A 72,089-nucleotide genomic window follows, 5' to 3' on the forward strand; every position below is an offset into this window, starting at 1 on the left:
ATATCTGTCGCAATAACCAACAAAGCATTCAGTGAATTCGAAGGGTTTGCTGACAACAACACTGCCATACTACTCCAAAAAGGAATCTGCATGGCACGAGGCCTTGTTAAGTTACCTGACGGATGTGCAAATGTTCTACTCACAAACTTTGGAAATGAGGTGCAGCACGTTGCAAAAGGAACCGTCATCGCCAGTCTGAATGATTTTGTCCAGGTTACGGAGCTGCGCACTTTAGAAACCAATGAGTCTGATTTTGAAAACGTAGAGTCTGTCCTTGCAGCCATCGACATCGAGCCAGGCCTACTACCAAGCGAAAAAGGGCAAATAGAGGGTCTTTTAGGGGAATTCGCCGGATGTTTCTCGTTGTCATCTAAGGTTCGACGAACTCCTATCACCAAACGTCACATCATTATCGACGAGTCAGTGAGGCCAATACACCAGCATCCCTACCGAGTATCCCCAAGAGAAAGAGAAGCTATTGGTAATCAGGTCAAAGAAATGCTCAAAGACGATGTAATCCAGCCTTCATTAAGTCCATGGGGGTTACCTGTTGTTCTTGTGAAGAAAAAAGACCAAACCTTACGTTTCTGTGTTGATTATCGGAAGCTGAATGCCGTCACCAAACGGGATGTTTATCCTCTGCCAAGAATTGATGACACGCTGGATAGGCTGCAAAATGCCAGGTATTTTTCTTCATTGGATCTTAAAAGTGAGTATTGGCAGATAGAAGTTGACGAAAGAGATCGCAAAAAGACAGCGTTTGTGACACCGGACGGTTTAAACGAGTTCAAGGTACTCCCTTTTGGCCTTTGTTCAGCACCCGCCACATTCCAACGGATGATGGACACAGTGCTTTGTGGTCTTAAATGGCAGTTATGCCTGGTTTATCTCGACGATGTTGTAGTCTTCTCTGCTACCTTCGAGCAACATTTGGAAAGGCTGCGGGCCGTTCTCGCTGCGATCAAATCAGCGAACTTGACGATAAAACCGCATAAATGTCATTTCGGCTTCCGTGAGCTCCTTTTTCTCGGCCATGTCATCAGTGCAGAAGGCGTCCGCCCAGATCCTGCGAAAAATGAGGCCATAGCAAGATTTCCGAAGCCAACAGACAGAAAGGCTGTTAGGCGATTTCTAGTTCTCTGCGCCTATTATCGACGGTTCATTAAAAATTTTTTCACGAATTGCTGAACCACTGACGTGGCTGACAAAAGAGGAAATGCCTTTCGTATGGCTTGCCGAACAAGAGGATGCCTTCAATAAACTACGAAAGTACCTTCAAAGCCATTCTGTTCGGGCGCATTTTGACGAGGAAGCGGAAACCGATATCCACACGGATGCAAGCAATTTAGGTCTTGGGGCCGTACTCATCCAATGGCAAAACGGACAAGAACGAGTCATTGCTTATGCCAGTCACACTCTTTCGAAAGCTGAGGTGAACTACTCTGTGACCGAGAAAGCATGCTTTTCCGTGGTATGGGCTATCAGCAAGTTTCGACCATATTTATATGGTAGCCTTTTCGAGCTATAAGCGACCATCATTCGCTATGCTGGCTGGCTAATCTCAAGGACCCATGTGGACGGCTTGCACGATGGAGCTTGCGCTTACAGGAGTATGACATCACGCTCGTGTACAAGTCAGGTCGCAAGCACAGTGATGCGGACTGCTTGTCACGTGCTCCGATTCAACCTGCTGCTTCTGCTTCCACCGAGGATGTCGAAGATTTTATTTTCTTGGGAGCTGTGACACCATCACAGATGGCACATTAGCAGCGATCTAACCCTGAGATACTCCTCTTGATCAAGTACCTAGAAGGACAGTCTGTTGATGTTCCACGACCTTTTGTCCGCGGCTTGCCAGCGTTTGTTCTACGAAACAACATCCTGTATAAAAGGAACTTTGACAACAATACAGCGACATTCCTGCTTGTCGTCCCTTCACCTCTGCGACCAGAGATTTTGGAGGCTTGCCACGATGATCCATCAGCTGGACACTTAGGAGTAAGCCGAAAGTTAGCACACATCCCCACTAAATACTACTGGCCGAAGTTGCTTAGCTCTGTACGACACTATGTCAGAACCTGCCGGGACTGCCAAAGACGTAAAACGCCACCGATAAAACCAGCAGCAGGTCTCCTTCAACCGATAGAATCACCAGAAGCCCCATTCACACAAGTGGGAATGGACTTACTGGGCCCATTTCCTACGTCGTCATCGGGAAAACGGTGGATAATAGTTGCGACCGACTATTTAACCAGATATGCCGAGACAGCGAGTCTTGTTAAAGGATCAGCCGTTGAAGTAGCCGAATTCTTCGTCTCCAACATCGTACTGCGGCACGGAGCTCCAAAATCGTTGATCACGGACCGAGGGACTGCATTTACGGCCGATCTGATGAAATGTATTATGAAATTGACGCGCACCAGTCATAGGAAAACTACGGCTTATCATCCTCAAGCAAATGGTCTTACGGAACGACTCAACAGAACGCTAGCTGATATGTTGTCAATGTACGTTGATATAGAACACCGTACTTGGGATAAAATATTAACCTATGCAACATTCGCCTATAACACTGCGATGCAAGAGACAACACGGATGACGCCATTCCAACTTGTTTTTGGCCGGACGGTAACGACACCTTTACATGCAATGTTACCTATTGACGAGACGCCCGAGAATTACTATGACGTTCATGACTACATACAAAGAGCAGAAGAAGCCAGACAGCTGGCACGATATCGCATTCCCCAACAGCCGAAAACCGACACACATCGATACAATTTGCGCATAAGAGACGTCCAGTACGCACCAGGAGACAGAGTATGGGTGTGGATTCCTGTACGAATACGTGGCCTGTCAGAAAAACTGCTTCGCCCCTATTTCGATCCGTACAGAGTGCTCCGCCGCATCGGCTCGCTCAACTACGAAGTTATGCCAGAGGGTCAGGATATTTCATCCCGACGGCGGCATCGCACGAAAACTGTGCATGTCGTCAGGATGAAACCATATCACGACAGGCAATGAAACGCCGAAGATACAACGTTCTTTGACGTTAACGACATCCCCGACGAGGGTTTGTGAATGACTGCCATGCAACCAGCTCGACACAAGCATCGGGACGATGCACTCTAGAAAGGGGGGCAATGACACAATGTGATTTCAAATTACGCGCGCTAGCCGATACTTGTGCCGTCTAGATGGTTTTTGACGCACGAGCCTGTGGGACCCAGCTGCACGCGAACCGTGTTGAAAAAACAGAAGAACGTAGAAGAAGAGGCAGAAGTGAATCCTCGAGACAATCTAGCTGTTTTATTATTCTCGGGCAAAAGTTCACCCTGCCTTGGTTAGCCTATTAAAAGAGTTCATTGAAGAGTGCGTTACAATAGTTTCGAATTGCTGCAGCAATGAAATTTTCAGTGTTCTTGTGATAATAAAAAAAACATTTTGCATATTTTGGTATCCGCGCAGCTTGCTAGCGTTTTTTGATTTGCACGAAATAGTTACACTACACAGGCACTGTGACCAAAAACGATTTCTTGTTTATCTGGTTAAAAAAGACATTATCACTTGTCAGTGTATTATCATTATAGTCATGGTATGCTTGGATAGATTTAGTATAAATTGTCATTTATAAAAGTTCCCATTGAAAGTAATATTGCCATCAGAGCAAATCAGGGTGACCGAGAAACATGACAAAATTACGAAAATGCAGCTATTACATTCTGTTTCTAATTGCCTAATCAAAGGAACGATGCATTCATTGCCGAATCTGTAAGTACGGGCCTCACAAAAAACTCATCTAGGCGAAACACCACCAACAAGCCCCGACACAAATCACATTAGCGAACTGAAATCTATACAGAAAAGTCTCTGTTCGAAAATGCCCTCTTTTTCAGTGGTACGGAAAGTATTGGACTATCGATCATGAATCGATCATGCTGCTTTAAAGCAAGACGCACCTAAAATAGATTGTCACTTGTTTCTTTTTGCTTGTTATAGTATATCTTTTACATTCCCAACAATTACGTGAATTTTAAATATGAAGAATTTCTTGGCGCGGAGGTCCCACATACGATTTCACGCGCCGTAGTCTTTTTTCTGATTTTTTTCTTTCTTGCATTTTCGTATATATAGAGACGTATACATATAAGGTGAGTAACATAGACGCTGACGCCCACGTCAACGTCGATGCCCACGCCGACGCCAGCGGCGAAATCCAGCCGAGAGTGTCCATACATTTGCTATCGCAATAAAAGCACATGAGAGCATGAAGGAATCGAGTTGTCCAAGGAGGGACAGTGCAATGAAAAACTAGACGAGAAACAAAAGCAGTGGCTGCTTGACCACGTACGATGAGTCTTTCTAGCGTCTGCGAAGACGTGTTCTTGCGTCTCCTTGCGTACAGATCAACTACAGCTACCAAGCCCGAAAATTCATGCGAGTTCCGGGTGTTGCGGCGGCGCTGCAAGAAGAGAAAGATGGAAAGAAAGCGTAAAGAATATGCTTTGTCTACGCTCAGGGGCGGCATTCAAAGCTCAAGATCGCATGCCTGCGTTGTGCAAACAGAGCGTGGTGTTGATTTGATAAGAAATGCCTGAATATAATAGGTCAAGTGTGATGCAATAATTTAATGTCAACGAAGCCTGAGTCACTGCGGCATTGCGGAATTCACGTCCAGTCCTATTTCTCGGAAGCGAATCGCATAAGCCCAATTCTCTCAAAGAACGATTGTGGAGGTTGACACTTGCCATATTGAAGCGGTCTTCTGCATGCTGCAAGCTCTTATTGAAAACTGCACCACGTAATGTTTTTATTTCTTATTTGCCAACGCGTTTCGACAGTTTTCCAAAGTGGTGGTTTTAGTAACTATTTTCCGTTGTTTCTTAAGAAAGGGGAGGAGAGGGGAGTTCTGTGATGTAGTATTTGTGCGTAAGAGTCCCGAAAGAGCAAATACGATGATGCTCAATTCAGCTGTATTATGGCAGAAACAAAGGCGCTGGAAGATACTGACTGAGTGCTCGGAAGCGGAAATTTTATCTTGCAAGTTTTTTAGCAGCAGTGAAAGTACTTTCACAATAGCGTGCGTAATAAATGCGAAACATTTCTTAGCGAACTTCAGTGACTTTGAGGGTATCTATCTATCTATCTATCTATCTATCTATCTATCTATCTATCTATCTATCTATCTATCTATCTATCTATCTATCTATCTATCTATCTATCTATCCGCCTATGAGTTTTAGCTCTCCTTGCCGTTTCGATAATGGTATCGATACCAAACTTGTTATGGCATAACATGACTGTATGAAGAACATATTTGGCTAGTCATAAGATGAAAATCATGACACGTATGCCATGAATGTCATAATTTACATTTCAGGGTCCTGCAGCTTTCGGTGGTTTCGTTCACATGGCATGTTGCAAAACCAGTGTGGTATGGCATGATTGCATGGCGAACAGAAATGACAGACCCTAACATGAGAATAATGACATGCGTGTCATGTAACAACATGACTCCATGCCACGTTGATAATGAGCTCGTGGCCGTTTTGCTAGCTCCACATATACTAAATTTGGTATCACGTGACGAATGTAAACGACACATCCAAACATGATATCACGACATGGAAATCATGTACGGCATGATTTACTTCCAGCTCATGATGTTCTGCTGACTTTAAAGTGACATAAAAACCTTTGTCATTCGTGCATCGCATATCATCAATTCCCACTGTGCGTGGGATCTGTCAATCTTTTTTTCGTCGCGAAATGCAAAAGTTGCTGTTTCATTTTTTACGTGGTGCTATTCCAGGCAGGATGCAGCTCACACGTTTAAGATATTCGTATTTCCTAAACGTTCTAATTAAACATAAGCTTTTGAGGGTGGTGGGGACATGTGGGACGCTGGGGGCGAGGGAGGTTCTAACTTTTCCTTCAACATTGTTTACTTGATACGACTCGTATTTCTTTTAACTTATTCGTTCTGACTTTGCATTTTTGAACACGCGAGAAAGTCTTGCCTTTTATGTGTACCTCGAACACTAAGTGGCGTTTGCGTGAGCATGAGACGCTGATGATGCGCGTCTGTCCATTTCTATCGCTTTACGAGAGGCGCGCCCAATCAGAATATTACGCGTAGTGCTAAATGTGCAGAATCTCCAACCCTGTATCTTATCCTTCAGTTCCAAGAAATGTTGTCACGGATTGTAGTTTTCTCATCTACACGAACAGAGTTTGCCAAAAGAGCATCTCTGTCTAGAGTGGCTGTAATGTTTTATACAAACATTTTTATACAATTACGCCTGATCGGATCGAGAAGAGTTAGCTGTGAGCCGCACTGTGTATAACATAAAATTTGTAGCTATGAGAATCATTGCTCAGCTTTTGCGGTAAAACTGTGACTTGGATATCTCAAATGCGCAGAACTTTAAAAAAAAAGCGCCAGCACTTCACAGAACGCGCAGCAAAGCCACTGCGAAAGCCGGGAGAACATCCCTTTAGAGCCTATTTGAAACACTCTTAGGGTAACTGCTACACGCACACCTGCAGGGTACCCAACATCATGATAATCATATTTTTTGTGTAGTAGGGAGGCTTCGCTGTACCAACCTATACGTCATTTTTCAGAGAATCTGGGTACCCGCTACATACTTGCAAGGAATTTCGTTGCAAGTTTTCGATGAAGTAGCTGACGACAATTGATTATGGCTGAAGCTTTTGTAATAGATTCGAACGTTCGACAGCACGCTCGATACGTAATTTGCATTGTGTGGCAACTGGTTGTTCCTTAGCTCTTTTAAGCGCCTTAGTTACTCATATTAACGCGATTCTGTTTTTAGTCATCAAGTCTGCTTAAGGCCAGTTTAGAACGAAGTATAAGCACCAGCGTGGCTATGTGGTAAAATACTGCGCTGGCACACAGAGGACCCGGGTTTTAATCCCAGTGTGTCTTTGGAGTTTTTCCAGCAGCGGACAACCATGGAGCTTGCAAGGCTCGTTGGGATCTCATAACAGCTTGCGCAGTTAAGAAAAAACGATCCACCCTGTACAAAAGCAGAATGTTCGACTAGGCATGGCCATGACAGCCCTCGCAACTTAGAAAACCGTCAGCTGCCTTAATAAAGCTGTTTACTACTACTCCCGATGAATGAGAGGATATTATTTCCATGAAATAGATTGTAGCCGGAACTACATTATACTTGTCACACGAAGCAATAAAAGGACAAATGAAACAATGAATTATTTTCAGAAGGCAGCTTATTACGTCTAATATGGGGCTTAATATGGAGTGACTGTTCGGCCTTCATAGACTGTAACTACAGCCGCGAGCATGGAGGGGCTGCTGCTGCGCACTTGCACAGCTTTAAACGGCAGCTGAATCCGTGCGGTTGTCTTGCGTTGCTGAAGAGCGGTAATAAGAAAGCAGTGGACGTGTCCGGACGTGGAAGGTGAGGTACGTGTCTACATCCTTGAGTGCTGTGTATACTTCGTATTCCTGCTTCCTTTTTTCTTTTTGAGTGGAATTTCTAAGGCTCGAGCCGTATTGCATTTCTTACTTTTTTTCTGTTTTTTGCTTTTGTAGGGCGCGCTGATGCTGACGTTGATACTGCATTCTCCACTGCAATCTCCAAAGTTGTGCTTTTTTTCCGACCACGAGGGCCACCATCTCAAAAATCGAAACACGTCAATAACTTTCTTTTGTACAATTGGTTGTCTCAACGAACTATCACCCAGACGTATACTTTTTCGGAAGCGTATGATCAGATTTTTCCTTGACGTATCAAAAGGCATTTGTAAGCATACGATCACAAGTGGCCCTCCGTTACAAAAAATTGACAACTTAATAATATTTCACAGTTCTCACTTGGCAGTAACATGTTGTGTTTTATACGAGTTGTGTTGTAAACCACTTAAGCACATTCATGTCGCCCTGTTGCGTTTTTCTAGTGCTTACTGGCGCTGATTCACGTTAAATTATGTACATGTCTTAGACGTGAAGAAAAATGACAGGAATCATTTGGTCTTGATGGCATAAACGTTTACGAAACGGGACGTAACGCGTCAAATAAACAACTTTGTGCTTTGTGTGGCCCCTTCTGTCAAGCTTGACAAGAACTAAAAAACAACTTTCTGTTTTAAACGAGAACTAATTTGTGTAGTTGATTTGTTGGAAGTCATTACCTTTTGTATCTCTACTGAAAGTGAGCTCTATTTACGTTAGCCGCATTTGCAAGCTGTTAAGAAAGAATAGAAACCCCTAATAAACAAGGCTGTCTGATACCGATGTATTAAAGAATGTACCAAATTCATTTACGAGCTGAGAGAGAAGTTGAGACAAGTGTTCACTGCCAAATAAACTTGTTAATAAGCAACAAGAAAACATGTACAAGAATGCCTGCAAAAATTGCCACCTTGAATAAGAAGTCGGCTGAAGGAACCGCTAATTTGTATATACTTCTGAACTCCACAATACAAAGTGCTCTGCCACGTTCCATATCAGGTATCTAGAAAAAATGAATATTTCTTTTATCAGCAAACTCGATCAAATTGGAATCTTTGAAAGATATTACGGTGTGCTTACGAAATAGCCCCACACTGTCAGACAAGATGGAAGCTCGAAAGGAAGACGGAGGTTCCAAGTAATGAAACACTAGTGAAAAGTAAATGCTTGCGAAGCTACTACTCCGCCATCTGAAAGGATGGAGAGCAACGCTTTTACGTTCTCCTAATGAAGCTAGTGTGTGCTTGCTCTTTCTGAGAACGCCAGTTGGCTTCCATTGAAGCATGTCTTTGCACACCTCGCTCGCTCTCCCCTAACTTGACAAGTGGAACAGGAGAAGGACATGCTTACATGTGAACGAAGTCGGGTTGACAAATATCTGGTCATTCTTGCACAGTAACACAAGAACACAGACTCTCACGGCGTTCCTTATCGTATGCTAAAGCGACCTATTTATGAATAAAGCCCTTACTCCTTACTCCTTCATCATTTCTTTTTGCTGAGCGACCAAGTTTGTTCCAATACTTTTGATTACGCTGTATTTTATCGGCGTAATCAGCATTTCCTAGTTTATTAAACTAGTTTTCATTAACCGCTCGTTTGCTAACTACTGCTAATTGCCTTTCATTACTTTCAGTTCACTGTTAATTACTTATCACTACTTTTAAAGCTCGATTGCTTTGGTTCGCCATGTTTACTCTGACTTTCAGTTTTCTTCTCACAATATCACATTGTCAGTGCTGGTGCTGCTGCTTACGCCGACGTTCACTTGTGCAGTAATAACGTTTTCGACCAGACTAGTTGGTGGACATTCGTTGGAACTAGCACAGTTTACACTTTACTTCGATCCATAATAGCTTACAGCGCACTATGACACAGGGACGATAAGGAGGCATATAAAATAGTCTCTTTAATTGGAGGAGCGAAGGAGAGGTACGGTGTGTGAATATGGATTTGCGCATAAGTCTGTCACTGATTATTCGCCAAGGCAATGTCATAATTTGATTGATATGCAACTTTGCCGTACAATTGCTGAGAAACCGCCTTTTCAGATAATCCGTTTGGTTTGCCTCAGTTCAGCGCTTTTCAGGGTCGCACTTTTGTTTAATTAAACAAAAGCTACTGTAGCGCAGTGTGTCATTACAGTTTTGTGCATTGTTCTGTATAAGCAGCCGATTTATGTGTATGAGTAATTATAGGTTAAACGTAAGTCCATTCTACTGCGTTATGTCCGGGGACGTTTCACACAGCTCATTATAACTCTTAGGGTCAGCAAGTTTCCCAACATGCATAAACTTAAGCCTTCTCCAAGTCGATAAGATTGCACATTATACAAGTAAAAGGCGAAAAAGAAACGTCGGGACACACACAGAAAAAATTACAGTGTCTGATGGAAGACAGGTTCTGCGAAGATGTATAACTCATCTTTTATAACGTTAACGATGTCACCTTTTGATTCCTTCACCGATGAATAAGTACCCTATAACTTCATTGGTATGAATTCTTTTTTAAGAAGTCGCTCGAGAAGTTAACTAGCATACCTACTCAAGTGGTTCTCAGAAGCTTCGTAAACACTACTCAAACGCATCATTCAATTACCGTGCATTCAGTGCAACAACAGTTCCTCAGTGACTTAGTGAAGCACGTGGTGTGAAAAAAAAGAGAAATACTGCAGTCAAAGCAACAACAAAATTAATCCCAGACTGAAGTTCCTGTGGGACCACTACATCGAAGCAGTGGTATTACAGATTGCTCCTCTTCGGTCTCCATTGAGCGAATGAGGCTGCTTGGCAGCAAACGCGACAGGGAGCTGCAAAAACGCAGAATGCCAGTGCCCGCTACTTCTGCATCAATGAAGGCACCTTGTTTGTGAAGCATCGGCATCTATGAGTGCTCCCTATTGAAGCATCGAGCTGACGCATGAGGATGGCCTTTGATATTGTGCTAAATTCTTCGAAAAGGTCGTGATAAGCACACTTTTCTACTTCCAATTTTACAAAAATCTTGGAATCTTCAAACGCATTCAAGTAGTGCATTGAGGAATACCTAAATTGATGGTTTTGTAGCCTATTCCTTGGTTGTCGTTGGGCGGTATTTATTTATTGGCCTTAGAAGTGAAAAGAGCGTGAAAACACGTCAAAAACAAATCGCGTATAGAGCATACAGAGGGCTTAACTTCAGTCAATTTATTTTTGAACGTAGCTGCACGTCCTTTCAAAGAAACGTAGTTGAGATGATTGCCTGATAATGTATGCTCAATGTTTTCGGCAGTTTATCTGGATGAAGTTAAGATGATCCCGTATGCCTGGTTAGGTAACGTTCAATGTAACCGTGGTCAATAAAAGCACCAAAATATATTACGTGCAAACCTATTATGAAGACTTGTCAAATTGTTATAATAACGGAACTCAAATGTAGGACGCAAGCCGTTGTGATTTTGGTAAAATACCTACTGACGTTAGAGTTCGAACAATGTAGCGCTTGCATTTAATATAAATACTCTCATTGAAGTATAAAAAATTGCGGCTAACAGCTTAGTTCTGTACTGTAGCTATGGTCACCGGTAACGCTTTTCTGAAATGAGCATTTAAAATTTTTAAAAATATATTGGTAACATCAAAAACATTCGCAGTATTCTCTGCACTATAGGATTCAAAATGACAAGAAGGGCTGGAAACGAGAAATCTCAATAAAAGTGCACGATACGTCTAAAACATAAACAAGAAAAACACGCCGCAATATAATTGGAAACTTAACTAATTAGTGGGAAAACAACGGACAAGGTATAAGAAGACAGACAGGATCGAGCGAGTAACTTTATCTTGAAGTTGAAGTTGAGGCTTCGTCCTTTTCTGCGTCTCTACCTATGCCATTTTAACAGTAGGTCCGTGTACTTTGCTTGCTTTAAATCAACGTTGAATATTAAACATCTGATAACATTCTTCATGTTCAACCAACGTCCTTTTAGCTGAAAGAAAACGGCGTAGAAAATTGAGTGCAAGAAAAATGATGACAGAAACGGCTGCATTGTCGTTTCTGTCTTCCTGGTTCTTGTGCTGCGTCTTTTGCTCTGTTTTTGTTCGGCTTTATTTTACAAAAAAAAAAACACCCAGCTAAAGTGGATACCTTAATTTTTTTTGTAGAGATAATAGGAACAACAAAAGTCAAAATGAACATCAAAGTTCAAAACACGGCTCTTGTTATTTCTCGGGTAAAGCGCTGTGCTGCCTGCCAGACATGGTTGCTAATTGATTGCTAATATTTGAGAGAACTTGAACACAATGTCAAGAAGAAAAGAGCTTAGTGTATTTATGTGGAAAACTTCACTGCCACGTATTTCTGCAAACGCTAAAATTGAGGAGTTTTTCATTTTGTGATCGCGGAAGGCAAGCCCATAAAAGTGACGCTCAGTTTCCCTGTATGCGTTAGGAGCAAAACTGTATTGCTTTACGTATTTTCTCCGGCTATGTTTGTTAACGTTTGCAGTAGCCTATTTCAAACTTTGTACAATTTATTTTCAACAAAAATTTTTAATTAGTGAAATGTTATGCACAACGATTTTTTTCTATCCGTCTTCCAATGTTGGGGGCACAGTTAGCATGATAATGTCGGTATAACGCTTTCAGCTGTTCTTTTGTTTTTTCGAGTTAAACTACAAAGTTGCTCATTGAGGCCCTTCTCAAAGGCTTCCAATATGTGTATTCAGGCACAAATAATGAATCATTTAGGGCTGCTTCTGCGAGAAATAAATTATTCTTTGGACGTTATCTTCCTTACCAAGAGCTCAGTAAGACTGAAACTGAACCAGTCGATACTGTCAATTGTACCGTCTATAAGGCTGTCCTCGGCCTACCAATGGCCACAACACAGACCGGCTTTTTGCCTTGGAGATCTACAACACTTTCGAGCAGCTTAGGGTCGCGGTCCGAATCTCGCAGCGAGAAAGACTTAGCCTCTCACCCACGGGTAGGCAAATATTACGTCGCTTAAGATATCCTGCACGGCCCCAATACAGTGACGTGGAACTAGTGCCCCTTTCCACTGGTGTCCATGCCCAATTTCATATCGCTCCTATACTGAAAAACATGAATCTGTTGTACCACAAACCGCTTCACAACGCCAGAGCACGGCAGCTCACCAAACAGTTCAGAACGGACCCAGACACGCTCTGTGTGGACGCAGCCTGCTGCGCTATCCATGTCTTTTCATTGGCTGCTGTTGGTTCGGTACGCAGCCCGGGTTCATTCAACTGTGATTCAGCTAAGACAAACTCAGCGGGCACCACGGAAGCCCTTGTGGTAGCATTCGCCATCAAAACGAAAGACGTTATGGAACCACATTCTTGTATCCTCGTGAACTCTCAAATAGCCTGTCGATATGGTGCCTCGAGCGTGCAGCAGGAGGCGAATGAGCGTATTAAGTCACGTCACACGTGAGACTTGAGTGTCATCTCACAGGTTTCTTGGAAAACGAAGCGCGTGGCTCTGAGATGGGTGTGCGCGCCCGTCTTAGAGGTGATAAGGTGTAGAACGCAATGCGACGGGTAGGTGCCACCACCGTGTCGTCTTAAAAAAGCGTCTGCGCAGCATGATAAAAGGTACGGTCCTTATAATTACTTATGTATGCCTTTTCTAGAAAAAAGACGCACATACAGAATATATACGTGTTGTTATTGAACCCCAAATATGCGCAATAATAGCTTTTTAATTGACAATCGCACAAGTATAAACGCTGAACCTTGAGCAACATTGGTGGGTGCTGTGGATGGGGTCAGCCATTTTGGGTGTCGGCTGGTGCCTTTCAGAGTACCCGGTACCGTTAAGGGTAGACAAACAGACAAATGTGCAGATAGGCCACAATTTTTGCGTCGAAGGTCCCCAAGAAAGGCTATCGTCTTTAAAATTCCCGATGTAGCAGTGAGATACCTTGCTCGCCAGCAAGAAAAAGGAGGCCGAAGTGGTTTTCCTGGACCAGGCGCGGTGGGCGGCTGAGGCCAGTGGAACCCTGGACTGGGGGCCCCACCCATCTGCTTCTATTCATTGTTTCATTTTTTTTCTCTGCAATAAACGTTTTTCCATTCTATTCTTTGGACCACCGAAGAAGAGCTTGCTGCAATTAGGAAGCAATTTCATTCAAACTATTTCGATAAATTTGTTTGCCATCCTTGTTTTATTTTAGTCTTATGTTCCTTCTCAAATTGCTAGTGTAGAACACAGGAGTTCATTACGTTTATTTGCGAAAAACCTTCAAACACTTCAGTGACTCTTTTTTTATGGTATGGTGCTATCGCATCCTACTGTATTTGAGGGCATAACCATCCTAAGATATTAACGCAGTATCGTTAACATCCGAGAAAGAAAAGTTTAGAAAGAAGCAAATAAAATAAAGAATAAAAATTTTTCATCACATCGAAAATCGAAGCCGGGTGCGGCAAGCTGGTGTCCTACCACAAAGCCACGATGTTGCGTGTAGCTGCTTCGGAAAACACACTCTACATAAATGCCCTATAGTGGAAGGAGTCTTCTTAACGCATTTTGTTCGGCAGGTGTTACGCCGAAAACAAGCCCATTCGGCGATTTGTAGGCGTATTTGGAGGCCATCAAACTACGTTGAAAAAGGCCCGGATAGCACAACCATCGCCACTAAAAGCACACAGGAACTCTAAAACAGCTGTAAAAATGAACATCTATGTCCATCTAGCCAAAAACATATCATGCCTTTTCAGGGGCGTTGATCAAGCAAACAGCAAACGGTAGATAATTTGCTGCCATCTGTGAGGCATTGTTAGACTCTTTACGGCCTCCGAGATGGCGAGCGCGCGGCGTGTGTCATGAACGACATGCGGCTCTTGCTTTAGATCAAAAACCTGTACGTACCAGTCACGCTTGCACGCTGGTACAGTCTATATACTCTGTGTGTGTGTGTGTGTGTGTGTGTGTGTGTGTGTGTGTGTGTGTGTGTGTGTGTGTGTGTGTGTGTGTGTGTGTGTGTGTGTGTGTGTGTGTGTGTGTGTGTGTGTGTGTGTGTGTGTGTGTGTGTGTGTGTGTGTGTGTGTGTGTGTGTGTGTGTGTGTGTGTGTGTGTGTGTGATAGAGAGAGAGGGAGAGAGAGAGACAGGCAACATATTAACGAGTATACACTTAGCGTTTGAAGGGTGCACTAGTGGCTGGATTTTGCTATCCCGTTCAACTCTTAAGGTGAAGCTTGAGGGTCCCCCAATTTTTGTGTAACCCTACCTTACCACCTAATAGTGTTTGTTCAGCAGTTTACTGAAGAAACTCAGTGGAATGAATATACAAAATAATAAGCTATATTCAATAAATTGTGTTTTTGAGGGCGTTTAGGAGAGCAAATCAATGACTTTTTCGGACCAATACGGGATAAAAATGCAATCAAAATCTTCGAAACGCTGGTGAAAATAGGAGCTTTCAAACACTATCATTTTAGTTATGCAAAATTATGAAATTTTATAAATCGCCGAGTTTGTGTGTGCGAATTTTGGCTATATTCTTGCTTGTGTGTTTCTCTTCGTGACTCCGGGAATGGAATTGAATGGAATGAAAAACCTTTATTTCATGAAGAAGCTTTATTTCATCCCCGGGAAAAAATTGTGTTTTTCATAAGCACTCTTATAAACATTTTATATAAAAGAATGGGAGGCATTGTATTAGTCCAGAATTGTTCACGAAATTTCGCGTCTTTATTCTGTCTGAGATATCGCATGCTGTTCGTGTCACGCTAGCAGTATAATCGTTTGTCCAGCTCCCGTGGCGTTTATTTATTCTTTTCAGTTCAGTATATTGATCGCTTGAAATCTCTAAACTTGATGACAAAATCGTAACAACCAGGTGCCTTTTCATCACCTGTGTACTCGACAGAAAAATATGACACGACACCTTTAAATCTAGCCAAAATCACTTAGGTAACCTTTAGAAACGATTGACAGTGTCAGCATCCTTTTCAAACGTCGCCCTGCGTTAAATGGCCGTATCAGGTCTTTTGTGAACATACAAAGAAAGTGTAGTCCGAGAATTCAGATTTATTTTACTGTACGCTATTGCTTCCACCCATAAACCGTAGAAGATCGGAGTATAATAGACGGGTAAACGAAACTCGTGTAACAGGGGCACATCAAATGAGCACCTGCCTGCGCCACTCTTTGTGCAGGAGCATGAAGCCCCCTTAGAGGCGGTCCTATTTGACCAATCACAAAGATGCATTCGCCTACTACGCTGTTTCGCACAATTGGTTGCCGCCGGCCGCGTTGATTGTTCTGCCTATGCAGGGAACAGGAAACGGTTCACTTTGTGATAGAGTTGCTTGCGACAGACAGGCTGACCCAGAGACCTTTAAAAGGCATTGTAATTGTAGGACGTCTGTGTACCCCGACATACGTTTTAGCGACATTGTAATTGTAACCCTTCCGCGCAGGAGTCATGCAGAGACCTTTCAGTGGATTTGTAGTTATAGGTATTAAAATCACAATAGAGCAGTCAGCATACAACGCCCCGGAAGAGTCTTTTAGAAGGGAGCTTCGTGTTACGGCTTGACCGAATGGGGAAGTCAAAAAAGCAAAGAACAAATCAATAATTGCTTGTGTTGTGAGTACCTTTTCGCAGAACGGTGGCAACAGACGAAGGGCACGTAGACTGCAGATTACCTTGCACAAAATTTGTATGCGCCCTTCAGCAGTTACCCTCTCATATTGTGACGTCAACTATAACCGTGTTCTTGAGCCAGCTGACTATAATCTTCCGCTTTCATTTTCTTAATTGCCCAACTAGAGTTCAACTAGAGACAAGTGACGTTACTGTTGTGTATTGTATGTCTTCTTGCGTCACTTTGTAAACGTCTGGTTTTCAGTACAGGGGTCAGCATGAAAACAGTCTTCTCGAACACATAAAATAAGTTATATCTAGAGTGGCCAAGAAAATGAGCCACTGTCGGATGCTGCTGCGAACCGTTATGGGTCACTTACTACTGATCTCCCCTTCAACATTAGAGAAAGCATTGCGCACATTCTCATACAGGTAATTCGCAACTGTTGTATCACTCTCACAAACTCTAGCCATTTTCTTGTGTGAGCCTATAGTGGGCATACACCTGTTGAACAAAGCTAAAAAAATTTCTTTTTTTTTTCAACCACTCTACGACCAGTACATGGAAACACTAATTTATATTTTCTTTGCCAGACACAAAATATAGTACGTGAGAACTCCTGAGTTATGAAAACCTCAAATGACAGCGCATTTCAACAATTCCCAAACAAAGAGCATCACGGGCAGAATCTGCAGATCCCGTGCAATGTATTGACGACAAGAGCTTGTGTCAACCAATCAGTAACATGATGCAGCAGCGTGTTTTGAGGGAGATGGAGCGTGAGCATGATACGTCATGAACCATTTCGTGAAGCGTCGAATCACTCGATGTCACGCGTTGAGTGGCCAGAGGCTGACAGCGTCCGAGTCGGGTGCTCCTTTTGATACGCACGGCTGGTCTATAGCTTTGTGGTGCTGCTCGTAATCAGGGAAATTATGGGTTGTCTTTTAAGAGCTTCCCTTGTGAGGGCTGCAATTCTCTACTTCGACCTTATGCAAACGAGTGTACAAAGAAGTTCAGAGGTGGTAGATTCGCGCACAACTCTGACCTCATTCGCAACGCAGAAAGAACGCCGACGCAAGGACACCATAATGAAGACAATTTGCTATTTTCGGAGACTGTTTTCTAATCACATGCTCTAAAACCGCGAAGGAGTTGAAGGATATTTCAACGTGTTTGTTTTGGGCAGTACCATCCACATCGATCAGTGGGAGCTTTTTGATGTCAGATCTATCTTCGGAAACAGCTTGCAGTGGTTTCAATTTTAAAAATACATCTTCGTATACTTGCCGTTTGTTATGAGTAATAAAGCTGCGCTTCGCGAGTAACACTTAATCGCCTGTAATCTTTAATTACCAAGGCAACTTAAAGGTACGTGTGCGATATTTCAGATCTTTTTTAAATATACCAGGTGTTTTCTGTTTTAAATTTACACAGAGTTTTATAAAGCGTGTCTGAGTACTAAAAAATACATGGTTGACCCCTCCGTCATAGGCAGCGTTATAACATCAATGTAAAACGTGCGCTTACACAAACAGCTGAGTGTTTACTCAAAAGTTTTTGTCATTGAGCTGGGTGCCAAATCATTTCGGTATTCAAGTTGTGACATAATAGCTAGTTTAAATATTAAAAAAAGTATCCAAATAATACTGTAGTAGCTCTTGACGGTTCATTTACTATAATTTAATATATCGAAGTAACAGTCTGAATTCAGTTATTAGCTTACGTCTTAGTGCTATGGTGCTCATAATTGCCAGAAAAACTCTTTTGCAAGAAAATTTTTAAGGCAACGCAGATTAGGCAGTATCATCGCAAAAATGGCTCCGTATATCAGAAGAATTTAAGACGGATGAACTGCTTACTGCGACTCTCTTTTCAGTGAATTCCAAAATATTTTTGACATAACACAAGAACGCATTGCTTTTTTTTCACGCCTCTGAGAATAACCAGAGAACAATAAATTTTATTCATATATTGAACTTCACCTTTCCCCAGGCTTCAATCACTCGTTAACTGCTGAGGCTGCGTGCTGGCTTTGATTATTCCCACTGCCTACTGTTAAGAAAAAACAAGAAAAGGGACAGAAAAAGAAACAGAACCCATTCGCTGAGCCAGCAGTCAGATTATCGGCACCCAGTCTCCCACAGTTGCAGCAAGCGTGCCGCAAGGTTTCATTCTTTATAATCTCTTCAGACTTCTTTGGTTTAGAGAGCGTGACTAAATTAAACCGCCGTCCTATATCTCAGTTTTCGCTATGTTTCCGGAATGATATGGCAAAACAAAAAGAGTCGGGAACTTCAGTTTCTTCAAGAATCACTTCTGCTATATGTTCAGCTCGCTTCGTAGTGTTTTTGCATTAGTGTGAGCAAAAAAAAGCGTGTTCTGTATTTATCTTTTCTGTGTGGAGCAGATCTTGTAATGAAAGACTAGCGATACGCCTGGAGGAAACGTCCTCTCTGCTTTTCGGCAGATAAGAGCTCCCTATGTCTGCCTTTTTTGTATTGCATATTTATACTCAAGTTTCTTCACTTTTTCAGCTTTTACTGCCAAAAAGTATTCAAGGACACGCGCGGCTTCTTGTGGGGCGGTTTATTACGTCGCGCAGAGATCTTGGAGCTAAGAGGCTCGTTGGAAGGAAAACGTGCCGAAATAATGAAGTTTGCCCAGCTTGAGTAATTGAGCACCATGCTATACTTACTGCACAGGAGAATAATCATGAAGAGGCGCTGTTTTCTTTTAGAGCAGAGATTTAGAGCATCCATGTTTTTATCTTGCGAGATGGAACAACACTTACGCTTTATGTTTGTTTCTCGAAACTCGGATTGCATAAAGCTGTTGGGTCGACTTGTCTTAACGCAATGGCCTTTTGTTACTTTCTCAGCAGCATACCCCACTTGGAAGGTAAACTGCGAGCTCCAAAGGAGAACGCAAAAAATCAAACAATTGTAGGAGTGCATCTGTAATGAGCTATTCACTGTTACCATTTGCGAATCGGCAGCATGCTTTTCCAATGCGGTTCATAAAGGAGCTTAAGGAGTTTGGTAATTATCGAATATCAATTAAATAGAGCTTCTAACATTTATTTGAACAGTTTATGTACGAAAATGGCTTCACTGTCTGTTTAGTATACTTGCTAGGCAACTTCAGTTTATTTTCTTCATTGAACCACTAACGTCGTAACGTTTGAGGACGTTTGCACGTGGAAGTTTTTTTTTGTATCAGGTAGATTAACTGTTGTTAAAAAAATAGATTAGCTCAGGTGAACGCAGAAGTCGAAACGATTACTGGCTGATGGTTTGGTTCCTTCGCCGATTGATAGATGTCTTTAAATTTGGTGCCAAAATTTCTTGTGTGGCCAGGCCTCCTTCATTACTCTACTCGAGGGGATCTTCTAGCATTTCGCTCTGTAGGCGGCGACCACTGAAAGCGGATCATTCGTGATCGGTGTCGATTTCAGACTTCTACATCTGATCCGATGGATCGCCTCAAGATCCAGCACTCAGCTGGACGTACGAGCCTAGAACACGAAACTTCTAACGAAAGAACGAGAACTACTGACAGATTATACCGTGGGCGAGCCCCAACTGATTGGTATTTATGATGTAGTGAAGCTTTATGATTTAAAAATGGCTCGCACCTTTGAGCGCCTACTCACACTGGAATTCCATGCTTGGCCGTATAGTCGTGATTAAGAGTTCACGGTGAGTGCCGGCTAGCAACAGTGACTTCTCGAAGATTAATAATCCACTCGAACAGCACCAAGCTAAGGTGGTGCTGAAAACGGAGTATATAGTGAAAGCGTATAGTATAGCTACCAAGCATGCGCGACGAGATTCAATGCAGACTAGCAAGTTGAAAACACGCGGACAGTACAGTGGTGACTGCTCCTCAGAACGCAACCTCATCAGCTCCAAATGGTCCGACCGGAACTGACCTAAGACATCTGAACTTTGGCCTGCCAACATTTAGAGGAGACATTCATGAATGGTCAGCTTTCTGGGAGCCGTTCAAGAGAACTGTTCATCTCAAAAACGCTCAATACATTGAGCGTTTTTGAAATGAACGCTATTTATATTATATGCGGGTGAAGTGGCAGCATATATATTATATTGCGGATGAATTGGCAGCATAAATATCTTGGTTTGCGACTTTCAGACGCTTTTGCGCAAACGTCATACAGTTACTAAAACAATGCTTCGGAGATCGGAAAGTAACAGAGAAGCACCACCTGTCAACACTTCGCAATCTCCCTCTCGTGAAGTCAGGAAGTGAATTTGAAATCCTCAGATGACAATATGATACTGCATATCTCACCATTTGATGTCTTTTAGGACTAAACCTACCAACGGTAACCTTTTTTTGCGATGCTAATCAGTATTTACAAAAGGCTTTACTGTACGAGATTGTATTAGCATAGACTAGCAAAGTGAAGCCAGACGATGAAAGCCTGGGTAGCCTCGTTTCTAGCACTGGCCACCACAACATCGTAATAAAAGTTAAAGAAACTGCTCACCTTTGTACGTATTGAACTTAAGACATTCAAAAGCCATGTAAGCCAATCGCAGAATGACCGGTGGGTGAAAGCGCAGTGAGGACGCAAAGCACCAGCACCAGAACCACTTCTGTGCCACACAGCACGGCTTACAACGAAAGCAAATGTTTTTTCTGTAGATCGAAGTTTCATGACACGCGCACTCACAGCACCATATTATTCATCCCATCTAAGCAAAAGTTCTCACTGAGAACAACCACTGCTCCAAATGCGCATCCCGTGGTCATCAGGCAAGGTCTTGCCAGGTCGAATGTATTTGTAGAGAATTGTCACGGAAAGCATGCAGTAAGTATATGCCACCCTCTCTGCAGAAAGGAAGTAGCAGTTCGAAATTCTATCAACAAATGCTTCCAATGGCACACGAGGAATGGCCTCCTCACAATCGATTATTCTGTACAACAGAGTTTGTTAAAATGGTTGCAAAAGAAATAGAAGTGCACTAGCAGTTCTCTCATGCCTTTGTCATTTAAAATAGCAGTTCAAGGTACGTCTGACGATCGCTCTAGTGAGGTATAGTCAACAATTCCTCGTTATCGAAGATCTCCCCTGGATATTCCTCTAGAGGTACTGAAAGAGGTCGAGAAGAAAGATGTCCAAGCCCCACATACACCAACTAAGTGGTGGACTGGGTTAGTTGGTTGTACACACTTGAGATTAACAACAGGAAAATAACACACGGCGGACAGAAAAACAACGGGACAAGCACTCACTTCCATATAAATTATATTGACAAGAACGCTATTACATATATCTGAGTGAACAGAAAAAAATTGAAAAAACATTTGACAGATGCAAGGTTACGAAATAACATGAACAATCACTCAGCCTGCCACGCCAACCTTCGCACCCCAAAAAGTAGAGCTCTTTTTATGACAGCAACAGATGGCTTCCTTGCGCACGCGTTCCTTTCAAGCGCCATCTCAGCAGCTCATAGGTTATACGCTCGTACTCTTCTTTCATCCTATCTAGTACTGTGGTCCTTTCTAACTGCGGAAAGCACACACACGTGCTCACGTGTAGTGCCAGGAAGCCATCTTTGCCATTACGAACGTTACTCGCGTGCCTCCGTAAGCGTTAATTCAGGCATGTGCCCGCCTAGCCCACGTAACATGCACCACAAAACAATGGGATCCTGTACACCACGCCTTCATCCTGTGCTGCATCCTGTGAAGTACTGCAGCCTGTGCTTGAACGCGCGCTACTTTCCGTGCATCTTTATGGGGCATGTGCTGTTTGTCAACTGGTACAACTTGTCAAGAGCACTAAAAACCACTCTCATGTTGAGGCGTTGTCCTATTTCTATTAGGTGATGTGACACAGAGTGTATATACCAAATGCCCAACACCTTTTTGTGTTTTTCCGCTGCGATGCACTCTCTGTTACCGTCACTGCCCTTACGTTTTCTTTTCCGGCGCAGTGCCTCCACCACAGCAATGAGCAGAGGGAGGGAATACCATTCTCTTTCTGAGCGCCTTCACTGCACCAGGAGACGTTTTGTTATTTTCTTTATATTATTTTACTCGAGGGTCTCTAACAGAAGGGACATTACATGAGGGGTGGGCATACAAGAAATGGGTAAATGCAAAGTTGGATGTGCAACAATAGAAAAAGCAAAATTTTAGGACATAGCTGAAGCGGCAGAAACAAGGGGTAACAGGTACATTTGTTTGTGGACTCTGGATAAAAACATTTCACAGTGACAAAAAATACCACTTATAAAGTACAAAACATTGCCAAGTACACAAAATATACATACACGCCACACTAGGAAGATGACACTAAACAAAAAAAACTGGCTTCCAAAACGTGGCAGCAGGACCTATCTAAAGTGTTTTGGAAACATGACTGTACGGTGGCTTTCTTTACTAGTTTGCGTTGTGCTGACGAGAACGGCAGGATATGCTTCTGTAAACGGGGCTTGTAACGCCTGCACGTGTTGTACTTTGAAAAATAATTTGTTAGGGAAAGAAAGCGGATGCTCTCCCTTTCCGACTTCTCGTGTGGCACCCCGAGTGGACAGAAGCGTTAACGAAAAGTTTGTAGCACTTGTATGACCTTAGAATTAAAGATTGCCCTATCACACTTCGAATATCGTCAGACAATCTTCCGCATAATGAAAAGTTATTACGATAGATAATTCACCAAGCTTATCATTCAATGCCCTATTGAATTCAGCGAAAAACAAGGCACTCAGAAAAGTGGCAATGGAAGATCAAATTGAGAAACTTCCTTTTTGATTGTACGTCTTCTTGCTTCGTTCTAAAGATGTTGACGTAATGTAGGAATGTAAGAGATCTAAGAACCATTTGGACGTCATGCACGCAGTGTTCCAAAGCAGCCACACTTTAAACCCGTTAATGCATTCTTCTAAGCACGTGAATACTCCCTTCTCCAAAGAGGCTTCATAACGAGAAGAGATGAATGACTTGACAGCGAGCGGACACGGTCGTATCCCAAATGCGTATGCCCGAAGATATCACTTCAGTGCTTCGATAAACTAGGTCATATGTTCTCAAACGCGCATGGCATGAAAAAACGACTGTGCACGCGGAAATGAGTTTTGTTTGCGGCCACAGCGGTAGCGTCTGGTTACGTTTAGCTGGCTCTCCCAGCTTTCGGTTTCGCAATCTTTGGGCCGCTTCGTGTTTTCTAAGGACTCCCATACACGTGACGATGACGCTGGTTGCTGCACCGTTGGCGACTAGCTGGCTGACGCTCTGGAGAGCCAGAAGTGCTAAAATCAAAGATCGCCACAGTAAAGTGGTGCCAACACAACACAAAATTGGCCTAGTATCTACATGTTTCAATGCAAATATTGTCGAAAGACAATAGACTTGCGTGTGGAGAGAGTGAACAAAACGTTTATTTGATTTTCTGCGTGAGAAAATCGGTAAATTGTATTCTGGAAGCACTGTGTTAGAGAGTCTCTATCCATGCAGCGAAGGCGAACGAGCACATCGAGGCTGTCACAGAGGTCCCGTAAATTAGCGAGGCGATCGCCGGGCTAATTCCAAGGGCCGAAGTATCGGCCCCCCGAACCGCACCACGAAAGCGTGGGCAATTTAGAAGTGGTCCTTTTTGGCGCGCCAGCGGACGCCGGCTGTGGCCCAAAGAACAGGTCAGAGCCGAGAGTTGATAAACAAAACAGAATTATATTCTCAATAACGGCAGATCAAAAACAATACACAAGTATGCACACTCCACAATAGTTGAATAAAATATGTCTCTCACCAAACAACGTACTACACAGTACAATCAGCCACACTCGAAACAACGGACACTCACAACAATACGCACTACAATGCAGTCGCATGCATTGAACAACCAAGACACTTAAAGACTAAAGAGATAGAAAACCTATTCAGTCCAAAGTTCTTGGAACCAAGGTCTGGATGATACTCTTCCAAGAATCACTCACTCAAAGTCCAGCGTTGTTTTCGTTTCGCTGCCCTCGAAGTTTCTCTTCCAGGAAACCTCGCCGAAGTTTCTCTTCCAGGAAACCTCGCGTCTTCACTTGGCCACTCTCCAAGCTTCAAACTTCTTCGCCGGAAACACGTCGGCTTCACACACGCAGCCGTCGCCACGCGTCTTCGCTCGATAGCGGTAAACACACACTCTTGCCTGTAGCTCGAGTCGTCATCCCTCAGGTGGAAATCATCTTCTTCTCCTGCTTTGTCTCCACGGACAAAACCTTCGCCGACTACACAGCGGTATACCCTACGCGCTCTGGCGCTAACTTCCGTCTTCTCCCCCGAGGTTTCTCTTCCAGGAAACCTCACGTCTTCTCCTGCTTTGTCCCTACGGACAAAACCTTCGCCGACTACACGGCGGGATACCCTACGCGCTCTGGCGCTAACTTCCGTCTTCTCCTGATCTCTCACCTCGGCTGCTCGATTAAATACCCTCCGCGCGAGATTCCAGAAGGTTCTCGTCATTTCGTCGGCGCGATACGCAGCGGAGGTTGGGGAGAGGGCGAGACGGTTCGAATGCTGGCCGCGACAGATGACTCAACGCGGCTTCAACCACGCCCCTTTCCATCTAGAAAGTTCGAGTGCTTACTCGGCCACCATTGTGGGGTGAGGAGGTTCGTCGGCATCTAGAAAGTTCGAGTGCTTGCTCGGCCACCATTGTGGGGTGAGGAGGTTCGTCGGCGAATCTACGCTTCCGAGGGAGGGAGTCGCGCCCGGGGAGTCTGAATGTTTGTTTTCCTTTTTTTTATCGTTGACCTCGCGGCGTCACGCCGGCGTTTCATCGCGAGGAGTTGGCGGCGCGCTCTTTTTGAGCGCTCGTTCTGTGACAGAGGCACGTTAGACACGAGCACCGTCTGGCAGTTATCTTCCAAAACGAAGAAAGGTGTGCGCTCCCACGGAGAAAGATGCACGCCTGTCTCGAAGGCAATAAGATGTACAACGCGAAGCGATGGGCAGGTGCCACCGCCGTGTCGTCTTAGCAAAGCGTTAAGACACTTGCCTTTTGGAGCATCTCGTTGCACTGTGAGCGCAGCGTGATAAACGCTACAGTCCTTAGAATTACTTATGAGGGCCTTCTCTAGTATAAAGACACACATACAAAATATCAACGTGTTGTTTTGGTGCCTCAGATATGCGCAATCAGTGATTTTTAATTGACACTCGCTCAAGTGTGAAAGCTGAAACTTGAGCAATATTGAGGCGCTTCGGAAGGGGTTGGCCGTTCAAGGTATCGTTTGGTGCCATTTGGGGTGTCGTTAACGCGGACAGACAATTGTACAGACAGACAGACAGACAGACAGACAGACAGGCCAAAATATTGGGCCGAAGGTGCCCAAGAAAGACTATCGTCTTTAAAGAAATGAAAAGTATACACTCCCTTGGTTACTGCTAGTCTTAAACCAAGTGAACGTGTTCTGGTGTCACCGGTCGGCCTTGCGACCCCGTCACTGATGCCCACGTTGTTGCAAGTCATAGTGAGCGTGAATGTAAAATGCTAAAAATTTTTTTGCTCCCATTCACTTTCACTCAAGACTACCAGGCTGAGTCAGAACAGTGTTTATTTGGAGATAATAATTTTGTTGCGTAGACATGAACAAACAATTTGAAATATGCGAATTTTGCCAAGATGTGTTGCTATTAAACATGTTCCTGCTTAGGGGTCCGTAATATTGCCATTTTAAGGCACACGCATTCTCCACGAAAATGGGCAGTTACATTTTTTGTAACATTCAGTTTTATTGGTTTCTATTTTTTAAATTGAACACTAAATACTCATTGCTTTACAAAACATGCTCGCACTAGTTTATGCATTTATAATCAGACTCTTCTTTGAGGGGCAGTATTTATCACAGGAATATATAAAACAACATCATGCATAACAACCAGTTTTTATCATCTGTGGTGTTATTAATTATAAATCAAGCTTAGGTATTTTTCGCGTAATACAGCATCGATGTAGTTACCGCTTCTACTATTTTTGTGCCCTCCTATGCGTCCAGATAAATTCAGCTTTTGTGTACATTTTCATAAAGCTTTAACAAAGTAACATTTTGTGTTTTAGATCATCAAAGAAATAAAACTATCTGTATTTTTGGTAGCGAAGAAGCTGAATAGGTGTTCCTCAACTTCGCCAAAGAACAAGTCTAAAGATGCAGGATAATAACTCTTTTTATTCCTCTCAGAGTATAGTGAACTAAAAAAATAATAGAGTCCCGAGGTACTGTAACTAAAATAAAGTTGTATTTTTGTACACTAGGCGTAAAACACCGTGCATGAAATTTCATATTTTCAGGACAGCGAGAATGCACATGAAATCTCGCGTGTATTTATTCACAATAAAAAAAGAACAACAGGAGCCACAAGTGCAGTAATTATGTTTTTGTCTTGTTGCTTGATGAAAAGAACACGCAAATGTTTCCGTGTTCTTCGAAAACTTACCCAAAATGTCTACTTATGAAGGTACGTCATCAACTACCTGCATGACCTTAGTGAATCGAGAGTACAAAGAAATGTCTTTGCTCACAACGGCCTTCTTCCGGAGGGTACAAGTATATTGAGTTATCGGTCAAGAATCTGTACTTCTTGTGTTTTCCTTGCTTTGAACAAGCAAAACCCAAAGCATGAGAACAACAGCAAAAAGCAACATCAAAAAACATTTTTCAAGCTCGCACATGGTACGTGCGCACAGAATAAATAAACTGTAAAGTTTTCACATTACTTCGACGTCAGTGGCGACGAGCAGCAGGAAGAAAGAAACAGCGGTAAGACATTGACAAAGTATGTCACCAGCAGTTCTCTGGTGAAAGTATCACACTCCAGGGACTTTAAGGTTCGTGTTTAGAGGTCAAAGAGAGAATTGTCAATCCAACAAACATGACGAAAATCTACTGGCACTTGCCTTTTTTATTTACTGGGCCATTTGTAGCCAATACTAACGTCATTTTGTAGCTTGGCGCTGTCTTCGAAGAAAAACCATTTGTCGCGAAACAACTCCCCAGATGAAGGAGCCGTATGTCAAGGCTGTAGTTCAGGCGGTGAAAACAGATAGCGGTGGCACGAATAGGGAGCGTGAGACAGGCACAAATCACAGCAATTTGTCTGATTTTACCGCATTAGTTGTGTGCAGTTCATTGGGTTGTATATAAGTAAGTTTATGAGCGACCTTCAGTAGTTCGTTGCATCCGCATTGTGCGTCTCAATGCCTAAAAGCTATAAAATGGCAGACTTGGGAACAACTTTTCAAGGCCAGCTGAAATCAATGAAGTATGCGTTTTGTGCAGCGCATTCTAAGAAAATAAAACACAATACGTGAGACAGCCTTATTGCTTAAGACCGGATGAGGTCGAAGAAGTAAACTTCTGTGCAGTGCATCCTAAATAATAAAAGAAGCACGAAACAAGAGACTGCCCTTTAAACTTAGACCTATTACGTGACACAGTTGAACAAATTATGATATGCATAATGTGAACATTTTGGCAAAATGAGTCAGGCTGGTACAAAACCTTTGAGTCGCCCCAGCGAAAGTTTCTGAACGGGGCGATGATTCTAAGCCAATTAGGTCTCATTGTTTCTAGTAACCTCACTTACAGTTCTCGTTTTTGCTTGCGTTGGATGCTCTTGCATCTCTATTTTGGGTGCAGCTTCCTGTGCGATACGTAAGTTTGTAGGTGGTGTTCTGAACGTGCAGCAAATCAAGATGAAGCATTGTTCAAAAGTTCTATAAAAGAACGCTGTCGAAATTGATTATATGGTCGTGATTCCTACACTGCTCGACAGAAAAGCTGTCCAGGGCTTAATTTCTTCCGTAACAAAAGCTTATACACTGTATGTACATGAATGGCAGAAGGGCATGTGTGAGATATGGTTACATGTCGTTACTGGAGTGTATGGTATCTATTGCTCATTTCTTTCGCTAACATAGAAAAACACCAACACGGGTGGAATGACTTAAGAACTTTTGCGGCAGAGTGAATAAAAAAAGAACATCTAGTCGCCGCGTGATGGTGAGTGAAATTCTATGACAAAAACAGCGCCTGCACTCTTGATTTGATTTGTTTGCTGGGAAATCAATAGTAGGATCAACACACACAAGTTTTTATGGCTACGTTCACTGCCTGACACTTCGCTAGAATCTATGGTAATCAAAAATGAGAGAATGAAAATATCTATTCTTTCTCTTTTGATTCTTAAAATGTCTGGAAAGACCACTGAGGGCGTCGTGAGTCCTTAGGATGATATCATAAGCTAAACTGATACATTCACTGCATTTTCTTATTGCGTAGAGAGAGAAATGCCCCACCGTAACATTTTCTAAAACCTTCTGTTATTAACACCGGAATCTACGCTAGCTTTTATGGGAATCAGCTGTTAGCTTCTTTTACATGCGTTTATATTTTTTTATAATGCCACATTTCTTTCCTCATGTTTTCTTATCACCCTTTACACTATATTCAGCGCATATCACGCTTACGATTTCGAGAAGCTTCGAGGCTTTACTAGATTGTTTTGTGAAGATTATGCCCACTTCGGGAACATCACGGATTATATGGGAACTTACATCGCTGCTAGCTATAACACTAGATTCTTCGCTTGCAAGGGTATAAATCCCGACAAGATTCACCGCTTGTCAGTTGATCGACGGCCGACGCTCTGTTCGCCACTATCAGTGCCATTGTCTTACTGTTCTCTTGCGTGGCCACAAGTTTGGCCCGACTAAACAGGGGCCGAATTCACAAAGCTTTCTCTTTGGCTACGCATTTTCTTAGCCAAAAGTTCTCTTATCTGGAGGGATTACTATAGCGCGGGTATGAATTTAACTTATTCGGCACCTAAGAGGGCAAGGAGGACACATGATAGCTGATGAAACGACAAGGAAAGAAAGAAGTGTGTGCCGATAATATCAAGGTAGCACGCAAAGCGTCTAGCATCGAGAGTATACGATGACAGCCAATGATTTCCTGCATCTAAGTTTCAGTTCCGCGAGCGTCTGCTACAGCGCTTACGGGATGCCGCGTACGTTGTAATAGGCGTTTTGGCGGGCTGTGCAAAGCCAAGCACTCACCTTTCATCAACGACTGTAGCTAAAAACGAAATTGCTCGATGGCCTTAAGTCATCGAGCAATCCATGCGCTATCTCGCCAAGTACAAGTAAACAACACTCCAGGTGTACCACATAAATGAAACCACACATAAATCGATGCATGCAATGTTTGAAAATGTGCCTCGAATGTCTACCCCTATTTAAAGCGACCAGTTACCTTACATTTCATTGAAGCTGCGCTGCTACTTAACTAATTCGGTGCAATCTAGCACGGTATAGTGGTGAACGTAAGGGTGTTTTGTACCTAGAGTCAAAGGTAGCCTTTGTTACAATATTCTTATTATAAGACACATGAGCGACTTTGGTGCCTGCAGACGAATTGTGCGGAAATAGATAACAGCAGTAATCAAATGAAATTGTGAGCGCAATTTCGCTGGTTCCATGCACCGCAGCATTTTTATAAAGCCGGAATGCGAGAACGTGCATACGCTTACGCTTAGGTATATGTCTACGTAAAATGAGGGAGACTCGTCGGGAGGTGTCTCAGTGCTAATGCTTTTCACAAAACACGGTGCAAATATTTCGCCCAGCGTTGTTTGAGTGCGCAAAGCAAGGGACGTGTATACGAGTTTTGAGGTCGAGAGACGTTATCACACGTACGAAAAGGATGAAAAGAGAGAGAGACTCTCGTTTCGGCTTCGCGAAAGCTTGAAATTGATAGATAATAAAGACAATTTTCTGGCCCAGCAGACGTCAGGGAAAGTCTCCGCAAAACAGGGTCAGATGCTCGGAGAGCATAAAAAAGTGGAGTACGCGTTATATGGGAGTGACAGCCACTCAGAAAGCGAGATGAAGTGTGACTGTCCTTAGGTGTGAGAATCAATGCCAATTAAGAGAGTTGAGTTAATGAGCCAAAACTTTCCTAAATAACGATAATGAAAGCAAACTGAGCATTCATCTAGTGAAAGTGACACTAGTGACAGTGAACTCATAATAGTTGATTAGCGTTGTCACAGGCCGATATATATTTTTATTTTCTTATCTATATTCGGAAAACTATGAGAAGGTAGCGTACGTTGGAGCCGGCTATCCCAACGTCATGACAGTAATGTACAAGAATAAATAGCGCACGGTTATACAATCACACGTGGCGGGTTCTATCTTCTAGTAACCTTGGGAAAACGCATTCTAACTATTTTTTCTATTTTTGACAAAGTTTCACGGGACGTTTTTGCATTTCGCTTCATTCGAAGGAATGACGATATATCAGCAATAAGGCGAACACAAGCACTGCTGCAGTGGACGAGCGGTTACAGCGCTCAACTACAATCTAGGAGGTACTTGGTTCGATTCGCAGAATCACTGAGCACTTTTTTTTTTTTCAAGAGGTTGCCCGGCCTGACATTATGCGTGGTGGCGGGTACTAAGTTTTTGAGAAGTAGGCTTTCGCACTTGCTTCTTTCACTCCCCTTTTGACCCAAAAGCGCTGTACTGTGCTCCTTCAAAAATTAAACAATTCAGGGTTCATAATTTTCTCCTCCATCCTCTCTTATCGCAAAAGTGTCCAGTGCTGAACTACCAATATCATACCTGGTATATTACTTTTCACGTGTTTGGATATTCGACCAGTAATCAGTCTTCACGGTGTTTTGAAGAAAATCTACACATGCAGTGAGCTAACTGCTTGCAGCCAAGTTGACTGCCTTTGTAGGGACACGCTTTCGTGCTAATTTGGTGGGCATCATCACATGCAGCAAGACCGAAGAGCACGGACAGTTAGAGCTGATGCAAACAGAGTGATTAGTTTGTGTCTTCTCTCCCGCTATTTGTCATGCTGCACGCTTCAGTGTAATGTCGCTGTCAATGGTTAAAATGAACCATAGCAGTTAATCGAGTTCTGCTGAGAGGGTCCCATATTGTCCAGAATGGAACAGAACAATGGCAATTTGATTTGTGTGATAAAGAGATACCCTGCTTTTGGCTATTAGAATAAATTTCTAAACTGAAGTTTATTTTTTATTAACAACAGTTCCAGTGCAGATGAAAGGTGCATGGACAAAAATCGTGTATTCATCTTGACTAGGTTTGTGACCTTAATTGTAATTGCGAATCGGTATCACAGTATGCATAAATTTCACACACATATACAACCACGGGTGATAGCTTGCTTATTCTGATTAAAATTGAAAGGTTGAAATCGACATATTCAACCAACGCAATGTGTACGAGATATGCCATGTAGAGTAGCTATGGTCGAAACTAATCTTCGCAGTTTCGTTCCATTTCACCCAATTTCTTGCCCATGACTGTAGGTTGGTAAATGAAACTTCTTCGAACACACATATTCTGTGTAAGGTTACATTTATTTTTATGCAGTACAAAACAAATTGAAATGTATAATGGCTCAAAAGAGAAATAACTAGAAACAAATTCAGCCAGATCATTACCAAACTTACTCACCAATGATAAACGGATTCTCATTTAAAAGTTACATACATACATACATACATACATACATACATACATACATACATACATACATACATACATACATACATACATACATACAGACATACATACATACATACATACATACATACATACATACATACATACATACATATACGCACACACACATATACATATGTACACCCATACATACATACATACACTCAGGTGTAAATATTAAAATGAATGGCTATAAAACAACAATTCTAATACACTCATTTTGAATATACTACAGAAAGTAACTTACGACAGATATCCACCGGCACTGTTATGTCTGAACACGGTGTTTCTCGAATTATCTCGCAAAAGCTTGATGCATAGTTTTCTGCTGCTGCCCAGTGACAAGCAGTTTTTATAAAAAACACAAGAATAAAGCCCTTGACAATGTCATGCTAAAGAAAAGGGCTGTGCATCAATATTTTGTACATGTCTGCAATATCACTCTGTTTATTTACATAGCTTGGCTCATTCACAACCCACTAACAAAGCATGTTAGGACACTTGGGCTGAAAGTTGGCACAGCACGAGTAAATTCTAGACAAAACATGAATAATACAATTATAAGCTACTAAGCTCCTTGGTGCAAACAGTGTTTATATTGACAGTTATAGGTGCCATTTCGTTTCCCCAAAACACCTCTCAAAAGTAGAATCAACTTTATTTAGCTAAAAGTTTCTATTCTGGCGCGTCGTGGTGGCTCAACGGTGGAAGCGACTCTTTCGGCCAAGAAAACAAAGACCAATTATTTTTCCAGTTCGTGAATTCACTCCATGCTAACATTGAGGCAGCTGGTAAGAGTGCTTTTGGAGAGAGGAAACCACCACATTCCCACCAGTTGTGGCCTTGGGTAGCTACTTCACTTGGACAAAAATGATGAAAAACACTCCTCAAGAAGACTTCAAAGTTTGCACATCAACACAGTTCCCATACAGCTGTCTATTAGTCTGCTTGAAAAATATTGAGTTTACTGGTGGGCAAAGACTGTACGCTATGTGAGGTGATGCTCCAGTGCACTGCATGTATGTCTTGCTTCTGGCCTCAACTGCGATGTTGCTCAGCACATATGTGTAAAATAACAACTAATACTATGCCACTGCAAAGTAATTATGTGTCATTTGCATGAAAAAGGGACCACAATAAAAGAACATAACAACATTTGCCTTCATAAAGTTCAAAAAATGTAAATAAATTTCCACAGAGTTTTCACAGCTCATCTGAGGATAGTAATATTGATTGTAAACACATTCTTACTTCCACTAACAAACTATTTTAAGATGCCAGATTCAATATTAGAGTATACCAGCACTTTTGTAGGGCTAAACAATTGTACAGGCACCTAGAAAAGCACAAGTGAATGCATGGTATAGCTACATATAAAAATAAGTACTTTTATTTCAAGTCTGAGTAGAGCTGCATAGATGATAAGTCACTTGCATTACATTACGAACAAACCTATCCGAGCAAAGTATACATTTAAAAAGTTAAACTTACACAGTAGATAAGTAGACTGTTGAAGGACGGACAGGCAGTGGGATAATACCCAAGCACTAAAATCTTCTGTTAAGATATACTAGGAGTAGTGATGATCTACTTCCTTCCAAATAAAATAATCCACATAGATTCACTTCCCAGAGCTTATACACTCATGGCATCATTGGTGCTATACAAATGAGTGTACACTGAAGGATTACATCGACTAAGTACATGATTACTGCATCCATGGCTTTACTTCTTGTACTACAAAGAATGCAGACACAGTTACCATTGGCGACCATGGATGCTGTGATTTCTGGCATGTAAATGTAGAGGCGCGCAGGCACTTAACACACATGTTAAAAACTTCAGCTCAAAAATATTTGCCCACTAACACTACAGCAGCCTTTAAATTAGTGTCATAGTTTGGTATCTTCCATGCAAAATTTAAATAATTTTCAATGCAAGCAAATGAACTGCTGAATAATGCACTGCTAAGAAGTTAAGCAGCAGCTGCTCCTGACATCAGAATGTGCTCTTTCTGCTGTTGTAAACTTTGAGCAGGAGAACAGTCACTGGCAGTCCCTTTATACTTGTTGGTCTTCTGTGCTCTGTTCTTGATACACTGTACATGACCTGACCGTGGAGCACCAAACCCCTTGTTACTGCTGGAACTTAGAAAAATACAGATCATGGTTACAACCATGCTACATGCAAGAGTGTATAGTTGTCAATTATGTGCTCATATTTACAGATATTGTATTTTCAGAAGCCAATGACAAGCCTCAACACACACACACACACACACACACACAAACAGTGAAGACTGAAAATATATTTATTATGATACAAGAGCAAAACTACAATGTTATAGATGAAGGCATGAAACTTCTGCCAGACATAAAAAGCCAATAAATTTTCTTCTATTTTGACTTTACACTAGGTGCAAGAAGCAGACCACAAATAAGTTCACTAAGAAATACAAGTTAGACTGCATTACAACGCAACAGCCAATGTTCCTAACATTAAGGCTGTCTAACATAGCCAGCTCACCGTACTGCGTATAGGAGCAAATGGGCAGTCTAGAAGACACAAAGAACTTGTGGATTATGAGTGTGCTTGTTGCTGACATATATATTCTAAATGAAGAAAACCTTTGAAAAATGCACTTCATCAGGGGAAATAATCATACGCAACAAACACAACGGGCTCCTACAGGTGCCGCCAACACTCACCATTATTGTTGATACCAGTGTCTTGCCGGATGGATATGCTGCGTCCTGCACAGAACACCAAAGGAGCGCTCCATGACTTGGATTGCATGTGTGCTAGCTGCATCGCTCTGCTGCTGAAATAGGCTAGCCACAGACAGAGAAATGAGAAGCCATGGCTTTGAAACACACTGAACGTCACCTTTAGAGATCAACAATGCATACTTATGTCAGGTACAATTTGTAGAAAAATATATATCACTATGCAATCGTGGTGAACATGTTCGGCTTAAACATAAGCAACAGCACTGAGAGAGAAAAAGCTACATTAGGTAAAAGATGCAGTTACTGGCCCTATGTCATCTGAAGCTTCTTCAATAGGTCTTTCTCCTTACAAGTTGTGAACAGCCAGGCAATTTTCACCCACTTGCTATTTCCTTCCAGAGCAGTTGATCCACAGAGGGAGTCACAAGCTCGAGAGCTCAATAAGGAATCAAAGTATTTGTGCTCTTTTCAAAGCACAAGCTTTTGAGCCTCAGATTATTGGAGTTTCATTCATAAGCTGCAGGCTTTCAGCTTTCAACATTCTCAATTATCTTGCAATTTAGTTCTATAAATGTTGAATAAGAATTATGTGTAAGAATATTACAGGTATCCACTGAAAGCAACCATGCTTGGGTTTTCAATTTGTGCACAGTAAGTGGTGTTCACGTAATCGTATGTATTAAAGAAAAACTAACCTTACAGCCAGCCGTTAGGCAGTTTTGTGCGCTCGAAGCTCCCAAGCAGATCGCAGTCCTTCCAGATGAGGCTGCCATGCATGCTTCCACGCCCCATCCGCTGAATGATAACAGTCCCAGCAGTGACATAGGCTTGCATAGTTAGGGAGAACGCGTCCTGCCTATTTTTGTACAGGTGCTCCAAGTAATGATGATGATTGATGTGCCAGAATGTTCAACCGATGAATCACAGGACCTTAACAAACCAATCTCTGCGATCTGTGAAGAGCCAAAAACGAGATATTTAAAAACAATCATTAAAGCACTCACTTCTAATACTTATTTGAGGAAGCTATCACTTCGTTAATGTGACCACAATCTGCTATAATCACTTTGAAATAAACTGAAGCCTCATGTAAAATTTACGTACCGCAATATATATGTCCTACTGAAGTATAGTACTAGCACAGTGGTAATCGTCTATAGAACTAATTTTCCAAAATAACATAAATTTTTTAAGTGCAACCTGGCTTCTGAAAAATAAATTCACAATAACTTTCCAACTATCAAACGTGGTCAATCGACAGGCCCAACCTCATAATCACACAAGAGCTCACTTGTATCAAATCACAAAATCTTTTTATGTATTTGCTCCATAATATATGTATGTTTATAACAGTAGTAGTATATTTTTCATGCTTCAACTTACCATAGAGAAACATTACATCTGATGGGCTTAAAAGCTTGCACACGTTATAGAACTGCGTGAAATATAGTACCGGTGAAATTTAGTTCTGCAAGGTGAACTGACCAATGGCAGCATTTAGTAGCCGTCGGTGTCATGAGGAACCAAGTACGGTCAACAGGCAAAGGGAATCTGCAGACTGGATGCTGCCAATGACAGCAATGAAGGGCTGGCCAGGCGTGCACGTCCATTGATAAAGTGTAAGAACTGGCCATGATTGGCCTTGTTCAAGGCTCTAGTGCCGTGCAAAACGATGGCCAGACGAACTCGGAAACCTGTAGTTAGGCGATATTGGCCTACAACCTCATCCAAAGCAAGGCACCGGTGAAATCTTTGCTTTTTCTGGGGGCTGGAGGGAAGCTTGACGATCACGGGCTCTAGCTGCCACATAGAACTCTCAAGTTGTTACTGAAGAACAGTCTAGGCGCGTTTCCAAAGTAACACGATCTACAACAGAATGTAGCATCTCGCAGTTTTGGTTGATCACATCACAGTGCTAGGACTATGGTTATCACAAAAAGAAGAAGTGACGACTTAACAAACAAAAGAGCCAAGCTGCCCCACCACAACTTCGCAGGGCAAAACAGTTATCAATGCTGTCTTTCAATTTTCGGTCACACGAGCACAGCTTGTTCACAAGTATCGGAACGGCAACACAGCACCACTGTTCACAACGAACATCGTTTCACTCCGAACAGTACATTGCTCTCAAGTAATTAGAAGCGTACGGGCTACTTAGTGGCGAAGCAAGAACCGAGCACGTAATTCATACGTTTCCGTACGTACTTAGGGTCACCCAAGTAACGTGTCAAAACGCTGCGTGAATTATAGTAATGTTGAAATTTAGTTCTGCAAGGTGAACTCACCGATGGCAGCATTTAGTAGCCGTCGGTGTCATGAGGAACCAAGTACGGCCAACGGGCAAAGGGCATCTGCAGATTGGAGCTGCCAATGACAGCAATGAAGGGCTGGCCAGGCGTGCACGTCCATTGCTAAAGTGTAAGAAGTGGCCATGACCGGCTGTTGTCAAGGCTCTAGTGCCGTGAAAAACGATGGCCAGACGAACTCGGAAACCTGTAGTTAGGCGATATTGGCCCACAACTTCATCCAAAGCAAGGCACCGGTGAAATCTTTGCTTTTTATGGGGGCCGAAGGCAAGCTTGACGTTCACGGGCTCTCGCTGCCACATAGAACTCTCAAGTTGTTACCGAAGAACAGTCTAGGCGCGCTTCCAGAGTAACACGATCCACAACAGAATGTAGCATCTCGCCGTTTTGGTTGATCACATCACGGTGCTAGGACTATGGTTATCACAAAAAGGAGAAGTGACGACTTAACAAACAAAAGCGCCAAGCTGCCCCACCACAACTTCGCAGGCAAAACAGTTATCAACGCTGTCTTTCAATTTTTGGTCACACCAGCACAGCTTGTTCGCAAGTCTTGGAACGTCAACACAGCACCACTGTTCACAACGAACATCGTTTCACTCCCGAACAGTACATTGCTCTCAAGTAAATAGAAGCGTACGGGCTAACTAGTGGCGAAGCAAGAACCGAGCGCGTAGTTCATACGTTTCCGTACGTACTTGGGGTCACTCAAGTAACGTGTCAAAACGCTGTCAATCCGAAATGTCGCACAGCACCCAACTGAGAGACTGGAAAGTCAAGCGAACGAACTGTTACCGGCACACAAACACACATTGCAGGCTTCTCGAGTGCTAGTTGCCGTCGATACATCGACGCCGATCCCCGCTTGATAACCACACCGACGCACAGGCTTCGCTGCGCTTCACCGTACACCATTGCACTGCCACAGCTTTCCGCACTGCTCACACGCACTGAAAGAGCTGCTGTAATCGCAACACATCCGGTCAAACGCTGAAGTAACTCGTGCGAGAAGCATTTGCTGAAAGTCGCACCGACCGATATGCTGTTTACGACGCCATGTTGTTTTCGACAACTGCACCGCACGTAAGAGAGCTCTTAGAAAGTACTTGCACTATTTTCACGGCGTGAAAAAAATTTCTCTTATGTGCGAGGGGGGCGATATGACGAACAGGACAGGCGTGCCAGATGAAAGAAGTGTTTTGGCAACGTCACGGAGTGAGCTGATGTAGAGGGTATTGCTTCACAACCAATCACAAGCTGTGCCTGTCGGCCAAGCCGTCGTCTGCTTGCGTTTGTCGTCTGCTTCGATCAGAGCATGCGACAGGGTATTCGCCTTCGCAACGCTATTATTCTCAGGTTAAGTGGCCGCTGCGTCGCACAAAATACATGTCAGTGGCTCGCTCTACCTTTTAATGATGTTCGTGCGCCAAGTTAAATGGCTGGTAATTGACGCAGGGATGAATTCAGCGAAGGTTTGCTCCAGAATTGTGAGGGTTTGCATATTTTCGGTGTCATACAAAGTTACTAGGGTCATTTTATTCCGATTGTTTGCCATATTATCATGGTCCATATCGGTGTCTGAACAGTGAGGCTGAAGATGCATGATTTGTTTGTAGTTCCATGCGTAATCATGCGCACCCCTAATAGGCTTTGGTTTACAAAGTACGCTTTGTTCCAGATCGTCCCAAAGTGTATCGACAGCTGTATTTCAGAGATCGCAACCATTGGACAGTTAGAGCCAATGAAAGTACACTAGAGCACAAACTTTATGAACCACTCACTGAAAACTTCCTTTCATTTTTATTTCGAATAGCATGCAAAGAATGTGCTCCCATTAACCTCTTTGGTGGTAATTTCCACCAATGAGGCAAGGATCTCGAGTCGCACTTTTAATTGGATGAGATGGGGCGCAACACAACAACATAACAAATAAGGTTGATCCTATGCCATGCCGCGTTCGAATGCACCGACCATTCACGTATCACATTGGTTTTCATCCAACCACAAATCTTTACATGCGTAGTTTTATGCCATTGACGCCCAATAGAATTCTTCCATTACTGCGACTTCGAACTTATTGGACGGTGGTGGTTGTCAACACCATCCACTGCGTACAAGGGAAACAACACGCGAAGCTCGAAGCGCCGAAAGAAATAAAAACGCACCAGCAATCATCAGGCAGCCCTTGATGGGCGTGAATTAACTCAAAACCAGCCAGGGCACCAAAGTATACCGCTGCGGCAGCAGGTTCTAAGTAGCCACATTGTTCCTAAGAGTGGTCCGGACCACTCTTGGGATTTTCTCTCAGCCATGCTGTTTTTACGCACAATTTCGCTTCGTGAATCCACTTACGAGCACTTTTCAGTGACGTAAGCAAATATAGCAACTGCATCACCATCGCTGACATGTTCCCGGGCAGTCACAGCGCGCTTTATTTGCAGTGGCCGATGTGACAACTATGGCCTCTTACGATGTTTTTTCGTTTCGTGAATCGACTTACGCAACAAAATTTCTCTTGCGCAAAAATGTTTTCGTAAGTCAGTTTTGTGAATCCGGGCCCAGTTTCTTTTTCGGCGGAAAGTCTGCTCCCTTCGTTCACGTCACGAGCCCGTGACAAGTTTAGCGTTTTTTGGCAGGGTTAACCTCCCTGCCGTTTTTTTTCTTCTATTTTTCTTGGCATCAACTTTTTTTGTAAGATATTTGGTGTTCATTAGAACAGAACGATTTTCACTGATAAATCATCGTTTTATCAAAAGTCATGTTGAAAGAATCTACATACTTGTTAGTGCATTCACTTCAGTGCAGTTCTGAAAGCTCACAGGCTCCCTCGTTCATTTACCTGAGATGGTCCGAGGACAAAAGCCACCTTGTTTGTTTTCTGAGTGGATGCATAAAGGTGCAGGGACTACGAACCGTGGCACCGTGGGCCTCTGCCAAGCGTCGTCTGCATTTTCTTTTCTCGTGGTCACACACTGTCTGGTTTTTTGTTTCGCCACACGAAAGAGGGTGCTTCCACTGCATCATGCGTTGTTGCATCCCATTACGCCACAACAGAAGTTGTGACGTCGTGATGGCGTGAGAATTATTTCGCTTGGTGACATCCCGTGAGAAGCCCTTGTGATGTTTCGAGGAACACACATATGTCGACGTATTTTCATAATGGGGATTTTTCGCGCCACTCGCCCCCTACTTCGCGAGATGGTCACTGTCGAAAAGTTCTTGTTTCTTGAAGTACCCGTAGCTTTCGCTATATCCACAATCTTCAACATTAAAGTGAGACGAGAGCAGAGTGGCGATCAGTCCCCATGACTTTTCTGCCGTCGTCGAGCTCGAACGAAGCACTCCTGAAGTGAAAGGCGGGTTATCGAGCGAACAATGTACCGCTGAAAATAATGCTGAGCCGAGAGAAATAAAACACTTTGATGCTTTGGCGCCACGAGCACATTTTTGCCACACTTTAAAACAGAACACCGACTATGAGCACTTCTACCACTAGTGTTTACCACGAAGAACGCCACCATCAACGGCGGCATAACACGGATCTGTACACTTAAGTTTTTCATCCAGCAGTAAACAAGGCTACAGCATAAGTCACCGGGCCTGCTGGACCAATTTGTTTCGCGTCACTGACAAGACACATGGTGAAGTCTAAGTGGTGGAATAAGTGTAAGATATTGCATGTTTACCTCAGTACAAGCTTCGCATGCCATTGTGTCTGCAGCAAACAGTGGTGATGGTTGGTTAATTGGGATATATATCTAGATTCTCTTGCTGGAAAGGCAAAAAGCTTGGTTTGGAAATTTCAGCCATTCGCTCTTGCAGATCTTGTTTTTGCTACTGAAGTCACTAGATAGCGTAAATAAATAAAACGAAGTGCGAAAAAACAATGACACTCACAACACACGCGAACACAACCACCCTGTCCCGCTGCAGGTTTGATTATGATGCATTGGGAGGTGCTGCACTGGAAGGTGCTTTTTTCGTGATCCAACGCTGCGTATTTTTATTCAAACTTCCATGAGCTTAATAGAACAAAATGTATGACAAGGTTTTGTCGAGGAACAACATATAGTGCCTGCCGTAAACATCAGCCGTGAAACAGGCTGTTTACTTTATTTTTGAGATTCTTGGCTTGTATCGGTTCGCTTTCAGTGAGACAAACGGCGCTCACAAATGCTACACTTTACGGCGTAACAAAAAGAAAAGAAAACAAGGCAAAGGTAGGAATGCGATATGAATAACTTCAACTGTTATACAATTCTAGGTAAGCAGCCAGATCTCACCTGGCGTAGCTGTATAGAAAACGCTGCCGAATGGTAACTTGGTCGATATTGAGAGCGCGGCAATCTTCGTGCTATGTATTGATTCATGGCGAAGAAACTAGTTAGAGCACAGCTCGTGCGAAGAAATTTTAGGGGACAGTAATGAGCAAAATCTGTTTTATGTGTCCACAGAATTGCTATATCAATCAAGTAATTTTTCCTAATGACTTTCAGGGAGGTATTGTTGTTATGCGTATTCTATTATTATAGCTACAGGTGAAAATGAAGAAGCAGACCGTTGAATATAATATGGGCGCCTCCTACAACACAATAAACCTATCAAAATAGGTAAACGAAATTCTCTACGTTATTTCTCTGGCATCGAATGCTTGTTTAATTATTTCAGTGTTGATATCTAGTAGCAAATAGCGAGAAGGGACCATAATAATGAAGCTTTTTACGAGAATGAATTGGAAGCTCTGTGCGAGATTTTCTGTCAGCTCGATCGAGCTGAGCCGTGGCTGCACACAATTAAGTCGGCTTATAAATAACCCATTAGTCTATGCGTACTCCCAAGAGACGTTGTCGTAGGCCCTTGTGCTCAGATTTGCGTGCACGTTAAAGAACCCCAGGTGGTCAAAATTTCCGGAGCCCTCCACTACGGCGTCTCTCATAATCATATGGTGGTTTTGGGACGTTAAACCCCACATATATATCCCAAAAAACGTGTAGTGTCAGCTGCTATCGAAAAAACTGGTCGTAATAGAAGCCCGAAACAAGCAGTACCATAATGTACTTCCCCATTTATGAGACTTTTTTTGATTTTTAAAGATATCGCTCAAATGTGATTGAGAGTTTAAAGTTTGCCTAATTGTTTTGTACAGTAGTAAAATTAGCAACTATGAACGAAAGCACATAGGTGCTTCTGAATATAGTCTCCTGGGTAATCTCTCCATTTGGTTGAAGGCACACCGTAAACAAAAATAACCTGTATTAACCTCAAAAACTGGGTAAACCACTTGTCCTCTAGCACACAACCTTTTCTTGGTTCTTTTGTTACCACCTACCAGTCAAAGTAAAAATTTACTCTCGTGCTCACAGCAAAAGTCAACAGTTTGCAAACATATGCAGGACAACTTTCCAGCAGGTTTTGTTTTTTTTTTGTTCACAGAGTGCTTTCCTCGCTCCTTGTGCTTATGCTGCTCCAGTTCCAGTAAAAGTGCGTTGACTCGAACTCAGTCATGAGGCGCGACGATGCCATACCAAATTTAGAAAAAAAAAACAAAAACATATGTAGTCTTCACTTACCTTCATGGTTCACTAAGAGCATCGCTAGAGGGGTATGAGGCAAAAGCCACCGAAGCAGCTGAAGGTTGCAGCCACGTGGTAATAAACTATGAAACTCAGGGTAAATATCGCGTCATAGAACACTCCCCACGAGGTAAACCTGAATTCTGACATCCTTTTACTACGTTCCTCAGAGGTGGGGGTAAAACTATGCCATGTTTCACCTATTACAACAACACGAGGTAGTAATTTTAAACGCGAAAGTGTTTTCAGAGGTCATGAGCCGTGAAAACCCCTAACTAGGATAGTTCCTGCTTACAGTGCACGGTTGCCAGCAGATAATCAATGCCGCTTTTAATTTCCCTTAACGCAGTTTGACTGAATGTTTACTTGAATTTCTCCCAACGTGGGTTCTATCACTCAACTTTAAGTGTGCGGAGGGGCGTTTGTGTTAATGTGTGTATGTGCTCCTGTGTGAATCTGCTTGTGGACACGTCTTACGAATGCCTCAGTGGGAGCATTTCTATAGGGGCGAATTGCGACCACACCCATGTTATTCAATATAGGTCTACGTTCAAAAAATGGCGAACGTTATTCCTGGGTATTCTGCGCCCACTTTAAAAACAAACTGCTCGATGTTGCGTGGACGCCCCGCTATTGGGCGCTTTGTAACCATATTGTAGATGCAGACCGCTATGGCGTGATTTGCAGCAACAATGTGATAGATGCGGAATGTGAGATCTTATAAACAAATACATGTGAATGAATGGCAACTACTGCTCATTGCAGTCCATATAAACGATAGACATGCATATCAACAAAGACAGCTTTTTGAACAATCTCTCCAATCAACGGTACTTAAATGCCGTCCCACTAATATTACCACTCATTTTTTTCGAAGATAAATTGAATAGAACACTTTGAAGCGTGGGTCCTGGGATAATAAACGGACCGATTTGCCGCATATCGCCACGCGTAATAAAACGTGCCACAATTCTTTTAGATGCTAATGATGGAAGCCCTACTTGCAGAGCGCATGGTTCGTCCCGCAAGTTTCAGACAGAATTTCGTACTGTCACTATTCTCCCTTTTGCTTTGAAACGCAAGGATATTGTTTTGAAAATTAGCAAAGTTTTATGATAAATCTATCCCGTGCCTAACTAATTGATTCGATCATCAACTAAATGGCTCTATAATTGAGATATCGTCCCTTATTTACACTGATCTTTTTCAGGATCTCTTTAAGCGAGCAAGTTTTTGAAGCGAGTCTGTTTTTATTGTGTTAAGTTTTCAGCGAGCTTGAATGACATTAGGCATTTGCTAACATCTTGTCATTGCCTCGGTGCAATATTTTGTTCGAATAGGCGGAAACGTTTACCATGATACAAATAAGAAACTGCTTACTCGCACGAGTGCTTTTTGTATATTTGTTTTTCTGTGTCTACGAAATAATTTCCCACAAAGTAAAAACACAGCGCTGAAAACATGTGTTTCTGGAATCACAGTGATACAAATAAAAGAAAAAGAAGCCATGTAATGCTTATAGAGAAATAGCTGTTCCTTTTTAATGCGCACTTAAACATGTTGTGTTTCTGTTTAATGACGAGAGGTTTATACAGACAACGTTGTTGAATTTTCCTGTTTATCAGGAGCGAAACCTGACGCATATTTGCATCACAACTATTTTAGAAATCATGGGACACGACAACGTAAAAGATTAATCACACTTCTAATTTTCGCTTTAGTCATTAACGATTCATATTTGGCTGAAATCTGCTGGGCCAGCCACCACTTCACTCATTCGTCACAATGAGACGCTTGCAATGACCATGCCCTCTCATGTTACCGTCACAGGCAGAGAGATACAGCGCTGAACAAAACTGAAACGTTTTTAAGGATAGCGGAAAACTATGCAGTTTCAAAAATACTAAAACATGGCTACTTCATCACAAATTGCTTCGACTACCAAAAGTTTGGCCAAGGTCTCACAACAATGAATAGTCCTTTCCCAGCTTCCATACGAAAAAAACAAACTTCGTATAAGCATTTTGAAAAAAAAACGGGTGTTATAATTCGGAGTTGACATCGTGGCCTCTCCCTAAATTTTTAATGTTGTTTTATCATTACCGCATTCTTTATTCAAGCTTCTTTGACAGGTCGAAGGTTTAAGAAAACAGTGGCACTGAAGGGGTCTCATTTGTGCTTCATCTTGGACGTAAGGGCTACCGTTCATATATATAAGCAGAGGATAATTTTCCCAGCTTCGCACGGTCCCATTTAAGCCGTGTGCAAGTGATCGCCCCAGAAAACACTTCGTTTTCATTTCTTCTAATCATCATTGTTACAATTCATAGATATCATATGCTCCTTAAATTGTTGTTGGCTGTCTTTCTCTCTCTCTGTGCGCGCGCACGTGTGTGTGTGTGTGTGTGTGTGTGATGCGGGGGCTAGTTTTTTCGCCAGAATTGCTGTTTCATAACTTTGGGTGTTTTTTTCCTAACTGTTCAATTTTTTTTGTGTCCGCAACTCGACCCAAATACATTTTCGCAAAGTAACCTTGTTGAATTGTACCATATCTTACTTTTCCTCCCTATAAGTGACCTGCGGAATTTTCGTGAGTACAAAAAGTGAGTGAATGATTCTTGTTATAACAAGAAGTGTGAACACTAATTGTAGCCATATTAACATCTACGCAGTTGTGAAGAGATGTGTTTAATAACATAGTCTCTTATTAGGTTCGCTCGTTTCCAGTTACCTTACACACTTTAAACACAATTAAAACAACGAATACGCAAGACAACAAAAAGCTGTCAGTGCTACAAAATTGCAATAACACATCTTTGATTAGTGCATGGTAGTTTGGAAGCAGGAGTATTTAATAATGAGTGATTCATTACACAAATATTATTAGGCAATACTGAATAAGTTCTTGCAGAATTACAGCCAATAGTTTAGGAATACAGCAGAGATTACTCCCATGAAATAAATTTTAGACATGGCAAGTTAGCCGCCAAAATAGAAGACAAGTTCTCCTCTATAGATTAGTTATGCCACTGCTCTTTCTCAGTGTCTCCATAGAAAACATCCAAAAATGAATAACTTGATTGTTTAAACATTTCAGGCTGCACTGCATGCCTTCATAAAATTACAAACACCGGTAACAGATGTTTATTGCTTCATTGTAAAAATCTATGCCAGCTATAGCATTATACATTTTCTTCTTTTGGAATAAAAAAGAAATATTATTTCAATATTTTGGGTGAAATATCACAATTGGGGGCACCTACACAATTGCCTAATTTTTCCACAATAGAGGCTTTTTCTGCTTCATCACAAAATTCACGAACAATTACAATACTGCCTGTTGCAAAATCAGAGCACCGCCTCGTGTTGCGGTTCTTTGTTTCTGATGTGTTGTATTTCTGAGTTTTCCCTGACGTTTCTTATGTTTTATCTTTCTGAAAGGTGTCCACTACGCCATGTATTGTAATCACACGGGCCGTTCCGATGTGCTACTCTAAATAACTTTAGAAGGATGGAGAGCAAAATGATTACGTTGGTCCGCTATGGCCATAGGACCTTTTCGAGCTGCAGTGTCCAAGGTGCGCCGGTGCATCAGATCATGATTAGCACTTGCTTGCTTACTTTTTCTACACATAATGTACACCTACACGTGGTGACGATTACACGGCGAGCGATTGATAAACTTTTTTGTTACGATGTTGTCTGTATGATCTCTAGATGTACACATGCTGTTGCGATGCGACGGTTCACAAATTATGCCATCGGCTTTGCGAAACCAGCACGGCAGTTCACACAAACCGGTTTGTTGGCAAAACATGTCCTGATAATGAATTGCATGGCGATGTTGTTATAACTGCTCTGAGATATTGCTACAGTATCGATTCACTTATGTATGCTGAATAATTACACCTTCAGCTTGTGAACAACTTCAAATATAATGTAGCAAAAGGTTGAATATTTCATACAGACCGTTTTGTCTTTCTGGTGCGTTGAACTTATATCTGGCATTTTGAAAACATTGCTGTGCTTTGCAAGGTTATGGGATGCTATGCAACGTCTACGCAACGTTGTTGCTATGTAGTGTTATGAAGTCGTTGCTATTTGTAAGGCTGGTAAGGCGGAAGATATATTCTGAGTACTCTAAAATAGGTGGATTTATTGTGCTTTGATAGATTATTACCTACGTGGGAACTCAACTAGCTGCTGCTCTTCGCTCAACAGAAAGAAAATTCTGATGTGCTCATTTTTTCATGCGCCATCACACTGTAATGTGCGAAGCCTACCTTAGAATCCTACCTTAGTCTTAGATTGCATTACGCCTGATGGTGCATGTACCTGTCGTTGACTGCGTAGTGCATGAGGCCCTGGTGAGAGAGGCTCAAAGTTGAAATTCTCAAGTTGGAAGATCTTGGATATTTGAAGGATTACTTATTAATCTCAATGTACCTACGCGTAAGTCTATGTGCTTGACTTCATGCTAGACTATGGATCATACATTCATCCTAAATCTTCCTGGGCAGAAAAAAATGATTTTAAAATTTGATATTCTGGTTTGTATGGTGGAGTGCGACTATATACTTCAAAGAGAATTAACACTTCTCGCAGATGGCTAATGTCTGAGCTCTAGAAAACGAAAAAAAACTGAATTGTTCCTCTCAAAATGATCCCGCAGCAGCTGAGTAAAGAATGCTTTAAATAAGGATCTGCGCTGCCAGCCCGCAGTCAGGGCTAAGGGAGAGTAAAACAAAATCATTGCCTTTGAAAAAAATTGATGTTACATAAGCGAATACTTACTATTAAGGGGATATATCTGAGGACCGGGTAGTTATGAAAGTGTGTGCAAAATGAAACAAGCAATAACTTTATCCTGGCATTGCTGTAGGAGGCATTGCTAAAAAGAGATCCTTTGTTCCCCAATTTTGTGTTCACGGTACAAATACTTTATTGTACTCTCTCAAAAAATCCGAGTCACCGCAGTAGGACCGCAAAGCTTCCTGTTACTGAAACGTCCACGAATCGCACAAAAAGTACGCGTCTCAATAAACGCCATCTATGCTTGTTATCAAAGCCCAACGAACCGATTATTAGAACCGGATAGAAACTGCACAAAATCGATCGGCAAGTGTGCACTTCTTCGCTACCTGACATCAAAGCTAACTTGAACAACTGCTACGTTGGACTTGACCACTTTCTTCTTTCCAGATGAAGCGAGTGTTTTAGCAAGTGTTATTGAAGTACTCCTTTTCGCATGCTCATAGGCGTGCTTAAAAATTAAACTGCGGAATATGTTTTTGCCTCAGAACCATAAAACCTGACAATATACGAGGCTTGAACTGGCAAGCACTGTCATTGTACCTTGAAAAAAGTCTGCCTAACGAGGCTAAAGACATTAAGGTAAACACGAGAAAAACCATTTTTACAATATACGTGACGGATCCGAGTGCGCTGAACACGCTACCGGATATATCGCAGCTCGGAAACATTGAAGTCCAGCCCTTCACACAAAGAATTGGTGCCACCGTTGCAGGAGTCAACTATGACACAGGCACTGAACTCGCCAATAAAAATTTTCTAGTACCTAATCAGCGTAATTGTGCATGCAGATTGCCTAGGCAACACACGTTGTGTGCGAATAACATTACAAGGTAAGTGCCTTCTCTCTTACGTGAAGGTGGGTCATTTTAATCACTAGGTTTGACCATTTATTCCGAAGCTTATGCGGTAATTGAATTGCCAAAAGATTGGCTACGTGAAGGGCATTTTCAGTAATTCAGCAGTGTGCCCCTGATGTGCCGAACACCACTAAGAAGACATCTGAAGTGAAACTACGATAAAGTGGTGAATTTCCACGGCGCTCACAGTGCTTCTTCCAAGGACTCTCTTCAGATTAAGATGGAGATTTTCATTCAAAGACAAATTATGTGAGACAATTCGACTCACAGAGAAACCGCGCAAAAATTCAGGCGAAGAAGCGGTCATCGTCAAAGGCCTTTACGAAGTACAGTGCCAGATCCAATGAGAAAGTCACAATCTCAAGAAATACTGTCAGGCGCAGTTCCTAGCACGGCGAACATCTGCGCCGAAAGAAAACAAACTGGAAGATCTCACTCATCGAAAGAATGCCCACCCGTAAAGCCTACACAATCAGTTGAGCCCGAACAGAAGCCACCTCAAGAACAAGCAAAGACTGCTGCAACGGCCAGGAAGAAAGATCATCCCGGGATAGTGATGCTGCGATCATCAGTTAAACAACATGAATACACCGTCGGCCAAACATGCCCTTCCAGTAGCTGATGTACTTAGTCTAGTGGCAGCAGCCCTAGAGTCGAGCGCTTGCCGCCATAGAGTGTATATATCATGGTTAAATCACTACCGTCTTTCAGGGATGAGGCCTTACAAGCAGCAATACTCCAGTGGAATGCAAGGGAACTAAGATCGCACATCGCTGATTTTCGTCGATAAGTGGGTGTCAAAACGTTTGCCATAATGGTCATATGTGAGCCGAACCTATCGAGTGCGATAAGACTATCTGGATACTAAACTGATAGATGGCCTACTGTTATTGAAAGCAGCAATCTTCTGGTGTTATTTCGCTGAGGCCTCACTTACATCCTCAAACTTGTACTACCTTATGACGGAACGCAATACGTATGCTGAAGAGTGAAAAATAGGAGGCTTACCATCACTGTGGTTGGTCCAAATTTATCATAGTCAGGTCGGTTCAGTCACAAGAGACTAAACTACAATATAGCATCAATTGCTAAGCGCACAATCGTTATCAATGCAGATTTCAACGCTTATCATACTTAAAGGGGAAGCCAGAAGACCAACATGAAGGGCAGAAATTCGGTGTCTTTTGACTCCGACAATGAACTTCGGATACTAAAGATGGTAGTACTACATTTTTACGTGGCCCAACATACATCAGATCTCTTGGCTTTTGTTTCGCAAAGCCTCCCGAAGCATGCTGAGTGGTTCATGGATGAAAGACTACATGGGAGTAACACATCCCCACATACGTCAAGATCAAAGGATTGTCCCTTCCTAAAATTGGTGACGTGATTAAGAGTGTACTGGACGAAGTTTCAGTGTCGTTTGAAACACCAATGCCAAGAAAGCATATCATACAAGAGCCCATGAAGAGAACTGCACAAGAAACTGTGTGTGTATGACGTCATGCTCTGCGAAAGCCACAGACATGGACAAAGAACTGGAGCAGCTTTGATTCTTACGAGGACGAGCTGAAAGAAGGTACCGGCGCATGAAGTATTTAAAGGATTTTCGCACGGCTATACGTGTGCTGAAAAAGATCCAGCGTCGATTGGAGAAGTTTGAATTCGAACGATGGATGAATTTAACATTTACCATTTAGCATATTAACGTTTAAGCATTTAACGCAGTTGTGGAGGACAGTACAAGGTATGCTGTCATCTCCCCAATCATAGGTCGCCATTCAAGGCCTTAGCCCTTTACAAAAATGAATCAGGTATTCACGTTGCTGAAAGTTTGTGCCCCAGATTATCCGGGCAAACTACTGTGCTTAATAGCTTACCACATTTCAGCAGTTGCCTGCGACCACGTGACAGTTGCCGCCACCCCGTAGCTTAAGGTGGCACTCGCTTCGTGCAAATGTACATCAGTACCAGGACCTGACGGATCTCCTACAGAGAGAGCCCTGCGTAATCTGAGTGAGTGCGCGAGAATAGCTCTGCTTCAGTTACAGAATAATTCTTAGCTAGAGGCCACTCTCCTTTAAGCTGGAAAACTAGTCGTCCAGCAGCGGTGCTAAAACCTGGCAAGTCACCATGGGAGTTCTCAGCCTATCGCCCCATTGCATTGGCTATTTGCGTAGGTGAAGTAATGAAGAAAATGATGCTCGGCCGTCTGGAGTGGTACTCGGAGTGTATTGAGATCTACCCAGATGCCATGGTCGGCTTTCGATGGCGCCGTTGACCTAATCAGATACGCTGAGCACAAGAAATGCCGTATGCGTCTTCGTCTCTCTTTGTTCCTCGAAGACAAAGCAGCCTATGATACCGTTACTAATGAAGTTGTCCTTGTCGCAATAAAAGAAATTGGAATGGGTGCGATAATGTTTAGGCGCATACGCAGCTATCTCCACATATGTTACGTTTTTTGTGAGCATAGCGGCCGGGAGCACCTCTGCACGTTTCAGTGGTCGTGGCGTTTTTCAGAGTAGTGCATTAAGCCCCATCTCTTCAATCTACACTGACCACTCTCCATACGCACCCACCAAGGAATATTTTTCCATCAACATACGCAGATAATATCCGCGGTAACTCGCCTGCAGTTACGAGCGAGGATTCACAAAGCTGCTACTGCAACTGCTTTATACCTCTGAAATCGAGGACTAAAAATGTCCTCCGGAAAGTGCACTTTTTTGGCATTTATGCGCGAATCCATGAAAAATCAGTGTGCCAACCAATGGTCAAAATATACTGTACTGTCAATCTCATAAACTTCTAGGTGTCACAATGAACAGAGACATATGGCGGCGCCCTAATGTGTCGTATCTGAAAAAGCGATTGTCGGGAATTCGCCACCTTGTCAAGTTTTATGCTGGCAAGACTTGGGAAATGCAACCCAGTGCAATGCTATGACTGTAAATGGTGTTTTTTCTCGGCTTTCTACGATGCAGCTTGCCCGGATTATCTAAAGCGAGCAAAATAAGTCGATGAATGATAAAACGCGTTCAGACACAGGCCCTCGGAATCTCTCTACGCCTGCCTCAGGTTGCCTAAACGATGGCGACTATAGCCTTCGCTAAACACATCCTCGTGCACACCCATATTGAAATTGTAACTCAGAGAACACACATAAGGCATGTTGCCCGAACTCTCCGCCACTATTAGCCTCTCTACCAGCGGACAGGCCTCACACTGCCTTTTATAGAACAGTAACAGCCCATGACGACTCCGCCAACTGGCTTCATACCTGCAGTGGTACCCTAAGTTTCTACAGGGCTCCTCAAACAGCCAGTCATAAACCATACAGTACCAGGTATCCACAAAAAATTGGTCTTGTATCAGCACTATAATCCAAAAATGTCGTCGTAAGACGATAGTGTTGTTCGTGGAGAAAGTGAGCAAAACATTTATTGGATGTTCTGTGTAAGAAAACTAGCAAATGGTATTCTGGAGGCCCTGGGTTAAAGTGCCTCGAACATGCAGCGGAGGCAAACGAGCGAATCAAGTCACGTCACAGTGCGACATGAGTGCCATCTGGCAGTTTTCTTGAAGAACGAAGCGTGTGGCTCTGAGACGGGCGTGCGCACCCGTCTCAAAGTTGATAAGGTGTATAATGCAAGGCGAAGGTAGGTACCACCACCGTGTCGTTTAGCAAAGCGTTGGAAACACTCGCCTTTTCGTGCAAGCGTTGCATGGTCAGTGCAGCGTGATCAACGCTATGGTCCCTAGAATTGCTTATGTATGCATTTTCTAGTAAAGGATGCACATACAGAGTATATACGTATGGTGCCTAAGATACGCCCAATAATTGCTTTGTAATTGTCAATTGCACAATTACGCACGCTCAACATTGAGCAACGTTGGTAGGCGCTACGGAAGGGGTCGGCTGTGTGGGGCATCAGCTGATGCCATTCCGAGTACCAGATTCTGTTAAGAGTGAACAAACAGACAAATGTACAGGCAAACAGACAAAAAGTTTTGCGTCGAAGGTCCCCAAGAAAGACTATCGTCTTAAAAACAAGATTAGTCAATACCAGCCCTTCAGCAGCTCACTTTACTTCTCCTATACTACAAGTAGCAATACTGAACCCACGTCTACACCAACGGCTCATTCCTACCGAACAATTCAACAGCGGTGGCCATTATTACAACGCACGCCGCTACCATCAAGTACAGGGCATCTCATGCAACAACATCAACGATAGCAGAGCTAGCAGCGCTTTGCGCTTCATTCCGCTTAATTTCAGTTGTTTTTTTTTTTGAGATGGCACAAATGCTACACCAAACAACAGAGAAAAAGCACCACGTTAAATTTCAGGGGCTGCCAAGCCGCTGTGCGGTTGTCGGTAATAAAATAGCCGATAAAGCTGCCCATTCAGCCCATACGGAAAACCACAACCTCTGAATGCCTCTTTCTAGGACCAACGTTGCTAGAAAGCTTCGCATCCTTCTTTGCGAACGCTCCATGTCACACTGAAGTGAGCCTCATATTACGCATGCAGTATTGTGCTCCTTTGATCCTTCGTTATGCTTACGGCTCCCAACATGACCCCGCGAGGTTACGCGCCTATTCTGTGCAGACTAGGTTTAGGCGTCGCGTTTACTTGTGCGTACACGTACCGCATATGGATGGCTGACACCGCCGCCTGCGCACACTGCGGAGATGAAGAGACTGTTTGATTCGTCCTGTTCGACTGCCCTGAGTGTGACATAAAAGCCAATCTCTTTCTAATACGCTTAACAATATGACCAGCCTCGGTCAGACGAAAGTATGCTACGTAATCGTAAGACTCATCATCTCAGAAGGCTGTGCAACAGTAATTGGGCTTTTTCTGAACTACTGGCCTATCTTAGGGACTCAGAGTGAACCTATATTATGTGTGCGTTTGTGGCAGTGTTTTGTTCTTTATTTTTATCGATGTCCTTACACCTCCTATTCCTCAACCCTAGTGCAAGGTAGCATACTGGATCCTGGCATCTGGTTAACCTCCCTGCCTTTCTCTTTTATTTAGCTTTTTCACACTGCTGCTGAGTAGCGGGATTTTCCAAAACTAAATCCACCGCGTTGGAGAGTTTTTGTAAGCAATCATTAAGTTTGTGCGAAAGATGATTAGCTTCATATGAACTTTGCGGTCGAAAGAAGTTGTTATCAATTTATAAAGGGCGCAAGACTGTTTTCGTGCAAATGTTTTCAAGGTTAGCAAAGTATTGATCGCGCAACCACTTTCGGCTTACTTATTTGACAAACATTCCTTGTCTCATTATTTCTCGCCTACAGAAACACTTCCCACGCCTCGTCTAGTTCACCTCCTTTTAGCGTCGCCAACTGTGCCGTCTGAAACAGATGCGCCGACCACCACTAGAGCCAAATTACGACTCAGACAGGCGCGGGCTGTAGGCGGCAACTAGAACTGAACTCGCATGCTTCCCAATTAGCAGCCAGCTCTGTTTTGCCTCCGAAAACAGACTTCAGTCCTTTTATAGTCTACGAGAGCCGCGTTGGATTGTAAAGGCTGACTTTTAATTACGAGTGCGTGCTTTCTGCCACAAATATAATAAAAGAGCAAGAAACCATATATTTTATTTGACGTAGTTTCAATTCGTAGAGCTTCGCCATCCAATTCGAAACATAATACTAAGGACATTCTGCATATTGTAATATCAATGGTTTTTAGATCTGAAGCGCCTTATGCCGGAGCTCAATCCGGTGTGTGGCGTGATCACGTTTACTGTGTAATCGCCAACTCTCTCCCCTTTCCCTTTTCTCATTTGAGTGCGAGGAGGTGGAAGTAGGTGGGGCGTAGGAGGCGGCAGAGCGCTTCCTCCGTTTCGTTTCTCCTCTCCCGTTTATCTCTCCGACAGATGCGCGCTCGCTTCGTTGCACTCGCCTATCAGTGCTGGGTGCCCACTTTGCGGCACACGCATGGTGATACACACAAATTAGAGGGGAAAATCATAAACTGCACACAACATATAAGCAGCTCCACACACATATGAAGCATGTACGGGAACATACAATTGGAAACACGAGTGAACGCCAGTGCTCTTTTGTATTCCCAGGTGCTTCCCTCTAGTGCGAGATGGTGTATTTTTTTTCTGCAAATGGTACCAGGCGATCAACCGCGTCTAGATGGGCGTTTAGTGTGCTTGATTTCCGCCGGTGAGAAGGCGTTTGACGCTTTCATGTTCGCAAGGTAGTATCACATGACCAGTTGGCCAACAGATGACTTGATTGCCCCGTGTATACAAAACTAGGCAAAGAAAGGTACTGGCCGGCAAGTATGCTTCGTTCCACTAGATACGCTTCTGTCACAGAATACTTGAAAAATGACGTGTTAGGAAGAACCAATGAAGCAGAAGCTGCCTTAGTACGCCTTACTAGCCTAAACATGAATATTATGATTAATTCGAGTGCACATGTACAGAGAAAGCAGTCACACATTTAGTTTAGTTCACAAAAAATTCATAAAACAAAAACGACTTCTTTGGCCACTTATTTATAGGCCTTGGAAATATTGCATATCACGGGACCTCTAAAAGATGTTCCAAGATACTTCATTTCATTTCATTTTATTCAAAGCAAAATCGTTACAGTTTGCCTTGCGGCACACACTCAAAGGCTGAATAAACTTCTGACTAAAGCATAGCTAATACCATGTGAACACCTCTACATGCGGTAGAAATCTACACGCTGCTGTGAAATTACTGTCAGTCTCTCTCCCTTTTTTTTCTTTTCCCTCTCTTCCCTCTTTCTCATCTTTCTTGTCCTCTTCTTTTATCTCCCAGTGTAGGGTAGCCAACTGGATGTCTTTCTGGTTAACCTTCCTGCCTTCTCCCTTTTATTGCTTCCTCCTCCTCCCATCATCATAGGAATTGGTACAACACAAAAGGGAGCCATATCATGAAACACTCTATCATTTGATATACAGTTTCATATGTCAGACATTGAAGATATTCTATGGTGCTCAGTAGCTGCATTATTACCTGATGCATAAACAGATGGATGGGCGCACACATAAACGGACGTATGAACGTACTGATACACAGACGGATATGCTTGGTCGGATGGACAAATGCACGGATGGATGGATGTATGAATGGTCGGACGGCCAGATGAATGGTCAGAGTACCGTAACCACACAATGAACACTCGATCGTGCAAGACTATGGAACTTTCCTCCTAAAATTTTTTATCACTATCAAATCATCATCATCATCATCATCATCATCATCAGCCTACTACTTCCACTGCAGGACAAAGGCCTCTCCCGTGTTCCACCAGTTAACCTGGTCCTGTGCTTGCTGCTGCCAATTTATACCCTCAAACTTCTTAATTTCATCTTCCCACCTAGCCTTCTCTCTCCCCCTAACTCGCTTGCTTTCTCTGGGAATCCAGTCAGTTACCCTTAATGTCCAGCGGTTATCCTGTCTACGTGCTACATGCCCGCTGCCCATGTTCATTTTCTCTTCTTGACTTCAACTATGATATCCTTAATCCCCGTTTGTTCCCTAATCCACTCTGCTCTCTTCTTGTCTCTTAAGGTTACACTTACCATTTTTTCTTTCCATTGCTCGCTGCGTCGTGCTCAATTTAAGCGGAACCCTCTTTGTAAGTCTCCAGGTTTCTGCTCCGTAGCTAAGTACCGACAAGATACAACAGTTATGTACCTTCCTCTTAAGGAATAGTGGCAATATACCTGTCATAATTTGAGAGTGCTTGCCAAATGTGCTCCACTACATTCTTATTTTTCTAGTTACTTCAATCTCGTGGTTCGGCTCCGCTGTTATTACCTGCCCTAGGTAGACATAGCCTTTTACAACTGGAAGTGCACTACTGCCTATCTCGAAGCGCTGCTCTCTTCCGAGGTTGTTGTACACTACTTTCGTTTTCTGCAGATTAATTTTAAGACCCACCTTTCTGCTCTTCTTGTCTAACTCAGTAATCATGAGTTGCAATTCGTCGCCTGAGTTAGTCAGCAATGCAATGCCATCTGCGAAGCGAAGGTTACTAAGGTACTTTCCATTAACTCTTATCCCTAACTGTTCCCATTCTAGGCTTCTGAAAACCTCCTGTAAGCACGCGGTAAATAGCATTGGGGAGATTGTGTCCCCCTGCCTTACACCCTTCTTGATTGGTATTCTGTTGCTTTTTTTATGAAGCACTATGGTAGCAGTTGATCCCCTGTAGATTTTTTCCAGGATGTTTATATATAGTTCATCGACGCCCTGATTCCGCAGTGTCTGCATGACGGCTCATATTTCTAGTGAATCAAACGCCTCCTCGTAATCTATGAAGGCCATGTATAGTGGTTGGTTATATTCTGAGCCTTTCTCTATTACCTGATTGATAGTTTGGATGCGGTCGATTGTTGAGTAGCCTGTTCGAAATCCTGCTTGTTCCTTTGGTTGATTGAATTCTAAGTTTTCTTTACTTTGTTAGCTATCAATTACCACTACATTAAATCGCATCTCTGTGGCGCCTACTATCACTACAGCTAGGTCTAGCGCGCTTAGCGCAAGAACTTGACCAGCGTGTAGTTTCTTCCTTTTCCTCGTCATTTTTGCGTCGCTCTATTCTAACGGCGTATTCCTGGCAGCCCAGATTTAGGTGCAACAGTTATACAAACAAACTTTCATGCACTCAACTCTCCGAACACGCACGCCCAGCTCGTGCTCTCTGACTTCACCGATTTGTTCAGCGTGGCATGCATGAACTAGGATGCTTGAGGGAAGAAGAAAAGATGAAAACGAAAGAAAAGTGAGACAACAAAAGGAAAGAAAGAAAACTCTTGAAAGACAGAGATAAAATTCTTAGAAAAAGCAATGAATAAATGTTAAAAAAAGCCACCCAGACAGAAAGAGAGCTAAAGAAACAAAAAAGAAAGATCGAGCAAGAGAATAGGGAGAGACAAGCCGATAAGAAAAAGGAGGAATTGGTGTATAGTAGAGAAGGGAAGAAAAGAGGTAAGAAAGACAATTAGAGACAAAGAACGAAGGAGAGAAAAAGAGACACTGAAAGAAATTGAGAAACAGAAGGAAACAAAGAGAGAATGGAGGTAAAATAACGAAGATAAAGACAAAAAAATAAGAAACAAACCTGAAATTGCCCCAAACGCCACTGTTACTTAAGGCTTTGGGCCACTAATCTGATGCTACGTCGTTGCTTTTTTTTTTTCATGAGTACGGTTTTACTTTTTCTCACTGCCTTGATGAATACCTCGCGAAGAAACGAATTCACACACATGCCTATACTTTTATTCAGACCCTGTCTTGCACTCAACGACGTCCTCCGTAGGGATATCTCCTCCCGGATTTAGCCATTGCCTTATAGTTTCCTGAAATATATATAATGCGCCACTGTTGCATCGCTTTATGCCATGGGTGTTGAAGGCATTTTCTGTGCCAGTTCATCGTCTTTTGCGCTGCGCTATTTCCACAATCACGCTTAACCAACTAGTCCACCTCGACGCCATTGGGAGGATGAAAAGCAAATCAAGCCCTACTAGTAATTCATAGCTGCAGCTTGATAGTGGGAACACCTTTATCCGTAAATTTGTAGAACACTAAATTCGTGGTCTGTAAAAACCTCATGATGAAAATCCTCGCATGGCTCCTAATACTAACCAGCAAGCACTTATGTCAAGGCTGCGGGCACCGATACGATATATCAAAAACGTCATTGTTGCTGAGGCGTCTTCTTGGAGGAGCGAAGCAAATAGATGAGCCATGATTGGGCCACCACGCTCGGCCGAATGATGAATCACCTGTAACCAGTTTAGTGCTTCAGGAAGATAAAACGTCCTAGTTTTCGTTTGGGGACATGACAGATTGTACGTTGATACAACTTTGATTGAGCTTGTTGAACTCAATTTGTCCTTCACGAACTGGATGAGGCGATGACTGAAGAGGAAAAGCAGCTAAACGACAACGTTTCGTGGTGTCCGAAATATAAATCTTTTTTTTTTCGTTAGCAACAGCATGCTGCGTCGTGTGGCAGACACCAATGTGCTTGATGAAATATCCAATCACAAATTGGTTTACATGTGCATTAATCTTAATGACGTTCCAAAAGGCAAGAGGGAAGAACGCGTGGTGTCTGTCTTCTCGCGCGCAAAAGACGTAGAAATTCTGGACACGTTAGACTTACATTTTTCTCGATTCACTTTAGTTTCTGAATGTAGTACTTGTACTGTTAACAACCTTTGGTGTTTCTTCAAAAACCTTGTGTTGCAGTGCGTTCATGACTTTGAGCCAGAAAAAGTGAAAACAATAAAAAATGTTAGCCCATGGATTACTATGCCACTTGTTCGTTTGGGGCGAAAGGCAAACAGGATAATAAAACAGCATCGTCAGAACCCCACTTCATCGACCATGCTTAAACTGAGTAACGTGCGTAAAGAATTAAAAGACAGTATCAAGGAAGCAAAAGATCAGTACTGTAACGTCGCTTTAGAAAAATTCATGCTCTCATCCCCAGCGAAATTCTGGCAGCATTTCGCCCCAAACAATAAGCGTTTTCATAATATATGTGTTAATGGGACTATCGTAACTAATAAAGAAACTATTGCAGAATCTTTTAACACGTTTTTTTGTTCAGTGTTTACTGATGACGATGGAAGTAAGCCATGTTCAAAAACGCTTCATAATATCCCACCAATAAGTGACCTTACAATATCTGAGGAAGGAATCTTGTCTCTGCTTCTTAACATAGATCCCTAAAAGACGCCTGGTATTGATAGCATACCTAACGCGTTCCTTGTGAGGTATGCGGAATGGTGCTCGAAGTTTTTGTGAACCATTTTTCAGAAGTCACTGTCACAGCGCACGCTTCCAGATGACTGGAAATTCGGAAAAATTATCCCTATACTCAAATCACCTAACACTTCTCTCGTCTCCGCCTATAGACCGATTTCCCTGTTTTGCTCATGTGCGAAGGTATTAGAACATATTATATTCAAGCATCTCTCAGTTTTTCTTGAGGAAAATAATTTAATCAATGACCGAGAACACGGCTTTTGAAAAGTATTCTCAACCGTCAAATAACTGTTGGAAACCGTTCATGACATTGCAGCTATTCTAGATAGGCAAGGCCAGGTTGACATGATTTTCCAAGACTTCGAAAAAGCATTTGATCGCGTGTCGCATTCAAAACTTCTCACGAAACTTAAACCTATACTAAAAAAACAGTACATTAACTTCATGGATTGAGGCCTACCTTTCTTAACTAAATCATATAGTTTCTATAGATAACGTCCAGTCCAATTCACGACCGGTGAAATTAGGAATCTCTCAGGGCTCTGTGCTTGGGCCACTTCTTTTTTTAATTTTTATAGACGACCTTTTCAATGATATCCTGGTTTCTATTAAGTTATTTGCAGATGATTGCATTCTTTATCAGGAAATACGTAGTGCAGACGACCAGGTTCTTTTAAACGCAGCGTTAACAAAAATATCTTCTTGGCGTGCACTTTGGCAAATGAAGTTTAATGAAAAAAAAATGGTAGCTATGACCGTTGCGCGCAAGCTGCTTCCTTTGAAACACTCATATTCCATCAATGGTCAAAAACTATCGTTTGTTAAAACTTATAAATATTTTGGGGTTGTATTAAGTGCACATTTTAGGTAGAATGAGCGTGTTGCCTACATTGAAAAGAAATCTTTACAGAAACTAGCAGACGTTACAGACGTTCTTTGCACAAATCTACCCCAAAATTAAAATTAATTGCGTATAAAACTTTTATCCGTCCGATCCTCGAGTATTCATCTGTGGTTTGGGACCCTCATAGCCAAGTAAATAAAAAAACACTTGAAATTATTCAAAGAAAAGCAATCCGACTTGTATATAATCGCTACAGCGCTCTTACGCCACCCAGTGAACTGTTAAAAAAAGCTGACTTGGATATCTTGCAGGCAAGACGGCAACACGATCGATTGAAGTACATGTTTCTACTTTACCACTACAAGTTACGCATAGACAAGCACGCGTACATAAAAACGGTTCACTGACGATCAACTCGTTCTGAGCATCCAAAAAAACTGAAGGAATATTCCTGTCAAACAAAAGACTTCAAAAACACTTTTTTCCGCGCCCTGTAACTAATTGGAATGCTCTTCCTGCCGATCTGGTGAACTGCGAAACCGTTCAGTCGTTCATGGAAAAACCTAAACACCAGCAACCCACTTGACTTTGATCTTTCTTTGCGCTTCGCCCTCAATTTTTCCACTGCGCATCCTGAACAGGCTTCCATTTATGTTCCACTTTAATCACTTTTTTCATATCAATGCGTTGTATTTTTGAAATGTTGCGATTTTTGAACCGTTATATGATATTTGTTTCTTAGTTCTGTATGAGCACATGTTTGTCATCATAGTTTTTTTGTATGTGTACGCGTAAACCACTACTGGCGTTTTACTTTGATGCACTAGTTCTTCATGGTGTAGCTCTACGTGACGTGTTTCCTTTCCTGTTGTATCTTCATATTTGTTTCCCCTTTTTTTTGTATCACCCACCCCTACCTAAGGCCTCATGTATGAGGCTGGCAGTATTTATGAAATAAATAAATAAATAAAGGGTGAGAAACAAACACATTACGCCACTTCTTTTTCTTTTGACGTGAGTGTCAGTTGCACGCACTATTTCGTCTTGCTTCTCCTTCCTGTATATATGTTGGGTGCAAATTTGAGACATGCGCTGTAATGTTTTCCTTATGTTGCGCAAGTATTTTGAAAGACACCTTCTAGTGTTCGTGCTATATTACGAGCGGGACCGAGTAATCACACAAGAGCTCTTGCCTGCAGATAACTTACAGAAAGCATAACATATTCAGCAGCTGTAAGCTTCACATCTCGCATTACGTGCGACGAAAGAAGAGAATGTTTGATCTGTTCGTCAAATATTTTTGGGCTGTTTACAAGGAGGCTGGGATATGATGGATGTAGGATGGTGTTTTTACGTGCTTCCGAGGATTAATAAATTACCAGTTTTATTTCCCTAAGCACTACATAATATTTTCTTTTTTCTGCTAAAATACTTATTAAAACAACACTTTGGCAACAGTAGGCTTAAAGGAAAAACAAAATGATGTGTTTAGAAGCAAAAAATTTTTTTCCTCCTGCCTAACAGCACTATAGGTCATCCTTTTTCACTGATAGAATGACGCGCATTTTAATCTAGACAAAGGAGCAGCTCTTGGCCGCTGTTTGGGAGGAGGTTGAAAAGAGATAAGGCGATAAATTGATGATTACCAACTTCATGCCACGCCAACGCGCAAAGTATACGCTATCTCAAGCACCACTTGAATCAGGCTACTTTGACTACCGCATGCTGTGAGAGCTTTCTATGCTTCGTGCTCAGACTTCAATATAATTTTTTTCTCTGAATTTTTTTTTAACTACGCCGGGACGAAATACGTTCGGCCAGAAAGTCACAGTCTCGAGCCAAATGACAGATTTGGTGCACCGAAACAATATTGCATGCTGGCTATAACATTTCATCTTGTGTGCGCGTAGAACTATAGGCCCGCATTTTCTTCCATGGTGTTACATAAAAACAACGGCACGATAGCATGCATGGTGTAATAGCTCTGACCATGAAAGAATGCGGGCTCGCGATGCTTGCAGGCTCGCCTCTAAACCACGCAGTCATGGAATGCACGTCCTCTCAGACGAGAGCGATTTCGGAGAAAAAAACGAGAACTAAAAAGAGATGCAATAGTGGCATGGTGTGTTCTTGCAGCACGCTAACGCAGTTTCATCGCTTCGCTGACGTCACGAAAGACGTCACTGGCAGGTTGGTATGCCATGGCCTCTAGGCCCAGTTTGCTTAGGCATTTCTGTGCGAAAGAAATAAAACTCGCCCGGAATCTCCAGCGAGATTCGACGAGCATAGCATACTGTGTTTACAAGAGTCATCATTCGTTTTATGTACAAGCTGGCTAATTCTGATTTTCAAAATGGTCCCGTTTGTTGTTTTTTTTACTCTGTACTGCCCGAATTGTTTGGTAATCAGTGTAAAAATGCCAGAAAAAGGATTCGTTGTTGTCTGTCTTCCCCCATTGATCACACTGCTACTCGGATTTACAACTGCTCTTTACTAATCGAGTGCTTTTACTGTATCTTTCAGAGGAAACTCATCACGTGAGTCATTAGGAAGCTTTCATCGGCTCATGTCTACGTAAAGTTACTTTTCAGCAATAAGTTTTGCTGTACATCCATGAATGACATTGTGACCACCATTCTGTCACTACCCAATACTGAAGGCAGGACTTCAGCTAATGGTAAGTGAACCTATTTTGGCAACAGGCACCAGAGATGACGTACAAGACGACGTACTCAACATGCAGCGGTACTTTGTTGTTTTGGTGTTTTATCGATGAGATATATAACTCCCCGTTAACCACAATAGACTTAGAGGACAATTTGAAGAAACGGCTCCCGAAGTGTTCATTTGACTGCTTAGGACTATGCGCCACGTTTTTTCATGCAACACGATCTTGCTACTTGACCTAATAAGTTAACACATAAATACTTGCAACTCAATTCCGCACATAAGGAAAGTTGAATATGTGAATAAACTTCGTTAAACTCGTTATAGTTTCATGTTCATTTTTAGTTTCAAGTTAGGTTTGTCAACGTTTACCTAAATATAAGCACACAGCTATAAAACAGAGAGACCAAGGTGATAAAACGCAGCGAGCTTACCCTCACGTAAAGTTATGGCGAATTCTATTCAGAGCAGGAGTGGAGGGGTAGTAGATTGAGAAGCGGGAGGCAGAGCACTCAGAGCAGCACTCGATCTGCCACCGGAATGCGGAATGCTCCCGGAGAGGAGGTAAGATGTTGAGGAGTGAGGAAACCATGTGATCGAAAGTTTCCAAACCCCAGCATTCTCAGTGGGGCAGCAGTAAAATCGCCAGTCACATGTTCTTCATTAGTCTCGTGCATAGTATGTTTTTGCAAAGTCACATTCGACAGACGTCTAACTGCCGTCATCGCGTTCCGTACAAAACAGCGGTGTGCAAGTGCACATGGTTGCTGCCACTGCCACCGCACTCGCTGGCTCGAGAACAATTCAGACGCTGGGGCGTTCGAAGGTCACGTGAATCTCGTAAACTGCACCTACCCCTCTGTTCAGACAAGAGCACTATAAACTGCTACAAATATTCCCAAGTCGAGCATTCAATCAGAACATGAACTGAAGTACATCTGTAGACAACCATACATTGCAGCCGCATATACAGGTGGCGCAGCTTCTTGTTCAAAAATTTATGCTGGATTCTCTATGACGCCAGATAGTGTCCACTTGTCTCCGTGTTTACATCGGGTTACAAAAGCCTCAATCGCATTTTCGATGCTTAAGAAACGCTAATTACAACCACAGTATGACAACCCCTGGTCGTTAAAGCATGGGAGCTAAGCAGAGGTTTACAAAAACCTATACTACTTTCTTTAGTCTATAACTTACCTATTTTGAAATCAGTTTCGCCATGGCAATTTCTCGCTTGAGCAACTTATAAAACGGATGCTAGACGTGGAGTATTGCAGTTTTTGTAAAACTCACGTTAATGCTTCAAAATGAAAGAGCTTGATGTAGGCCAGTTGGTGTAACTTGTGTGTTCGTGTTTCGTGCCCTCGTGTTCTGTTCCTCTCGTTGTTTTTTTTTTCACAGCTTCTACTGTAGCTTTAGTCATCAACTTCTTTGTATTAAGTGTTTTCCTGGAACCACGTGAAAAACTGTGGGGTTGCCACTTTTGCATGCGTCTTTTTTCTGAAGTTTACACGGCTTTTCTTTGTCATCCCAGTAGGTGAAGCGTGTTGTACACAAAGAAAAACCTTTGCTCAACTTATTGGTAATTACCTTGGCTGTGCATCGCCTTGTCCTCGAAATAACTATTATCAGCTTTCAAATACATCCCGCAGCTTCACCTTTTCAGAACAATTTGTTCTTATGAATGCACAGCCCGGCAGTCGCACTCTTCCGTCCCGTCATACGCACTTTCATTATTGAGGCCACTGTATAGCGCGTACGTAGGCGTTCCATTCAACAGCGGGTCCTCGTTGCCTGCCTAACACCCATGCCCACTCAAGCAAACTTCATTCGACTATGCCTCATCAATGAATGAAAGCAGCGCCGTGTGTTTCGCCATGAGAATAAAATTAGCCTGAGAAGCTTAACACGTGCTTGGCACGAGCACATTTCCTAGCCAGCAGTTCATGAATACGGGTGAAGTACACGCATGAGTAAACCTCAGACCCAGCAAGTCAAGGTGAAGTCTACACATTGCTGCCCGTTGTTCGAAGGCTATTTAAAGCATTGTCGTGTTTTGCACACACCTCAAATAGCCACGGTGGTGCGCGTACGCGGCATCTCGCGGACTCTCGTGGAACAGAATGAGGTGATCACGCGAGGACACCAACTGAAAAATGTTGTTGTCCTCGCTCCCTTCTGCTCTTGATGTATGATTATTCCATACAACTGTGGGTCACTGTGAGGATACAAAATATCACAGCAGCTGTTGAGCCCAGTTCATAGTCGCAACTGCTGTTCATAGGCTTTTTTAGTGTAAGGCGCTAGCATAAACACTTTGGTACAGTTCGAATTTTTGCTCAGTGCTGTACTGCTAGACTCTGAAGTGCAGTACTGAGCTGTGACACCGTGTTCTGTTATTTAGCTCCACCTTTAGAAGGTCGCTAACAGATGTCACCATAGGGACGTCAGCTCAGAAAAATTAGGGGTACAGGAATGTAATCCTTCATTCAGCCTGGATGCTTCAGTTTAAAAGCAACAATAGTCGAGTAGTAATACCACCCTTCCAAACAGCGTGAAAGCGGGAATAAGTAGAAGTAATGCACAACATAAGCAGTGCCTCGTTTGTACTTGGCTCCTTTTTTGCGCTCGTTGTACGCAGCATATCTTGTACGAAATGGTTCTTTTGCAGCAATTGTTTAGTCATCATTTCTGCATGATGCAATGCACAATAAAGAGTTCACAAGCTGGGTGGGTAGAAAGAAATATTGATTGCGTGCTTGGAGATTTAGTCAACGTTCATTTAGCCCCGTTTGTCATGCTTGATCAGAGTGATGGCCGACTTATGTTTATGTTTGCTATATGGCGAACGGAGGAGCAATCAGGAATGAATCACAATTATGTATCAGTTTGCGTTTTGTCCTTCCAATGCCAAATGTTTATACTGCGTGGGTTAGCATTACACTAAGTGGCATCATGTATATACAGTGAGAGAGAAGAAATCAAAGGCAGGCAGATTTACCACATGACCGTCTGCTTTTCCGCCACTCGCTGGAGAACATACAAGGGGGCAATGAAGTAGCTTTTGTACAACACAGGCACCACCAGTCGCCTGCAAACCTGGGGGAGCACAAGTATTCAGTTGGTTGTAAAAGTCTTATCACCGTTAGGTGCACCAGCAGAAAGAAAAACCTTTACATCCTGCACACCCTTCTCGTATGAAACTGATGAAAAAACTTCTTTCATGCAATTCTGGACTATAGTTCCTGGTCGCAAGGAAGCTTGGCTAAGTTCTGTATACATGACATCTCATCTGATAATCAAATGCTTGGGATCGGCAAGGGTATGCTACAGCTAAATAAAAAACCGGAAATGTTGGGAGGCCATGTGTTCTCAATTTGGCCTGAAAGTCCACATCCCTAGCCGATCGGCCCAGTGTGTTCGTGAAGTTCTAAGGATTTCAAGAATGAGTAATCCCTCCTTATGAGAGTGCAGAAGTTTGCCTGTCTGACTATAGAATACAGTGTCCCTTATACGTAAAACGAGTCGTTTGTTACTTATTCCAAACAGAGTCATAAATCAGCAAATAATTCCACTTGTATTGGCAGACGAAGGAGACTCTTCCATGTTCTTGGGTGTTAATGGATAGTGATTAAGTAACAGCAAGAGACTTCGGAGCACATAAGGCTTTGTCAACATTTGCACAAAAAATGGCAAGCAGCACATATTCTCTCAAAGCCAAATACGCGACGCGCCTCTCCTTTGACAGTCAGTGGTATCAATCCTTGAATTTCGCTCGAACGTTGTAAACAAGCCTACAAATAACAGGGCCTTTGCATCCGCACAGGTGGAGCTAAACAAGCTTTAGCAGGATAAAGCGGGGGGTGTTTACGTGTGCAAAGCGTTGTATTGCTGCACTCAACAAACAATGAATTACTATTGAATGCATTGAACAAACATTGAATACATTACCGTATTCGAGCATGACGGTAGACTATTCTTCATTGTAACGGTACATATTGTAGTAGCCATGGCAGAGGCAAGGTGGGTGCTGTTGCCTCTCCCTCTCAATACACAGGTAATGCAGTTTTACGGAGACATTACCTTCATTCATAAACTTTTACGTCACTAACATCCCTACCATTCCGTTGCCGCAAGCACCTTTTATGGTTCTAACACTATTTTTGTCCTACCATTCTCCTCCTAGAGCATTTTCGTGCTCATTTCCTTTCGCCTATACACATTTTTACAGAAGGAAAAAAAACCGCCATGATGGGCTGCGCGCGGGAGTACAAAGGCCAAGGGCGCAGCCTTGTTAGAGCATTTTTGAGGGGTCACGCAAATTTGCGCAGCCCAGGGAGGCGTTTTTGAAACGTCTATATGGTGTACCTATTCTCTTTTTATATTATTTATCGATGAGCTTCACACACACACACACACACATATATATATATATATATATATATATATATATATATATATATATATATATATATATATATATATATATATATATATATATATATATATATATATATATATATATATATATATATATATATATATATATATATATATATATATATATATATGTATATATATATATATATATATATATATGAGATCTAGCAGACAGTACAATAATGCCAAGGAATGTATAGGGGAAGTTATTAGAACAAATCGACATCGAGCATCGAACGCGTTATTCGAAGGCCGTAGGTTCGATTCCTGCTCACGACTGGGTATTTTTTCACCCACTTTTCTTTCTTCTTATTTACATTACATTTGTTCTAATAACTTCCCCTATACATTTCTTGGCAATATTGTCTGTTAGATCTCAATAATATTGTGTCAAAACACGGAAAAACGAGCCCTTAGGTATACACCTCTTTCCCTGATATATATATATATATATATATATATATATATATATATATATATATATATATATATATATATATATATATATATATATATATATATATATATATATATATATATATATATATATATATATATATATATATATATATATATATATATGCATCTCCAGTGTCAAACTTTTACGTGTACAAAAACGCCACCAAATATAAGCTTTGATTTCTTTCGGGGACAGCAGTCAGTTCTTGAAATTTTCGCCGACAACGCAGTTCTTGCCTCTGGAACTGCGCCCGTCAGATGTTCTCTTGCGGTGCGCTGCTGCGACGTCACATTGGAGAAATCGATCAGTGACGAAGAGAAGGCGAACCGCTTGAGCCGGATGTTCGGTGACCAGAAGGTACGTCCGGAGGTGAATCAGGAACGGGATATTGAGGTTCAGCAGACATGTAGTGTGAAGCCCCTGCAAAGTCATCAAAAGGGAAGCTGCAACGATTGCAGTGACGAGCTTTGTCGCCTGGAATGCCACAAGAATAACATATTGGTCGATCATCAGAACTTCCACAGTGTCTCAAGATGGGGGCACTGTTCACTGAATAAGAGAGAACACAAGCGTGCGTGGAGGTGGCGGTGACGTGTAAAGATTGCGAATTGCTTCGCAGGTAGCCGGAGACGACGAGGCACGTGACGGAGCCACAGTGCCAGCATAGGTCAGTGATTCGGTAACAACTGCTGGAGCATGAAAAGACGGCAACGCTTTGGCAACTTGCAGTTTATTGACCTGTTCAAATGAAGGTCACTATAGTGTCATCGGCGTGGTTGTTCTTGTTGATATAAATAACTGCCCTGCTACCTCTCCCCGAATTATTGTGTTTATTCAGGAAGCATCTAGAATGTTCCGTCATCGATTCCTTTCATGATGTGCTTATTACCCTTCCCTGCCTCGTCTAGAGTCGAGTTGACCAGATTGCAGTGAAAGAGCACATCTGCGATGTAGCTTGTGAAAGTCTCATCTTTGCTTTGTACACTAACACGCAAGTGCAGCTCAGCATGAAGCCAGCGCATAGCAGGAGTGAAGGAGTTTTTGCCAATTCTGACCAGGTAGTGAAATCACTTTGATGATTCCTGTATCATAGTTTCGCCACATCCTGAGGTAAAAGCTTACCTTTGTGAGCTTCTCAGCTGCGTTCCTCTTATTGTAAGCGCTCTCAAGTTGATACTTTGCAATCTAGTTGTCGATAGCTTGGTCGTCTACACCACCAAATAAAGTGCCAGGACCCCGGATCAGTCATTGGAGGAGGTCGTTGGATTGTGTGGCTGCGAAATCTCAGCAGTTCCGGGGTAAGGAACAGATGTACCCAGTACTTCCAGCACTTGAAACGGAATGTTCTATAAGCAGGAGTTAGGAGTTGACTAGGGGAGCGAAGAATTTATCACACTGCCCCCAATATTCTCTTAACTTCCTTCACAGGACAGCTTATATATATATATATATATATATATATATATATATATATATATATATATATATATATATATATATATATATATATGAAGTGATTTTATTTACGTTTCGGCCGCGGGTCTGGCCTTCATCACAATACAGTTTATGGCACGAGTGCCATAAACTTGTGCATATCAATAAGATACAATTATGAAAACCGCCATGAAAGGCGATATATGGGCATATATATATGCAAGTCACACAATTTGAAGGGCACGCGATACACGAGTAAGAAGATGAAGCAGCATCACCGGGTAAATATATCGACAGCAACACACTAGCAGTATTGCTCAGGCTCATTTTAGTGCTAAATAACATTCAATTTGAAGGGCAACACTATGTCCAAGTTAGCGGCACGTCAATTGGTACGCGTAAGCCCCACCGCGGTGGTCTAGTGGCTAAGGTACTCGGCTGCTGACCCGCAGGTCGCGGGTTCGATTCCCGGCTGCGGCGGCTGCATTTCCGATGGAGGCGGAAATGTTGTAGGCCCGTGTGCTCAGATTTGGGCCCATGTTAAAGAACCCCAGGTGGTCAAAATTTCCGGAGCCCTCCACTACGGCGTCTCTCATAATCATATAGTGGTTTTGGAACGTTAAACCCCACAAATCAATCAATCAATCAATTGGTACGCGTATTGGACCCAACTACGCCAATATATTCATGGGCCATCTTGAAAGTTAATTTTTGCAAACTCGCGCGCTGAAACCTTTTTATTATAAACGTTACTTCGATGACATTTTCCTTATATGGCCGCATGGCGAACAGGAGTTGCTTTCCTTCATATCTGACTTTAATGATGCCCATCCAACAATATCATTTTCTCACACCTACTTCACATCAACGCTTAGTTTTCTTGATGTAGGGATTTTGATTGTAAATGATAAGCTACCCACTGCTCTACACAGGAAGCCTACAGACCGGCAACAGTATTTGCACTTTGACAGTAGCCACGTGAAACATTGCAAAACTAGCATCCCTTTCAGTCAGGCCTTACGCTTTAAAAGATTCTGTTCAGAGCAATTAGCGTTTCAAAAAAATTGCAGAACACTAAAGGATGCTATAGTCAAACAAAAATATCCGCCGCAATTAATAGATGACGCAATAAAACGTGCCGACATGCATAATCGTAGAACGCTGTTTTGCGCTGCTAAAAACTCGACTCCCTCATCGCAGACAAACTTAGTTCTTACCCATTCAGCGTCAGTTCCACGTGTTTCGAATGTGCTGAGAAAGCACTACAATATTCTAATGCAAAGTGAACGCTTAAGAACCATTTTCACCGAACCACCTAAAGCAGTGTATCGCAAAGCTAAAACTATTCGAGACATACTCTCATCGTCATCATCGTCGAAAGCAGACAGTCCTGACACGATCGGGTGCCATCTTTGCCAAAAACCGCGATGCAAAGTATGCCCGTACATGTGCACATGCCAAGAAGTCACCAGTACTGGTTCCAACTTTTCCTTAAATATCAAAGGCAATCTTGACTGCGATTCTAAGAACGTGATATACATGATAGAATGTGCGCTATGTGAAATACAGTACATTCGTCAAACAGAAGGGCCTTTTAGACTGCGTTTTAATAACCATAAATCTCATGCTAACAACTTGCCTTACTTGCTCATTTCAAGACACGTGCACCTCCCTGACCACTCTTTTGAAAATCTACAGGTCACATTACTAGAATCTGGTTTCCGCACAAATTATGATAGAGAAGCCCGTGAATCATTCCACATCTATAAGTTCAACGCCGTCGCATCTGGTCTAAATGAAAACGTAGGAAAACTTAGTTGCCTATCTGCGTAACCTGTATCACCCTGTCCATATTTTTTCAACCTTGCTCCGCAAGTCGCACTACATTGTCTGTATCGCTTGATTACGTAGCAGCTTTGTAACGTCTTGGTGAATTTTTATTATTATTATTTTATTATTTTTTCTTCCTTTTTCTCCTTGCTACTACCGGTCGGACAACTCTTCATGTTATGTGCTTTTTCTTTTATGCGTTTTATCTTTTATATGTAAACAACGTGCTCGCCACGTGCTCGCGCATGGAAACAATATCTTTTTACTCGTGTATCACGTGCCCTTCAAATTGTGTGACTTGCATATATATATGCCCATATATCATTTTCATGCCGGTTTTCGTATTTTTATATTATTGATATGCACATGTATATAAACAGCACTCGTGTCATAAACTGTATTCTAATGAAGGCCGGACCCGCAGCCGAAACGTCAATAAAATCACTTCGTACGTGCGTCTTTTTCTCTACGGATAACCTTACCCGGAAGCAGCATCCCTTTTGTTTTTGGTATATATATATATATATATATATATATATAGATTAAAGCGCAAGAGCCGACCGACATATTAAAGGGAAAACCTTTCTTTACGCACGCCGCACACCGACCGACCCATTAAGGGGAACCCTTTTGTTTACGCACGCCGTCACGGACCCTGCCGCCACCGTGGCGACAATCTTGGGTGGCCCGACACACGTCGAGAACTGAACAGCACGTGATAAGAACCGTATGTGGACGTACACCGACAGTTGCTTTCATTCTCAGTGTTGACAGTAGCTCTTCCTCTTTTTTACTTTCTTTCTTTTCTTTCTTTCTCGTCTTTTTTGTCCCCCTTTTTTGTTTTTTTGTTCTTTCATTTTTTAGTTCCTTTTCACCCTCGCAAACATCTTTCAAGGCAAGAGGGACGCGGCAGCAACTAAGTTTGGAAGTTCATGTCAGTATAACTCATCCCCTGATGAAGGGAGGACCCCTCCCGAAACTGTTGGGAAATAAATATATTTATCCTTGTTGACAACGCTCCCGTTGTGCCATATCCCATACCTTCGCGAAGACTAACTGGCCCACTGAATTATTACTCCCACTATATATATATATATATATATATATATATATATATATATATATATATATATATATATATATATATATATATATATATTTATATATATATATATATATATATATATATATATATATATATATATATATATATATATATATATACATATATATATACTTGCGGCTGAAGATCGCTCTTTCTTCATCCCACCCTAGCCCTGAACAAATGGTTAACCTGCGCGTCTACGAATATAGTTGAGTACTGTACACAGAGAATATCAGTTCGTGGAAAGTTAAGTTCGTGCATAGAATCTTGGATTGTTAGCACCACCCTTAGACGTAATGGGAACTGTAGAAGGCGCTTTCTTTTGCGGAGATGGGCTCACGCAAAATGATAATTTTTATTGCGACACTTATATGGACGTGATCGGCGGATTGTGCCGTTGCTGTCGCCATCATGGCTCAGATATGTATATGTATATATGTATATACGAAAAGGCACACAACTTCATTGGTAACAACATCAGGCATGCAATCCGAAAGTTGCCGTTTCAGTGCTGGTCGGTAGCTACTTGTATATTTTTCCCGTTTTTTTCTTGGCATTTACACCACAAT

General features: G+C 42.4%; 1 long non-coding RNA gene across 1 annotated transcript; it reads right to left on the reverse strand.

The window, feature by feature from the left end:
• Window positions 1-31,505: 31,505 nt before the first annotated feature.
• On the reverse strand, window positions 31,506-34,779 carry LOC142765482 (uncharacterized). The gene is made up of 2 exons (XR_012884284.1): window positions 34,378-34,779; window positions 31,506-33,816 (listed from the first exon to the last, which is right to left on the reverse strand). It is a non-coding gene; the product is annotated as an uncharacterized LOC142765482 (long non-coding RNA).
• Between the last annotated feature and the right edge of the window lie 37,310 nt (window positions 34,780-72,089).

This window comes from Rhipicephalus microplus, chromosome 6, assembly GCF_043290135.1.
Source record: "Rhipicephalus microplus isolate Deutch F79 chromosome 6, USDA_Rmic, whole genome shotgun sequence".
NCBI classification, from domain to species: Eukaryota; Metazoa; Arthropoda; class Arachnida; order Ixodida; family Ixodidae; genus Rhipicephalus; species Rhipicephalus microplus.